Raw genomic sequence first — 71,466 nt, 5'->3', positions numbered from 1 at the left:
CACACACACGCACACACACATATGCATACACATATGCACACATACACACCAGACAAATACACGTATATCACACTTTCTTGCAATTCCGTGAGATCTGTGTTGTATTGTTGTTGCGATACTGTCTGTGTATCCCAGGCTGCTTTCAACCTTCTGATCTCCCTAAGTTATAAATTACAGATGAGTGCTGCTGCATGCGTTGTGGAATGCTCAGCATCCTGAATTCCAGGTGAGCCCACTCTTAAGTACTTCCCCGCCTAACCCTGGGATCTGGAACCTCCTCCTGTGCGCAGTGGACCTGGGGCTTCCCGTGTTGGCTACAAACTGCTCCTTTGGACTGTTTGCTCATTTCCATGGGGTTTCCCGAGTTTCTCTACATTCGCTTGCAAGAATAGTAATCACATTTTAGATACGACTCCCTTGTTGGGTGTTGGTGTTCCACATACCTTCTCCCAATATGTTGCCCATCTGTTAAGCTTCTAGCATCGATTGACTAACTTCAATGTGCGTATGCTGGAGTTTCCGGGAAGGCTTGCTAGAACAGACAGTTGAGCCACATACCCAGAGTTCCTGACTCGGGAGGGTAGAGGATTCGGCCAGAAGTTTACTCTGCCAACATGAAGAGCAAGCATTAGCACTGCTAGCGATCAGGGAACTCATGTGGAGAGCAGCTAGTCCCTGGTGCTTCTATTGAACGAATTTGCTCATTCTACTGAGCTCACTCATTACTTTTGATGTTATCCGCTGTCTTTCCTCAGCTTGTGAGTGAGTGGCCTGGCTCTCAGGAAGCAGAAGTCAGGAAGCCATGTTGCACAGTGGCCTGCCATGTGAACTTACCAGAGTTCTTCTTTTCAGCCTCCGTCCTGCCTTGCCCTGCTCGAAGGGATGTGGCAATGTTAGGTCACACTGAGACCCGAGGCCTCAGGAGTGAGTCTTAGGGAGTTGCTGAGGGAGGCAGCCTCTCTTAAAGGCCTTGGGCTTTTAAGAACTCAGATTCTTGCTTACAGTAGCAGCCAGGATACCATGGCGGGGCTGTGAGAGGTACGAGGATGGTGCTTGCCCCATAGCCTTGAGCATGGGGCAATTTCCCTCACAGTCAGGGAAGTCCATACTTGCTCTAGAATGGTCATAGTAACAAAGTGATGTGACTGCTTGCTGTCAAAGGTCCTGTGGGCCTGGCTGGGGCAGCCTAGGCAATGAGCCTAGGAACTCTGGCCACACTTCCTCCTGTGACATGCTACATCCTGCCAGGGTCACTTCCTATCATGGTTCAGTTCCTGGCATCGAAAGATGGGGAAGTCCCTTGGGTAGGACAGCTGGCTCCAAAGACCTCTGGGGATCATGCAAGTGTGGGACTTCATCCCCAGCTGGCTCCTCTGGGGAGTTTGATCCAAGTGGTAAAGACATGTGGTAACTAAGTTGGTGAAACTGTGCCCTAGATGGAGACCTCGCCCACAACTGCCTCCTGCCCCTCTGCTTCTTTCCAGCTAGAGACTCCTAGATGGCGTCTGGGGACTTCCAACTGTGTGATGGGGGTGAGGCCCCTGCCCTTCAATCCTCAAGCATTTAGAGAACAACTATCCTGTGTCCCGTTTTGTGTGACACCAGAGGGAGACAAAGCACATTTCCTACCAACGCAACTCCGGGGTGTGGGTGTGGGTGGGTGGGTGTGAGTGGGTGGATGCCGGTGGGTGGGTGTGGGTGTGGGTGGGTGGGTGTGAGTGGGTGGATGCCGGTGGGTGGGTGTGAGTGGGTATGGGTGTGAATGGGTGAGTGTGAGTCAGTGTGGGTGTGGGTGGGTGGGTGTGAGTGGGTGGATGCCGGTGGGTGGGTGTGAGTGGGTATGGGTGTGAGTGGGTGAGTGTGAGTCGGTGTGGGTATAGGTGGGTGGGTGTGAGTGGGTGGATGCCGGTGGGTGGGTGTGAGTGGGTATGGGTGTGAGTGGGTGTGGGTATAGGTGGGTGGGTGTGGGTGCATGTGGATGGCCGTGGGGTGTGAGTGGGTGGGGTGGGATGTGTAGTCTGAGGGAGAGGTCTCAACACAAGCTGGGTGTGGTGGCACATTATTGTAAGTAACTTCATCATCTGAGAGGCTGGTGTAGGAAGGTCATAAATTTGAAGCCAGGGTGGGCTGTGGAGCTGCTACTGCTGCTCTTGTTGTTGTTGTTATTGATGATGATGATGGTGGAGGTGATGATGATGATGGTGGTGGTGGTGGTGATGAATAACATTATAGAGTTCTCTCAGTTATAAAACGTTATAAAATCAAAGAGTGAGAACCTTTGTCTTTCTGGGTGATCTGGAAGAGACTTTGAAACAGAGGTGGTTTATGAGCAAGGTGTGTTCTAGAACAAACAAGGCTTGAATCAAAGGGGGCAATGGAGAGGAAGAGTCCTCTAGACCTGGACCTGGGCAGGAGAGAGGCAGAAAACTCAAAGGAACATGATAATCAGTTAGACATGGGTGCTATGATCAGACCCAATGGTTTTGAATCCCAAAACTGTCACCTGCTAGTTGGGAAAAGTTGGGTAACCCCTTAAACATTTCTGGGCCTTGAGTTTCTTCTCTGTAAGACGGAGGTAGGAACTCATCACAATTATAGAGCCTGTGGAGCTTGCGAAACATAGACCTTACTAGGTAGCTGGGTTCTCTGGGTCTCAAGTTCAAGGCCAGCCAGGGCTACGAGGTGAGACCTAGCTCAAAAATAGACAGAGTACATGTAGTAGGTGTTCAATAATTGCAGTAAATGCAGATGCTGGTGTTGCTGGAGGAGCAAGGGGGTGTGGGATGACATCAGAGTGGGTAGGAAACCAGAGAATCATGAAGACTGGGGAGCCCTGCCGGGGCAGGCCAGGAACTGCTGCAGAGGAGAGTGGGGGCGGGGCGGAGGCGGGAGCAACCTTAGGAAGATCTCAGACAGGTGAGGGGAAGAGAGGAGTCCATTCAGAAAGGAAAGGAAGAGGACTTCTCAGCATGAAGACAGTGACAGACTACTAATGGGCATTAATGGGTTTCCATTTTTGCTGTATTGAGCCAAGATTTCACTCTGAGGACCAGGCCGGTAGCAAGCCCTTAGCAATGCTCCTGTTTCTGCCTTTCTAGTACTGGGATTACAGGTTAAACTCCATAGGATTATGGGTTAAACTCCATAGTTCCTTCAAAATTATTGGTCTGATTACTCCTCACCTAGGCTGGAGGGGTATGGATTTGAAGGCCCCACTCTTACATTTCCATCCTTCCTAGGAACTCAGATGCAGGACAGAGGCCATAAAGCCAGGCCAGCCTGCCTTGCCTTACTAGTTTCCTGTCATAGTAAGCGCATAACCTTCAGCACCAGCCACAGCCATCATCTGCAAAACTGACAAGTGCCCGATGCCCGTCCTCCCTCCCCCCACAGCAGGTTCTAGCACCACTCTGTAGACTCTGATGTGACTGGCAGAAACTTCTGTCTAAAAGACATCTGTTTCAAAAGAAAATTAATTTCTCAGGCTCTATGTAGGCAAAGGGATGGAGCCTTTAATGCATAAAGAGATCTACAAACATGAAAGACACTAATTGAAAAGCAGGCGTCAGATTCACATTCCGAAGTTTGTGGTGAGGTAGTCTACGTCATTCACGAAGAAAGAGGTCAAAAATCCGTATTAGCCAGGGAAGCCATCTGTTAGCTATGTGATTGGCAAAGTTCGGAATGTTTTGAGGGTCAGGAACCGATGACAGGGTTTAAATGCAGCTCCCTGCTGGGACGCCCACCCTTGCTCATAGCCTCATAAGTGGACATGGATGGACACACTACTGACAGGAGGTTAAAAATAAACCACGCTGTGGGTGACAGGGGACTGGTTAGAGAAACTGTAGATCCTGAAGATAATAGAATACTATGCAACCATAAATAAGGATTTAGTAGCTCTCTGTGCTGACACAGAAGTATTTCCAACGTAATGTGTGTGGGGAGGGGCAACAGACAACGTGCTGGGAATTGTGCTTTAGAGCACGGTAGGAAATGTCTTTGTGTGCTGTGGGATAGTTCTGTAGTTGTCACTCTGAGCTGGGAAGTGTGTTGGCTATAGAATAAGGAGGGAAGAAGACGTTCTCTTTATGGGCCATGTATACACAGCAGAGCAAAACTATCCTTAAGGATCACTGTTCTACTGTTGTGCCGTCTACTGAGCTCAGTAGATACCATCTGCTTCCATATGTCTGATCTGCCACCCCCACCAACACACAGGTGCACACACATTCTGTCAGGAAGCGCGACTTCTGAGTTATTCCTTCATTCCCCAAAGCTCAGCATCACCCTTGGCTTGCAACAGATGTTTGGGAGATTTGAATGTGTATTTACAGCCAGGCGGTGGTGCTACACACCTTCAGTCCCAGCACTCAGGAGGCAGGTGGGTCTCTGTGAGTTCGAGGCCATCCTGGTCTACAGAGTGGGTTCCAGGATAAGTCAGGGCTACACAGAGAAAGTCTGTCTCCAAAAAATAAGAATAAATAGAAATTTAAAGAGCATATTTATAGTCACTGTGTTCTCCAGTTAATCTCACCTCCTGGTGTTCATGCTCTGTGCAGATCCCTCCTGCAACTGAACAGACTTGACACTTATGGCTCACCCACTCTGGGGAGGCCTGCCACCCTCCATGAGCACACGCAGACAGCCCAAGGCAGAGGTATACCTGATGAGGGACTGGGGCCTCCAGCTAACAGCCATGTGACTGAGACATGTTAGAACAGGTAGAGCTTCGGATAATAGCAAATCACTTAACAGGAGACAGAGGCCCCAACCAGAACCACTAAGCTAAGCTGCTTCCAGATGTGTGGCACAGAGACACTGGGTGGAGGTAAACATGCCTATGTCGAAGGCACCCAATCTGGGGCAGTTTGTTACACAGTGATGTTTGGCTAACACAATCAAGACATTATGTAGGAGCACTTACTAAGGACTGAGTCCGTGAGGAATACCTGGGGAGTGCACATGTTCCCTCCTCAGTGGAACAAACCACATGTGCTTCCATTCCCAAAGCATCCACTCAGTGCTTTGGCCCAAATGTTTGTTTGTTTGTTTGTTTGTTCTTAGTTGACTTTGTGTTTCAATATATGGTTTCTCCATGTAGCGCTGGCTGTCCTGGAATTAACTCTGTAGACCAGGCCGGCTTCAAACTCTGAGCTCCACCTGCCTCTTCCTCCCAAGTGCTAGGATTAAATGTGTGTGGCACCACCACCAGGCTAGACTCACACGTTTTTAAGCCCTTGCTGCTCACTGTGTTGACACCCTGTGCTTAGTGCTGACTCGAGATACGGGCAACATGAACACAGTATAGGACAGCATAGAACCTTCTGGAGTCATAGAATATATATATATATATATATATATATATATATATATATATATCTTTATGAGTTTAATTTACAGAGCTGTATATGATTTTTTTTAAAACTCAACAAAAAAGCAGATACTTGATTATATCGAAATAATCTACTGTGTCGCTGGCAAGATGTCAGTTAAAGAGCATCGACTGATCCTCCAGAGAACTGGGGTTCTATTTCCAGCACCCACAGAGCAGCTCATAATCATCTGTAGCCCCAGTTCCAAGACATTCAGCTCCCTCTTCTGGGCTCCATGGACATCAAGTACATACAGACATACATGTGGGCAAAGCACCTATACAAGTATAGTAATAAAATAAAAACATGTTAAGTTTAGAGAAATAATTTACCATGAAATGCATCTAAAATATAATAGTAACAGAGTCAGCAAAATGTCTCAGTGGGCAAAGCACTCGCTGTGATGCAGGTTAATCCCTCAAAGCTGTCCCCGGATCTCCACACACTCACTGTGGCATGCCTATACACACAACCCCATTCTACACACTCACAATAATTAAAAAGAAAATTAAGAAAGGCAAATTGAGGGGCTGGTGAGATGGCTCAGTGGGTAAGAGCACCCGACTGCTCTTCTGAAGGTCCAGAGTTCAAATCCCAGCAACCACATGGTGGCTCACAACCATCCGTAATGAGACCTCTTCTGGGGTGTCTGAAGACAGCTACAGTGTACTTACTTATAATAATAAATAAATCTTTAAAAAAAAAAAAAAAGAAAGGCAAATTGAGACTGGAGAGATGACTCGGAGGTTAAGAGCACTGGCTGCTCTTACAAAGAACCCAGGTTTATTTCCCAGCTCCCACACGGCAGCTCACAACTAACCACAGCTCTAGTCCCTTCTTCTGACCCCAAGGACATCACATGCATGTGACAGACACACTTACACGCATGCTGGCAAAAACACTCATACATGCACAAGATAGAAATAAGTAAATGAATCCAGGAGTAATGGCCATTAGCCCCAGCACTTGGGAGCAGAGGCAGGTGGACCACTGTGAGCTTGAGGCCAGACTGGCTTATATAGCAAGTTCCAGCCAACTGGGGCATAGAGTGAGACCCTGTCTCAAAAATAAAAAGAAGAAATGTTAAACTGGAAGGGAGGCTTGGCTCAGTGGCCGAGCTCTTGCCTAGCATTTAGGAGTCTCTTCCACAAACCAAGATGAATTTAGGCCCAGGGAGATGACTCAGCAGGTGAGAGGCCATGGTGCACACACAGGAGGACTTGAGACTGAATCCCAAGCCCCCACATAAAAAGCTGAGCATAGCTACACATGTGTCTGTGAGCCAGCACCACAGTGGGGCCTTCCTGGCAGACAGTCTAGCTTCAGTCCTGCCTAAAGAAAATAACTGGAGAATCATCCCAAGGGACAGCCAGTGGCCTCAGTGTACACAGAACAGGAGCAACACATGATGTGTGCACATAACACATGCACACACACACAACACATTGGTGGACACACATGTAATAAAAGCGGTAACATATTAATGGTAGAACAGAGGTTGTTAAGTATAGCACTGTAAGATTCATTCAATTCTGTTTCCTGCTTTTATTTGTTTGTTTGGCTTTTGGCTTTCCTAGAACTCTCTCTCTAGAGCAGGCTAGTCTCGAACTCACAGAGTGCCACCTGTCTCTGCCTCCAGAGTGCTGGAATTAAAGGCATGCGCCACCACACCCAGCTCTGTTACGCTTTTAAACTACATAGTAAAGTATTTGGGAAACAGGACACTTAATATCAACATGCACCAATTTCTTTGTTTATATTATTTTAATTGCAAAAAAAGGCATTCTAATTAAAGAAATAATAAAATCCAAATATAGAAGTCACTCCCCTCTCTGGCCCACACTCCTTCCTCTTCAGTGCCCCTGTTTCTTGTGGGCTGGGCGGGTAGAGCTTCCAGACTTTTCCCCGAGTCACGTGCCCTTTCAGGGCCGTGCCCTCCATGTTCTTCCTTGTCTTGGGGGAGGGGAGGAAAGTTGGGAAAGGGCCTCATTCTGCAGCCCAGGCTGACCTGGGTCATGCTACAGTCCTCTTGCAGGTATGAGAGAGCCATCCTGCCCCGCATTCCCCGTGTTCCCGGGCAAGTGTTTCGTGGGACTTTCTTGGTGTTATGTCACACACATCAGCAAGGCTTACAGGCTCAGAGAAAAGAGGAACCTCACCTGGCACACACAGCACATTAGATGTGCTAACCAGGGCAAGATCATTGACCAGCCTGAGTTTCTCAGGAAAGCCTGACCCCAGTCTCCTACCTCCACCACCAGCCCTGAAAATAAAACAGATGAGATTGCTCTCAGTCTCCTCATCTGACAGCCCTGCCAGAGGGTGGTCTAGCCAAATGTGGGGGAGGGGGACATAGCCATGCCCAGGACGCTTGTTCTAGAAGAACCTGCAGGCAGGACTAGTTCTACCCCTTCAGCAAGAAGCAGCCGGGCTTGGTATACTCTGACCAAGAGGAAGTCCACAAGTGCTTCCTCTTTTCTTGCCCTCTGGGGACACTGGGGGAAGGGGAGAGGGTGTTATGAAACTCGACCCTCCCCCACCCTCCTGGGACGACCTATCAGCTGGAGGTACCACACAGATGTGGGCAGAAAACACAGGGCTCCCCCAGGACGTCCCATCACCTCCTATCCCACTCAGCCCTGAACAGACCACAGTTCGGGGAGGTGAGCTTTAGAGATACCCCTAGGTCAGGCTCCAAGTCACCATCAGGGCCTCCTCAGTGTCCCGAGTTCACAGGCAGGCCACGCCCTTCCCATTGCCACGCCTCTCCCATTGCTCGGCTTCCCAAGCTGAATGTGGCACCCTGTACCCTATTTTTTTTACCATCATTAGGACCAAACACCCAACAGCCACAACTTCAGGAAGAAGTCTCAGGGGAAAACGCAGTAGCAGGAGGCAGCCAGTCACACTGCATCCACAGGGAGGAAGCAGGAGGAGAAAAGCTGGTTCTCAGCTCCTTTTTTCTATTTCACTCCATCTGGGATCCCAGCTCATAAAATGGGTCTTCCCAAATCAGTGAACATAATCTAGACAATTCCTCAGACATGCGCAGATACGTGTTTCAGTGGTGATGTTGACAAGATTAACCCTCCTATGAGGCATCTGGTCCCTTCAAGCCTTAGCTCGTGTAACAGCCTTCCTAGGAACCCCTCAAGAGAACCCTTCAGGAGTGCCTTCTCGTATTACCTGTACTTGGTGCCACCCAGGGACTCCGTGTTCCCTGTCCATATCATTCACAGTGCCCGTGCTCCAACACCCCCCCCCAATGCCAAGCACACAGGGTTTTTTCTCTCCTCCATCCAAATTACAGGTTTCAGTGTCTGCCTCTGTAATTGAATGGCTGGCTGGAAAGTTGGATGGTTGCTTGGGTACCAAGACCATCTTGTTCCTGTGTGCTCCCAGACCCCAGCAGGAACAACCTACTGTGGGGCCAGTGAGGTAACTCAGTGGGTAGAAGTGCTCACAACGGAAGCATGGTGATCTGCATCAAACCCCAGAACCCATGTTAAAAATGTTTTAAAAAGCCAAGTTGGAGTCAGTGACAGCATCTGTAATCCTCTGGGAGCTTGGGTCTAACTAACCTGGATTATGACGCATAGCAGGAAAGAGAAGTCACTGCCTAAGAAGGTGGAGGAAAGAGAGAATTGTCTTCTGGTCTCCATTTGCACACTGTGACACATGCACACACGATGATGATGATGACGACGACAATGATGATGGTGGTGGCAGTGATGATGGTGGTGGCAGTGATGATGGTGGTGGTGGTGGTGGTGGTGGTGGTGAAACCTGAAGAAAGAAATGCATACCACAAGTCCCTAATATATATTATCAGAACTAGAAACTGAAGAGTTAGGATGCCATCCTATAATGTTCACTGGTGGCTCCTATCTAGCTAAGCCTCAGTTTCTTCACCTGTGAAATAGGTGCATGAATACTACTGGCATAGACCTTGCAAAGCAGGAGAGGGCACAGTCCACCAACAGATTAGACATGTGACTATGCTACAATGCCCACTGGTGACTGGTGACAAGTTCTCCTGGTGACAAGTGGCACTGGGGTAGGAGCTGGGGACAGTCAGAGAAGGGAGGAGCTTTGGGGGAAGCAGGGTCAGGGGGCTCCTGGGGGTTGCTGGCAAAGTCTTAAGACTTGTCTTCCAGACCTAGCACTTGCCCCCTCTGTAAAGGAGAGCAGCCGTGAGCTTTGGCCAGCACGGGTGTGCACAAAATGACTGTGGCTGCTTTGCAAACAAAAGGGGAAATGCTGGAGGCCTGAGGTAATGATTGCTGCATACCCCACCCCACCCCAGCTGGTTTTGAATAGCAGATAATCAACAATGGTCCCAAGGAACTTAAAATATGAAATGCAAATGTCCGTGGACATAGGAAAAGGTATTCCGGAAGTAGCCAGCATCCAGTCCAGGGCTAAGTGAAGCCTGCGTTGTTCCCTGGGTCCTGCCCTTCTGGGATGAGATTTCCCTGAGTCCTCCACTTCCCAGCACCCCTCCTCCACCCCTGCTTACAGGCACAGCTGTTAAAGGCACACTAAAGCGTGCCCACTGAGTGTGAGAGTTTGAGTCCTTGCTCCACCACTTTTTGACTCTGTGACCATTGACAAGGGCATGACCTGTGTGAGTCATCCAGTTATAACCACCTTGTCATTAGAAACCATGAGCTGGAGGCAGAGCAGCCAAAGCGGCTCCCAGAGCAGAGCCATGCCAGCTGCTGAGAGCAGTGAGCACAGCCCCCACCCTTCCCTAGCTTCTGTCTCCCCTTCGCCCAGCCCAACTGTCGAGGATATCATCAGAGCGACCTTCCTGTTTCCTCTTCTAATCCTGCCCAACTTCAAGTCTACTCTGCTCACAAAATCTCTGGGGTGTTTGTTGTTATGGGGTCTCTCGTAGTCCAGGCCATTCTAGAACTCCCTCTGCAGCTAAAGAGGACCTTAAACTTTTCATCCTCCTACACAGAGAAACCCTGCCCTAAGACAGACAGCACTACACAGAGAAACCCTGCCCTAAGACAGACAGCACTACACAGAGAAACCCTGCCCTAAGACAGACAGCACTACACAGAGAAACCCTGCCCTAAGACAGACAGCACTACACGGAGAAACCCTGCCCTAAGACAGACAGCACTACACGGAGAAACCCTGCCCTAAGACAGACAGCACTACACGGAGAAACCCTGCCCTAAGACAGACAGCACTACACGGAGAAACCCTGCCCTAAGACAGACAGCACTACACGGAGAAACCCTTCCCTAAGACAGACAGCACTACACAGAGAAACCCTGCCCTAAGACAGACAGCACTACACAGAGAAACCCTGCCCTAAGACAGACAGCACTACAAGAGAAACCCTGCCCTAAGACAGACAGCACTACACGGAGAAACCCTGCCCTAAGACAGACAGCACTACACGGAGAAACCCTGCCCTAAGACAGACAGCACTACACGGAGAAACCCTTCCCTAAGACAGACAGCACTACACGGAGAAACCCTTCCCTAAGACAGACAGCACTACACAGAGAAACCCTGCCCTAAGACAGACAGCACTACACAGAGAAACCCTGCCCTAAGACAGACAGCACTACAAGAGAAACCCTGCCCTAAGACAGACAGCACTACACAGAGAAACCCTGCCCTAAGACAGACAGCACTACACAGAGAAACCCTGCCCTAAGACAGACAGCACTACAAGAGAAACCCTGCCCTAAGACAGACAGCACTACACAGAGAAACCCTGCCCTAAGACAGACAGCACTACACGGAGAAACCCTGCCTTGAAAAGAAAGGGGAAGGAGTGGGGTGGAGGGCCAGGAAAAATTTATTTAAAAAAAGAAAGAAAGAAAGAAAGAAAGAAAGAAAGAAAGAAAGAAAGAAAGAAAGAAAGAAAGAAAGAAAGAAAGAAAGAAAAGAAAGAAAAGAAAGGAAGGAAAAGGAAAAGATTACCCACAGAATGGGAGAAGTGACTTTTTTTTAAATAAAAAACTGGGATCAGTAATAGAAAGATGACATTTTAAATCTGTGTGTATTGTTTGCATATGAATGTGTTGTACATATGAGGGGGTAAGGACTGAATGTGTGTGGTAGCGAGAGGAGACATGGGTGTCTTCTCAGTCACTCTCCACTTTATGTTTCTTGAGATAGAGTCTCTCTGTGATCCTTGTGCCCACTGACTGCCAAAGATTAAGCAGTTTCTTACTTTCTCTTGCAGACTCTCCAGGTTCGTGTATAGGAATACTCAGGTTAGTGTATAGGAATACTCAGGTTAGTGTATAGGAATACTCAGGTTAGTGTATAGGAATACTCAGGTTAGTGTATAGGAATACTCAGGTTAGTGTATAGGAATACTCAGGTTAGTGTATAGGAATACTCAGGTTAGTGTATAGGAATACTCAGGTTAGTGTATAGGAATATTCAGGTTAGTGTATAGGAATACTCAGGTTAGTGTATAGGAATACTCAGGTTCTTACAGATTCTTACTCTTTTTGACAGTTGCTTAGTATTGCATTGCTGTGCTGAGCTGTAACTTCCCAGGCCCTAAATTATAGACATTTGGGTTATTTTCAAATTTCTATGGTTCCCCAGTCAAGCCCATGAGACCTCTTAGGCCTCTCTCTGAGCTGTCAGGATTGTTCAGTTGCAAGCACTCATCACAAGCCATCACCATCTTGCCCTTGGCCTCAGCCTGGTCACCGCCTTGCAGCCCATGCTTCTCACAGTAGCCCGATGGATCCCACTCAAAATGAGTCTACTGAGCTCACTTCCCTGCTCAAAACCCTACCAAGTCTCCCTTCTCTATCAGCTAAAAGTTAATATGGATACCATTCATCACAATCCAGCCGACTGCCTCTATCATGGGACCTCTCTCATTGTCCCCTGTCCCTTGCACTCTGGCCACACTGACCCCTTGTGCTCAGTGAGCACACCAAAGGCTGTGATTCTTCAAGTCCTGTTACTTCATGGGACTCCACTGGCCTCTGCCTGCTACACTTCTCCACTTCAGCAGGTCTTGTTCACATGCTGCCGCCTCCGAGAAGCCTTCCCTGACTTCACATCTCTCAGCCTGTGGCCTATTCCCTTCACCTCTGTGTTTTGTTATAACCTATATCATCCCCAGCTGGAAGATGTGCTTGCACTCTCTTGTTCTTGGTCATCTTTCCCTCCAGAGCGTCAATTACAAGAGCACAGACACTGGTTTTGCTCATCGCTGTATCCACACCACTCAGCATGGAGTGCAGAGAGCAGTAGGTACTTCACAGACTGTTCAGTGGATGAGTGATCCTGCCCATCTTGTGTGTAGCAATCCAAGGGCTTCCTGTGGCTCTCACTAAACTCACCCCTTTCTGCAGAGGTCTGCCAGGTCCTAATTGCCCAGTGGGTCGACTGGGCAACCTGTGGGTCGACGTCAGTTTGAGCCTCTAGCAATCACCATGCTGGAGTTCTTCAGACACGCAAAGCACTCTCCTACCTTGAAGGCTGACTCGCATATTAGTTCTCAATGTACAACAAATTACTCCCCAAAGTAAGAACATACCATCTTACCCAACTTCTACGGCTCATGAACCAGGGCAGCTGCCATAGGCTTCAGGGTCTCTGCCTGAGGCTTTAGTCAAGGTGTTGCCCAAACCACATCACTTCAGAGCTTCATGGCAGGATAAGCTTGCTAAGCAGTTCAGCCAGTGTGGTTGGGGCTATTAGTGGGAGACCTCATTCCTGCATAGCTGGGTGGAGTTCTGTACACAGGAGGGTGGCTGGTTTCCCCTAGAGGGAACAACCCAAGAGAAAGCCAGACAAAAGCCACATATATGACTTGCTGAGGTTGCATAAAGGGACAGGAGTAACAATAGCTGGTCTAACTTATTGCTCCCTGGAGAGCACTCCACGGACTCTGCTTTTTTAAAAAAAGAAGAAAGAAGGGGTGGGGAAGAAGGGTGGAAGGAAAAAGAACTGTGGGTGTGGCTCAGAAGGTGAGTGCTTCTGTGTAAGCATGAGGACCCAGATCCCATCACCAACACCCAAAGGTGAGCACATGCGTGTCCGGTTGTGCTAGCACTTGGGAGCTGGTGAGAGTGGGGGGGGGGGTGGGGGGAGCGCTGAATGGATCCCTGAAGGTCCTTGGCCAAGAAGCCTCATCAAATAAGGGAGTTTCAGGGTTCTGTGTGAAATCTTGTCTCAAAAAACAAAAGTGGGCAGCAGTTAAGGAATGAACCCCTACTCAGCCTCGGCCTCCGTATTCACACTTACGTTCACACCTCTCACAGTAAGCCCGCGCACACCATACCACACATACATATACAGAGGAAGGAAGGGAGAAGGAAGGAAGGAATGAACAAACAAACGAACGAAGAAAAGAAAGAAAGAAGATAGTGAGAAAATCATAAAGACACAGGAAGGGAACAAGGCCTCTTGCTTTGGAGTCTGGATGAAGTCTCTCTCCACCTGACAGTCAAGAATGTCAGCCTAACACAGAAAACTAGATGTGAAGGCCACCTACTGAGACCATACACAGGCGTGTATGCTCGAGGAAGCAAACATCAGTGAGCTGAGTGTGAAGCCTGAGTGTGCAAGACCTCAAGTGTGGCCTTCCTCCCCAGCTGGAAACATGCACGTTTCTAGGAAACAAGACAAGAAATTCCATTTACAGTAGAAGAGAGATGCCTTAATCCCCTTCAGTGAGCCTGTGGCCAACAGTTTACCTCACCAGACGGTAGCCTCACCCAAAGCATGACAAGCCACCTTAATAGTCCCATCTACTGGAGTGGAAGGGAGCAGATCTTTTGAGATGTAGCTTAAGAGACACCAACGGTTGAGACACTCAAGTACAATTCTCTTGGGCCGCCCCCATCCACACTTGAGTGTGTCATAACCTCTCCCTTGCTAATAATAGTAGACCCCACTCAGCTTCCAGCCCATCCTGTGGCCAGGTCACCTGGACCCGATGGGATCAAGCATCTGGGCTGCTGCTGGCCACAGCTTGGAGCTGGGGGTCTCTGGCCCACACCCTTTGCCACTGATGTGACCTAGCTGTAGAGACCATAACCTAACGCTTCTTCATGTCTTGGTGACACAGTTCAGCTGTCTTCAGAGGGCCTGATCCCCCAAAGGCCTGAATGCCGAGGGGGAACTCTTGGAGCGTGGACATCACATACCCAGTGCTCCTGTGGTCCTGCTTCTTTGCCTCTCTGGCTCCTGTCAAGCCTCTGGTCTCTGTTTACATGTTGCTTCCTCTGGAAAGTCTTCCCTGAATTCCTCTGTGCATCTCAGCACGGATCCCCATCTTCTGCAGCAGGTAACGACTGTAACCTGCCCTGCCCTCGTTTATATGACTACTTAGTGTCCTGAGTTAAGATAGATAAAGCCCGTGTGGCCCAGGCTAGGACCTGCCTCGTCCTCTGGTTTCCTTAGCTCCCAGCTAGGCTTTTATCCCTCAGTGGGCACCCCACAAAAGGGTGCTGACAAATGGATTGGAGACATTGAATGCCACATTCGGGGTTACTTCTTCAGACAGAAGGGACATTAGAATCCGAGTTTAGACTCTCCCAGACAGGGTGACTCCCTATCCCAGGTTCTGCTCAGACTTCAGACTTCACTGGCAGCAAAAGTCTTTGCAGGGCTCCCATAGCCCATAGCCACAGGGCCCATCCTCCTCCTGGAGATAGCTCCTTTCTAAACTGCCTGCCACTTCTTTTGTCTTTGGAACAAAGCAGGTGGGTCAGCACTGATTCCCAAACGCTGCTCCATTCAGGGCCCAGTCAGCCCCAGGTCTCTGCAATACAGGCAACTGTAGGAATCAGCCAAACTTGGCCTATGTCTGACTCTTGCTGTGACCTTCTATTTTCATTCCCACTTAGCATGAGGAGACTGAGGCCCAGAGAGGCTGATTTTTACTGATGCCAATGGGCAGGTGGCAATGCTAAGGCTGAGCTTCCCTGTGTCTTCCTGTAGCCAGGAGCTAGGCTATCCATGGCTGTCCATCCAATGGCGGGTGGATGGATGGATAGAAAGGTTTGCCACTTCAAAGACTGGTTGCACACTGGTTTGATAACACTGTGTGTGTGTGTGTGTGTGTGTGTGTGTGTGTGTGTGTGTGTGTGTGTGTGTGTATGTTTGTGTGTACCACAGAGCACATACAGATGAGAAGACAACTTAATAAGAGTCATTTCTTGCCGGGTGTAGTGGCATATGCCTTTAATCCCAGCACTCGGGAGGCAGAAGCAGGCGGATTTCTGAGTTCAAGGCCAGCCTGGTCTACAGAGTGAGTTCCAGGACAGCCAGGGCTATACAGAGAAACCCTGTCTCGGAAAAAAAAAAAAAGAGTCATTTCTTTCCTTCCACCACAGATTCTGGGAGTCAAACTGGGTCTGTCAGGCTTGCAGCAAGCATTTTCACATACTGGCCCAATAGTCCTAGATGGGATTTAAAAAGACAATTTGATTGTCCTGAAATTATTATTACTGTTGTTCTTGCTATCATTATTATTTATGTTTTGCCTGCATAATTATCTATGCACCCTGTGCATGCCAGTGCCTATGAATCCCAGAAGAGTGTATGTGATTCCCTGGGACTGGAGCTACAAACAGTTGTGAGCCACCTTGTAAATGCTGAGCATGGAATGCCAGTCCTCTAGAAGGGCAGCCAGCACTCTTAGTTTCTACACTCTCTCTCCAGCCTGGGAACTTTTAAATTAAAAAGATGACAATATTGTATGGCAAAGATGTAGAGCGATGAAAGTTCATATGGAAACATAAATCACAGAGACGCTTTGCCAGCTCAACAGTCTGTGGTGCAGTTGAACAAGCACCTGGCTCCAGACCCAGAGTCCAGTTTTACGTCACTCAAGATGAATGAAAACAGGCTCTCTCCCAAGGACTTGAACATGGTGCCTATATCTTTATTCATACACACACACACACACACACACAAGAACTAAAGGCAACCCAAATCTTATTGGCAAGCAAATGAATATGGACAGTGGCAGATTCACACTGTAGAGCGCTACTCAGCTGAGAAAAAGGATAAACTAGTGGAACGTGTAACAATATGGAAAATCTCAATAAAGCGGGGAGTCAGCGGAGAGAAGAGAAACAGAAGAATCACACCATGTGGACAGAACAGAAGAAAAACACCACATATTTGTGTGACACTCTAAAGGACAAAGCTAGTCTGTAATGATTTAAAGAGAGAAGCGTGGGAGCAGGGGGACTGGGGAAAGAGCTCTGTTGGTTCAGTGCTGGTCTAACCTGGATAAACTCCTGGTTCTGATCTCCAGCATCCAATGAACCCAAAATGCTGAGACTCACCCATAAACCTTTGGGAGGTGGAGACAGGAGGACCAGGAGTTCAAGGTCATTCTCAGCTAAAAGCGGAGTCCAAGGTTAGCCTAGGCGACATGGGATCCTAGCTCAAAAAGAAAAACAAATAACAATCTACTGTTAGTTACCTTGAGTCCCCTAAGAGCCGGGAGACGTGAATGGAGGAGAGCTTCGGGGCCACAGAAACGCCTCTGATGTCTTTCCTTTGTGTGCCTTTGAGGCAGGGGCTCAGAATGGAACCCAGGTTGGCCTCAGATTCACCGCATAGCTGAAAATAACCTTGCATGTCTGCTCCATTTCCCAAGTGCACGGGTTACCAGCGTCTGTCACTGCGCCCCATTTATTTGGTACTGGGGATCAGACGCTGGTTCTTGTGCATGACTAGGCAAGCCCTCTAACTGACCTGTAACCCCCGCCCCAAATACTCTATATTCTGATTAAGGGAATGGTTCCACAGGCAAGTATTACTTACGTAGATTTACCAAACTTAATATCTATAACTGTACCTTAAACTTTTTAAGTTACATTTATTTAATGGGTGTGGATGTTCACGTGACACCATATGTATGTAAGTGCCCAGAAGACAACTTGTGAGAGTCTGCTCTTTCTCTCTCTAGCAGGATCCAGCTCAGGTCATCAGGCTTGGTGACAAGTGCCTGAACCTGCTGAGCTGCCTTACCAGCCCTAATTACACCTTTTGTTTACAAAAATCATGTCACAACAGTGTTGGTGAGATGGCTCGGTGGGTAAGGGTGTGCTGTGTAAGCCTGTGACCCCTGTTCAGTCTCTGGAACCCTTATAACGGTATAAGGAGAGAAAAGATTCCACAGTTGTCTTCCGACCTCCACATTCACACTGTGGCATACACCTGCCAGTCAGTGTATACACGTGTGAGCACACCACACACACACACACACACAAAGAATAAAAGTCAACAAAATATTTTAGAAAGAGAGTCTCACTGTATAACCCTGGCTGGCTGTGTAGACCAGGCTGACTTGGAATTTGCAGAGATCCACCTGCCTCTGCTTCTCTGATGGTATATACCCCCATACCTAGTCTAGCAAAAATACTTCTAATTATACCACAATAAATGTCATAGGCACTTTGGGAACATGAATGTGGGTTTTTGTGGCAATACTAGTCTGGCGAAAGCTTTTGGGAAATGGTTTGAAAAAAGGAAGGTGTGGTTCCCTGCCATCAAATGGCACATTGTCAACAGAGATGTTAGGGATGCTGGTTATATCCTTCTAATTTCCACTGGGCCTGTCCCAGGACCTACCTTCCTCATCCTGGAGGCCCAGGAAGCATGGTTGGGACAGACCAGAGTGCTGGAGGCCTAAGGCTCTCCGGGCATCCCTCACCAACCATCCCACAGGAGTGTTTAAATGCCAGGCCCTTGTCTCTAGGTGGATAATCGGGGACTGGGAAGTTGGAAGGAGGGGGTGACAATGTGTGTGTATAATACATTGCCTTCTGTCCCAACCGGACAGCTAGCTCTGTGACGCTGCCTTCATTGGCTTCTTTCCCATCTCAATCTCCTTCACTCAGTAGATAACAAGCATTGTTTACCGCTACACAGACTAATTTCACTTCTGTGTCCAAGTCAATTAAACCTGTTCAAGACTCAGTCTATTTTTAGAAATAGGGTATATATATATATATATATATATATATATATATATATATATGTGTGTGTGTGTGTGTGTGTGTGTGTGTGTGTATGTGTGTGTGTGTATACATTAAAATACATAGCAAACACATTAGTGTTGGGTGACTGTCTTTCTCAGTAGGGATTTCTACGTGGGGTGGGGACCAGGCTGTGTAGGAGGCAGCTCTGGTTGTCAGAACTGCTACTGGGCCTAGAGGGTGGAACTCTAGAGTTGCTAACACCGCTCGCGCTCAGAATTCATAGTTAAAACATAGTACTGCTAAACGCATGCCTACATGCACGCGTAAGCGAATGAATGAGAGATACTGGTGGTCTGGCCTGGCTAGAGGAGGGAGGACTCCTGTATGTTTCTGCAGGTGTGCGTTGCAGTTTATAGAGTGTTGGTCCCTGTCGTTTTGAATGATGTCTCAGGCTGAGTGGAATGCCTTGCAAACAGGACCTCAGTGGTCTGCCAGTCAGACTTCCTCTCTTCAACTTGGGAGGTCCTCTGAGCAGTCCCATATTCCGCCCAGAATAAGGCAGAGAACTCCGCGGGCGCCAGACTTTGCATGGAGTTTGAATAAGCGGTGGGTGGGCGGGTGGAGGGAAAACCGCTGCATGTGGGAGGGACCGAAGTGGAAGGGCGGTGGAGACCCACCAGAATCCTAGAGGGCGAGGTTAGACTTATTAGGGCGTGGTTAGACTTAAAAGGAGCTACATTCCTTCCGCGGTTGGTTTAGGATCTTTGAAAGGAAGGGTAGGATCGGTTGATTGCTCCAGTGCAGGATTTAGGACCTATGGGATTAAGGTCTCGTAGGGGGCTGGTGGCTGTAGTACAAACTATGGAGAGCGAGGCCCTGGATTCCATTCTCTAGAACACACGCGCGCGCGCGCTCTCGAGATTAAAACCCTTTCAGAAAATTTAATTACAAATCTGGAGAATTTGTAGGGGTTAGGACTGGGAACAGAATAGAAAGTGAGATTGAAAATCTTTCCCCAGGAGGAGGCAGATGGTTTTGCAGGTAAAGACGCCTGCTGCCAAGTGTGGCTGCCTGAGTTCAGTCCCCGGAACTCGGAAGGTAGAAGGTAAGATCCTAGCCCTCCAAATTGTTCTCTAACCTCTACACCGCTCTGAGGCTCCAGGGTACTTACACACATACACGGAAACAATCAACCTGTCAAACAATAAACGTAAAATATTACAATTCTTTAGGGAACCCAAGGGTATTTGGTCTCTTAGGTAGGGGTCCAAAATCTCTGGGGATAGGGTTTAGAATCCTTTGGACAGGCTCATTCCATCATGGGGGGCTTAAACGCACTAGTGGGGGAGGGGGACTGGGAATCTTGGGAGGGTGGGTCAAACCTTGGGGTCTGAGTCAGTCAGTCCTTCAAGGACTGGTTAGCGCCCTTGAAGACAGGGTTAGCAAAGAAATGCTGAAATACTTTGGAGATGAATTTAGAGTAGGAGACAAGAGAGCCAGAGTGGGAGTTAGGCTCTTAGAGGGCGGAGTCGGGGCATTTGAGGGCGGGGTTTGCATCACCCAGGGCGCGGCTAAGACGCCCAGATGGCCAGTGAGAGCCACTGGGTTGCAGCTCCTAGCTTGCACTCCCCGCGGCGGCTCTCAGACGGGTGGGAGGGGACCAAAGTCTCCCGTAAAGGGGGCCCTGACCCGCTCCGAGCACCAACGCAGCCTCTGTAGCCCGCAAGTCTTCGTCGCTTGCTCCGGGCTCTGGAGTCCGGGGCCACCAGGGGCCGCAGCGCTGGGGGGTCGTTCTAGCTGCGAGGATCCGGGCTGCCCACGAAGCGAAGGGCGGGCGCCCAGGTGAGTGCGGGGTGAGGGGGGGACACACCCCCGCCCCCCCGAGAACGTGCAGACCTCGGGCTCCAGGGATCTGAGATCCTGGGCGAGCTGTGGGGGTGGTGAGGAAGGAAGAGCCCGTCCTAGGAGCAACCGATCCCCGGCGGTGGGATGCGCTGTCTACGAAAGGTGGAGGGTACCCAGGTGGCCAGGTGAGGCGAATTGCCGCCACCCAGGGCGACCTTGGGATAGCCCTAGATAGAGGAAGCTCAGGCAGGGGAATGACAGTGCTGAGCTGAGGCTTCTCTGTCTAACCAGGTTCCCCTTCTGCACACACACACACACACACACACACACACACACACACCAAGAAGAAGAAGCTGGAGGGGAGGGAAAGGCCCGTTCAGTTTCCATTGGTGGTGGGTGGGTGGTAGGTCACGCAGGGTAGACAGCAGCCATGGCTAAAGGAACAGCTGGGCCAAGACAAGCCCATGTCTGCCACACCCAGGCCTGGCTGTAGGTGTATATCTGAGTCCCCTCTTTTACATCTTCCCCTGCCTTCCCAGCTGAACCCCTAACAGGCGTACATCCAACTCCAGAACCTCTCACACAAAGACCACAGTCTACCACCGTCTCCTCTGTGTGGCACTGGGGCATGTCACTGGCTACTCTCTGGATTCCAGCTTCCGCCTCTGTAAAATGGGCTGTTTTACGCTCATCTGAAGCTGAGTTGTCCAGAGAAGGGGAGCAGGGCTGCTGGGTACTGGACAGAGAGCCTGGTTTGTCTGTGCCTCTGTTTGCATAGCTGCAGGATGGAGATGGTAAGAAGACAGGTTGAATGTTCCCTATCCAAACTGCGCCTGATCAGAGGTGTTTAGGATTTCAGAGTGTGGCAGAATTCTGTATGTCAAGTGCACAGTGAGGCATCCTGGAGTGAAAATTAGGTCTTAAAAGGATATTTGTGTATGTTACACATGCTTCTGTATGTGTTCACTGGTTGTTGTGTACTTTGGGGTTCCTACACAAGTGGAAGTCAGAGGACTCTAAGTTGTTCTTCAAGCAAAGGCTTTTGGAGACAGGGTCTATCCTCGGCCTGGGCCTTTTGCTGGGTAGGTGAGGCCCGCTGATAAGTGGGTCCCAAGGGTCCTTCCTCCCAGCTGACTTTTTTTCAGGAGTTCTGGGGGTTGTAACTCAGTTCCCCCTGTTTGCAAGGTACTCACTTTACCAACTGGGCTATCTTCCTGGTCCGAGATTTTCACACATTTCATTCTCATCCCTCAGAGATAACTAGTGACACATTTTTAATGGCTCCTCCATTTTTACATCAATTGATAGCCTCAGATCAGGTGTGGACTTTCCCACTTGGACCATCCTGTCGGTGCCCAAAATGTCTCAGATTTTAGAGCATTTCGGATTTAGGCTTGGGGAAGTTCCCTTACTTTTGAAGGTGAAATTAAACTGAAGGAAAGGGAGCCCAAGAGGTGACTCTGCATTTAAGAGCACTTGCTGCTCTTTCCGAGGATGCTAGCTAAGTTGTCACCAATTGATCACAACAACAGAAACACCTCACAGCTGCCTATAACTCTAGCTCCAGGGAATCCCATACCGTCTTTTGGTCTTGGTCTTGAAGGCACCTGCACACATGTGATCTCTCTCTCTCTCTCTCTCTCTTACACACACACACACACACACACACACACACTAAATCTGAGAGAGGGGCGGAGAAGAGAGAAAGATGGCTGAAGGAAAACGTTCAGAACCCTATTAGGTGTTCTTTCCACTGTTCCCGTTCAGCCCGAGAGATTCTCACACCAGCATCACCAGGAAAGGGTGTTAAAATGCGCATTGCTAGGGCAACCCCCAAAGGGAGGCCTGGGGAAAGATACTGAGAACTGGCAACCTCCGGGCTGCTGATGCTGCCCAGAAATCTCACTTTGAGAATCACTGCCCAAGCCTAGGACTGACACAGAGAGGCCTCACAAGAGAGCATTTGCTCTCTAGTGCCCTTCTCACCATGCATGCCCCTTCTCTAGTGCCCTTCTCACCATGCATGCCCCTTCTCTAGTGCCCTTCTCACCATGCATGCCCCTTCTCTGGTGCCCTTCTCACCATGCATGCCCCTTCTCTAGTGCCCTTCTCACCATGCATGCCCCTTCTCTAGTGCCCTTCTCACCATGCATGCCCCTTCTCTAGTGCCCTTCTCACCATGCATGCCCCTTCTCTAGTGCCCTTCTCACCATGCATGCCCCTTCTCTAGTGCCCTTCTCACCATGCATGCCCCTTCTCTAGTGCCCTTCTCACCATGCATGCCCCTTCTCTAGTGCCCTTCACCATGCATGCCCCTTCTCTAGTGCCCTTCTCACCATGCATGCCCCTTCTCTAGTGCCCTTCTCACCATGCATGCCCCTTCTCTGGAGGAGGAAAGGTGCTGTTTAGAGGAATATGTGCCCATGTCCCAGGAACTCACCACCCGGAATTAACTAATGTCAATGTGTGGGCATGTTTGCTTCAGACTTTAAAACGTAAAATGACTAGGTGGAATGGGTAAAATCAAAGTCTCTGGTTTGGATCCCTCTCAGTTCTCTTTCTACCTCTATAGGAGACACTGCTGTTGAAAACCAATCCTTCCAGTCTGTGTCTCGATAAACAAATGTGTCCTCTGTGCTGTAAAGATGATAGCAGAGCCCGATGTAGGAGCACACCTGCAACCCCAGAACTTGGGAGTAGAGGCAGGAGGAGCAAAAAGTCAAGGTCATCTTTAGCTATAGCAAGAGTTTGGGGCCAGCCTGGGCTATGAGACCCTGTCTGTAACAAAATAAAACAATCTATATCTGTTGTTTTCAGTCAACAAGGGATGTATCCTGAGATCCTGGCAGATGCCTGAACTGTAGATAATACTGACTTCCTGTATATCTTTGCTTATATATGAAAGCCTTTCTTTGATAACTCTGAATTGATGGCATCACTAGTCCTGTGCCTAGGGTTTTGATTTAAACAACAAGCATTGCCTGAACACATGCATAGGAACTAACGGGTGGGCAGCACATACTGCGTGGATCCATTGGAGAGCAGGGTGATTCCATCCTGGGGAGAACAGGGGTACACTGTGAGATTTCATCACTCTAACCAGAAGGGCGTGTGGCTTAAATCTTAGGGTTGCTTATTTTTGGAATTTCCCATGTGGTAGTTTCAGGCTGCGGTTCACTCTGGGTCTGAAACTGCAACCTCTGAGTGGACTGTATGGGAACTATTCTACACCAGTACTGATTTATGAGGCTCACCCGCAGTTTGTTTTCTCCCGACTTATCAGATTGGGATCTATCAGGGCTAAGCACTTGAGGTCTAAGTCATTCCTGTTAGCTGTAGCACGTTCATCCTGGCTGGTGACCTCTCCACAGTTTTTTCCCATCACCCATTGACAGATATTCAGGTTGCCTCTGATGTTACTACAGTACTACTGGGACCATCGTGTGTGTGTGTGTGTGTGTGTGTGTGTGTGTGTGTGTGTGTGTGTTTCTTGGGCACAGGTACAGCTGTTTCTTGAGGGAACGCTACGGGAGTGGATGGCTCTCCCTGTAGCAGTGTTTCCTGTCCCTTTTAATGAGAAGAGTATGGAGACTTGGAAAGTCACTTACGGAAGACAAAGAGAAGAGTCGGCTCTGAGGCCCTCCTCACTCTCTCTATACTATGGCCTGGTTTACCAGGCCACGTGCTCTCTGCTGTGACAAGCGTCAGTTGCCTTATTCATGATGCCTGCTGCTTAGTACACAGCAAAAGCTGGCAGCATTAATTTTGTTACTGCGAAGTTGTTCTACACAACTTTCATTTAACATAACATTTCTGGTGTCTCTGATGCTGCGGGTACAGTTTTTGTTCTTTTTCGCTTAATTAAGCTGTTAGTATTTCCCCATGTCATTAAGATTGCCTAGAATTTTGAAAGGGTTATATAATATTCCATTTTGGGGGTGCACCATTTTTAACCTCCCTGGACTGATACATGGTTTTTCAACTTTTTTTGTATAATGTGTGCTATAAGTGTCTGTCTATACATATGTGTGTGCCTAGTGCCCACAGAGGCTAGAAGAGAGCAGCAAAGCCCCTAGAACTGGACTTACAGATGGTTGCAAGCTGCCATGTGGCTTCTTAGAACTGAACTTGGGTCCTCCAGGCAAATGTTCTTAACCGTTGAGCCATCTCTCCAGCCTATAATTTTTCAGCATTCTAAGTTGAGATATGAGCCACTTTTCCAGCAGCTGCAGTATTCTGGCTCTCAGTTTGAGGGTACAGTCTATCAGGGTGGAGCAGGCATGAGGGCAAGGCTCTAGCTGTTGTGAGAGCCGTCACCTCCTCCTTTTCATAGAGGAAACTAGACTTCGGGAACACAGTCAGTAATACAATCTCCCTCAGCCTCCATTTTTCTGAGCAAGTTTTGGGCCCCAGCCTGTTGCTATAGGCCTGGGAGTGGAATAGACTTCTAGAAGGACAGGCTGTGTTGGAGAACAAACCTTTGCTTGGGTTTAAAATGTGTCCTTGCTCTTGACTTGTGACTGTGTCCTCTAGTTGGTGTTCTCTTAGGACTTGCATGCATAGTTCCTTCTGCAATGGACTAGCTGAGCTCCCAACACCATCCTGAAGTGCTTGGGTCCAGGAGAAATGGAGAGATTAACCGTAAATAGAACATGGCTGATAAACCTGAGTTTGAGTGCGTGCACTGTCTTAAACAAGTTGTGGCTCACCATGCTAACCCCTTCTCTTGGATTCAGTCTAGTCAGCTGGAAAATGGGCCCAAGGATACAATGCTCACAATATGCACACACACACACACATCACACAAGTTGACGGGATGCAGCACAGGGCCGGTTCAGAGGAAAGAAATGGGATGTTGGCCATCTGTCTGCCTGAAAGCTGCTCCTGCAGGTGTAGTGCTTTGCTGGTGTGTCAACTTGTGAGGCTTTCAGACAGAGCAGATACAGAGAAATCTCCATGGTACAGAGGTGCTGGTGCCAGCAGGTGGAAGTCCAGCTGGAATGTTCCAAGATGGCTCAGTGCTGAGGGATGGGGACAGGCCATGCACAGCACCTGTTTCCACATACACATCAATAAGGCCAAGGCCAGATGTTAGCAGAGGTTACCCCAGGTCAGGGATGGGAGGAGGCCCTTGGAGGGAGTGAAAGGAGACACCCAAAGGGACCTCAGATTCACTTAGGATGTTTATACTTTTAACATGTTTCGTTTGGTGACAACAGACAAGTTTCATTACATTTATGTATCCCTGTGTGGATATATACATGTATATGGGTGTGCATGGGTGGAACCAGAGGGCAGCTTGTGAGAATCATCTCTCTCCTTCCACCAGGTGTGTCCCAGGGATCAAACTCAGGTCATCAGATTTGGCAGGAGGTGCCTTTGCCCTCAGCCCTAACTTTTAAAACCAAGCATGCGCACTCCGTAGGATGAAAGTACATTACATATGTGTACAGAGCTGTCCCCGTGAAACCCGCTATTTCCTGGAGTTCTAAATCTATACCCTCCTTGGGACTGGAGTGATGGCTTAGTGATTGGAAGCACCTGCTGATCTTTCAGAGGATGGGAGTTTAGCACCCAACACCGTCTCAGGCTGTAACTCTGGAGGATCCATGGTCTCTGGTCTGCACAAGTATACACACCCGTGTGCGCACACCCACATGTAGACACACATGCATACTTAATTAAAGGTAATAAAAATTAATCCTAAAACAATAGACACATGCTCCAAAATATAAAGGAAACCAGGGCCTAGAGCTCTGTCAACTGGAAGATGTGAAATATGTTCTTGCTTTTTTCCCTCTTTGTGTGTGTGTGTGTGTGTGTGTGTGTGTGTGTGTGCTCAATCGTGTGTGCACACAGTAAGGTGAGGAGGCTAGAGGTTGATGCTGGGAATATTCTTTGATTGCTCTTTCTAGTCACTGAGGCAGGGCTTCTCAATCAACCCCAGAGTTTGTCAGAATAGCTCACCTCCCTGTTCCAGCTTCAGAGGCCGCAATCACAGACAGCCAGCATCTCCGAAGGTTCTGGGGATTAAACTCTGATCCTTGTACTTGCACAGAAAGTACTTTAACCACTGAGCCATCTCCCCAACACACATGCACACACTCTTCTCTCTCCTCTCTTTTTCCTCTCTCTTCTCTTTCTTCTTTCTCTCAATTTCTTAAAATGAGGATGACCTTGAAATTTCAATCCTCCTGCCTCCACCCTCCAAATGCTGAGATCATGGGTACTTGCAACAACCCTTGGCTTATGTGGCGCTGGGGACGGAACCCAGGGCTCTGTTTGTGTAAGTTGAACACTCTACCAACTGAGCTACATCCCCAGACCACATTCTAGTGTCTTTGAGGCTTGGCATCTATGAGACACGGTTGGGGTGTCTGACTTGGGAATAACACAGCAGGTGAGAGTAAATGTTGCCTGTCACCAAGCCAGCCACCAGCCCTGTGTAAAGGGGACAGTCAGCTCCAGCCAAGAAGCACCTGGTTTTGTTGAGGAAAACTGAGCAAACTGGACCATCCTCCCCACCCAGACACCTTTGTAACTACTGCTGAGAACACTGGGTACAAAGGAGGCCTGTATCACTGATGTGTCTTTCCCACAGTCTTCACCTTATCCCCTTGAGCCAGAGTTTCTCACAGAAACCGAAGCTAGACTGACGGCCAGCATGCCCCATAGATCCTCTTATCTCCCCAAACACCAGGTTATAGATATGTGCTGTCACACCTGGATGCTAGGGACCGGGAGCCCAGGTCCTTATGCTTGAATAGCAAGATTTTCTGCCCACTGAGCCATCTTCTCAGTCCCCTGGGCTACATTTTAAAGAGCTCTTGTATTTTTAAGAGAAAGAATTGAGATTCTACCCCAGGTGATTCTAGGTCTCATCCAGTACTTCTCAAACTGCTGGCCTCAAGGCAATCAAACAAGATAAAGGAAGTTCACAGATGCTGCAGAGCCAAGAGTAATGTCCTAAGATTTTGATTGGCAGTTGAACTAGCTACTGGGGGCTCAAGCACCTCATACCAACTTTGTTACACGTGGGAGCAGAAGCCAAAGTCTCCAGATGGTGGGGCCCCTTGCCTTTGGGTGACCCAGGGCCCGCTGTGGGTCTCTGGAACTTTTACTCTGCCTGAAAATGAAGGGTTGAATATCTAAGACTCTTTCTGTATGCACAGAAACCATAGCTTGGCCAGAGGAAGCCCAGTCTCCCAAAGGAAGCACACGAGGAGTCCGCCAGAGACAGTCGTACAGAGTAAGCATGGTTCTCTCAGAAAGACAACCAGGGCGTCTGCGGGGACCCTGTACCCCAAAAACTGCTTTAGAAAGGAACTTCTGATTAGAAAGATGCACCAATGGCTGAGCTGTTCCAAGAACAGACAGTTCCTCTAATCAGACAGTTGTAAGCCACAGGCCCCCTCAGTGGCTGCCATCCCCAGGAGCTTCCTTTCTGGGCTTCTGACTCCCTTAGACCTTGGCCAGTTGCTTCTGTCGCTGACTCCGGGGGTGGGGAGAAGGACAGGAAGGAGAATTCACTCTCCCTAACACTGCTCCTTCCCACAGGAATTTCTTCTTTGGGGCTTCATTTTCCCATCTGAAGAATGGGTTCCTGATTCTGGTTTAGATCTATATATGATCAGAGAACACAATGTGCTCACACCTCAGACCTAGATGGAGGGACCCTCCTATGCCAGGCACTTCTCAGGTAGTCATGACTTCAGTGCCACCAGCTTGACAAGATCCGCAGTCCCCATCCTCACCCTCTGTGGACCCTCCTCATAGCTTAACTTCTCTTGTACCAAGGCCTGCTCTCAGAGTTTTTGCTAATCAGCCATTTATCCTTGAGTGTGAGTTGCAAGCCCCTCCTAAGACTCTCCTGTATTCTGGGAAGAACTCTATGTGTGGTATTAAGGGACAAAAATCTAATTCAAATTAGCCCAAGCAGCAGAGGAAGTTATTGGCAACTCCACATGACTCTAACTTCAGGCCAAGCTGCATTTAAGTTTGGGAGTCTGGATGTCTCTATTTCTTGGTTCTTTGTGGCTACTGAAAACATCTTTCCTAGACAGAGGCCACGGACTGATGCTCCTTGGTCAGAGCTGAGCTGCAGCCTACTTGGCTTCTTTGGCTACAGCTCTGACTGGTCACAGACCTACTCCTGCAGGAGACGGAAGCTAAGGCTACCTCAGTCCATGAACCAATCTTGAGGGAGGGGTTCACAGAGGACAACTGGGGAGCTGCTGCTAATGGTGGCAAACAGATGACGTGTAGGAAGAACCTTCAGTTGTCTCCTTCAGGGTAGGTCCTGTTCACTTCTGCAGAAATGGAGGCTTGCCTAGGGTCACACAGTGAGCTTTTGGCAATGGTGGGGCTAGAGTATAAATGCTTTCAGAACCCTGCCTCACCCAGTGATGCTCATGCAGGCACGGCCTCCTTCTCGGCTTAGAGTCCGAGAGGATCTACAGCCAGCATGACAGCCCCGGGAAACAGCCAGCCAGGCTAACTGGCTTTTTTCTCTTCCATGTAGTACCTATAGAACTGAGGAGTCATAGGGAGTGGGATGGCTGTGGATTGCCCTAGACGTGGTCAGCAGCTTTGAGTCAGTGTGGAACTGGAGGCTACTTCTGCTCCCGGTGCCTGACTGGGAACTATTTTTGACAAGCAATGTTCATGTGCAAGTTTTGAAAAATTACCACAGCCTTTGTCTCCGAAGACCTCAAGCCAAGCCCGAGAAGCAAGGGCTTCCTACTTACAGAGAGGAAAACGAAACCCAGAGAGGGAGGGCAGCGGTCCCTCCTCACAGCCAGTGGTGGCAGAACCTCAGGACCCAAACTCCTAGTTCACCCCCACTACACTGGGGGTGGGGGTCTCAGATTTTAGTGTTTCCTCCAACTGTCCCACAAAATAGAGAAGAGACCTAATCTTAAAGTACAAAGCTAGCTTCACCCAGATGCAGAACGAGGCATACCCAGCCATATCCCTGACAAATATAGTAGGAAAGAAAGAAAGAAAGAAAGAAAGAAAGAAAGAAAGAAAGAAAGAAAGAAAGAAAAGAAAAGAAAAGAAAAGAGAAAAAAGAAAAGAAATCCTCAGTAAAACACTTGCAAACAAAACTCACACTTCAAGAACACACTTAAAGCATACACTTCATCCGTGTTGGATTCACTCCAGGGATGCCAGCATGACTCAACATTCACAAATCAGTACATGTAACATAGATAGAATTAGGGACAGAAATCACATGATCATCTCAATGGATTCAAAAAGTGCCTTTAATGAAGTTTAACATCGCTGATAAAAAGAAAAAAGAAACCCTGAAGAAACTAGGAACAGAAGGAGTCATCCTCAGCATACTGAAGGCTGTATACCACAGATTGACAGTCAACACCATATTATGAGGGGAAAACTGAAAGCATTTCCTTCCAAGTCAGGAATACAGGTACTCTGGTCTCTCTCTCTCTCTCTCTCTCTCTCTCTCTCTCTCTCTCTCTCTCTCTCTCTCTCGTTTGGTTTTTCGAGACAGGGTTTCTCTGTGTAGTCCTGGCTGTCCTGGAACTCACTCTGTAGACCAGGCTGGCCTTGAACTCAGAAATCCACCTGCCTCTGCCTCTGCCTCTCAAGTGCTAGGATTAAAGGCGTGCGCCACCACTGCCCGGCCTCTGGCCACTCTTATTCAGTGTAGCGCTTGAAGTCTTATCCAGAGCAACAAGACAAGAAAAAGGAACACAAATAGAAAAGGAAGAAGTCAGATCACCCCCGTCTGAAGTCACCCATGATCTGTAGTCCTGGAGTGGTTTGTTTGTTTGTTTGTTTGTTTGTTTGTTTGTTTGTTGTGCTTTGGTTCATTTTGTGCATTTTCTGAACCAGGATATCTCTGTGGTGGCAGGCTGGCCTTGAACTCTCTATGTAGCTCAGGTTAGCCTCGAACTCATGTTGTTCCTCCTACCTCAGTCTCTCAAGTGCCAGGTCGTAAGCTGTTGGTTTATGATCCTACACCTAAAAGCCTCTACAGATTCTACCAGAAAACCCTTAGCCCTAATAAATGCTTCCAGCTAAGTAGCAGGCTAAAAGGTCAACATTGAAAATCAGTAGATTTTCTATATCTGAATAATGAACTTGTTGAAAACTAAATCAGTATAATCCCCCTTAAAAACCCCAAAGGCGTCCTTCACAGAAATAGGAAAACAAAACAAAAAACAAAAAACCTTTCCTCCTTCCCATCAGTGAGCAATTTCTAGTTTCCCGGGTTTTACTTCAGGTTAAACACACAAACCTAAGGATTCAGAGATAAGACCCACATGTGAGTGAGAGAATTCGACATCTGTATTTCAGGGTCTGAGGGACAGTAATAACCATAGATGTAATAGTAAAGGCAGAGACATAGCCAAGAACTTTATGATTGGATTCAAGGCCTGCTCTGCAGAAGGGAACCAATGGTGTCTAGTTTCGTTTTTTATTTTGTTTTTGTTTTTGATCTGCCCAAGAACCCACAGCTGGGGGAGCTCATTGGTCCCAAGTGTGAACATACTACTGCTGTTTTACCAATAAACATCGAACCAAGATGAGTGCCACTCTCAGGTCTTATCAGAAAAGTTTCTTTGTGCAAGGCATGATGGTTAATGCAGAAAGTAGCTGTTGATAAACGTGTAAAAGGAGGGAACTCGATCCATGCATCTCACTCTGTACAAAATCAACTCGGCCTTCATGTAAGACTCGAACCTGCCGGGAAAAGCACAGGCGAGGCCCAGGCGAGGGGCTTCCTGCAAAGGACTCCAAGAGTTATGAATGAGCTTGTGTGAGATTAAAAGCTCTGCAGTCTGTGGAATGGAAAAGGATACTTTCTAGCTACAAGTCAGAGAAGTGATTAATAATGACAATATTAAAAACTGCAAGAGCTAAATGACAAGAAGCCAAGTCATCCAATCAATATATAGGATATGAACTGAATATGCCAGAGTTCTCAAAGAAAGAAATACATGGTCAATATCATTTGAAACAAATGTTCAACACCTTTAGCTAACAGGGAACTACACATTAAAGCTATGTTGTACTTTTATCTCACCCATTCAGAATGGCTATCATCAAGAAAACCAATGAGGCTGAGGCAGGGGAATTGTCGTGAGTTTTAGGCTAGCCTGGGCTACATAGTGAGCCTTTGTCTTAAACAAAAAGCAAAGGGACAGTGACAAATGCCAGTGAGGCCGTGGGGAAAGTCGATGCTGATGGGTGTGGCTAAGTGTAGCCACCATGGAAGTCAATATGAAGGTTCCTCCAAACCCTAAAGCTAGAGCTACCATGTGACCCAGCTGTCCCGCGTCCGGGTATATACCCGAAGGGTTGGAAGCCAACACAGCTGCACAGCCTTGTTTATTGCTGCACTAGTCGCCATGGCCAGCAAGTGGAACCAGCCTAGAGATCTATCAGCAGCTGAATGGATAAAGAAAGTGAGATACATATACAGAATGGAGCACTACTCGTCTGTAAAGAAGAATAAAATTATGCAGTTTTAAGAAAAGAGAGTGAGACTGAAGCCCATTAGAATAGGTAGAATAAGCTGGGCTTGGGAAGACAAATACCATTTTTCTATCAAAAGCAGAACCTAGATATAAATTTGCATATACATGTATGGGGTGTGTGTGTGTGTGTGTGTGTGTGTGTGAGGGAGGGAGGAGGAGGCCTACAGGGAGGAAGGAGGAGGAAAGAGAAAGGATATAAGTAACATAGAAGCCGGTTGTAGTAAATGCGTTTGACATGAAGTCTCTCACCGTAACCATTTTAAGTGTGTAGCTCAGTGGCATTTAAATACATTCATAATGTGCCACCATTATCATCATCCACCTTAATATCCTCCATCATCTTCTAAAACTCAAGAAGCCTCCGTTCAATAAAACTCCCTCCGCCCCTCCTGCTCCAGGCCATCACCAATCTAACTATCTCTAACAATGGAGTCTCTCTATGTGTGGCTTTGAGATGTGATTCTGTGTGTTTGAATTTCACTTCTCAACTTGATCCAAGGAGCAAAAGCCATATGAGGTCTGTTTAGGTGACCAGTCACTGGAAGATGGCTCAGCAGTAAAGTGCTCACCAGCAAGCCTGACAACCTGTTTGGATCCACAGAACTACATAAAGCTAGACACAGCTGCACGGGTGTTTAATCCACCATTCATGGAAGAATGGGAGGTGGAGGCAGGAGAATGAGTCACCAAAAGCTCTCAGGTCAGCTAGCCTGCCACAGGCAGAGGGTGAACCAGAGACAATGGACACGAAGCAATCAGAGTTTATTCTGGAGCTGAGAGCCATAGTCAGGAATGCAGATTTAGGTCACCCCAAATTCCATGTTCCAACATGGACGTAGTCTCATGAAGTTTTTATAGTAACAAGACAAAGAGAATTATGAATCATGACGCTTTTCAAAATCATCAGTGGGCTCGTGAGTTAGGTGGCTACAGCAAAGTGGGAGAATCTCTGCTATGGGCTTCAGATGCTAGCTGACAGCTTTCTTAACCCTTTCAATGGTGGAAAAATAGGGGCTTATTAAGTCAATACTTTCCAGAAGGTGTATATCTCTTAGCCACTGAATTTTATAGGTGGCCAAGGAATGGCTGTCTGGGAGAGTCAAGATCACCTGCAATTAGGCTCTGGACCTGCAACATTGTAGCCTTTCTACATCGGAGATGTTATCAGTCCATCAGGCTTTGCAGACACAGTTCCTTTCCAGGAATTCTCCTTCACAGGGACCTGTTTCAAAACACAGTGGAAGGGGAAGGTCAGCAGACACGGTTGTCCTCTGAAACCCCTGCATGCAAGCCATGGCAGGGCACATAGATGCCTGCTCCAAAGTGATGGGAATCTGCTGTTTCAAACATTCCCGCTGTGCATAGTGGCCGAAGCTCTGAGTCCAAGGAACTTCAGACTACCCTGCCTCTCTGCCACAGCTTCTTTCCTATCTTTTAGGGGATGCGGCTTGAACCCAAGGTCCCTTGCTGCCGAGCAAGTGCCATGCCACTGAGTCACACCTCCCACCACGCACCCCCACCTGGTGACACATCTGCTCATAAATGGAAATATTAGGGCTGAAGTTTCTGTGGGGCTCCTGGGCCCACACTTTCACTTCTCTCAGCTCCCTTAGACAACCCCCAGCCCGTGAGACAAAGCACCCCCCCCATTCAGGCTGGGGACATAGCTCAGTGGTAGGGTTCTTGCTGGACATTCATGCTGTCCTGGTTTCCATCCACAGCACCAGGAAAGGAAGAGAGAGAGAGAGAGAGAAAAGAGGACCCACTCACCATCCTTCCTGAGAGGGGTCTGGAGTTAGGTCTTCATGAATATGTAAATCAGTCATGTAAATGATGCTTACTTAATATGCATTCTATGATTGGCACCTAGGGCTTCTTTGCTGCATGCTCACAGCTGCATCTGTCACTGCCCAAGCAGGGGGACGGAGCTGCCCTGCCTCACACAGCAAGTTCCTCTATCGGATCAAAGCATGGGTACCAAATGTTCTGTGATCTGGCGCAGTGTAAACACACACACACAGATGCTACTGAATTTTCTAGAACTTTCTGTCACAAATCATAGATGCTGATTTCAGGTTTAAATGAGAAAGCAGTTGATCCATGGTGGTCAAATTTCAAATTAACGATGCATCCTTCCAGGAAGCCTTTCCCAGGATAGACAAATACTGGTAAATACAAGAAATCATGTTGGTCTTTTTCTTTTGTTTTGAGATTGGAGTCTCCCGTAGTCCAGGCTCTCACAACTTAAGTATAACTGAGCTTTCCCATACAAGTACTGTCCAGGCCTCGGCCTTCTTCGCTTCCGCGGTCAGATGCGATGCAGTGTGTTCAGGGGCTATGGTCATAACGGAACCAAGTTCTCAACAACTCAGAACTGACTGTGCAGCCCTGGGTAAGCCAGCACTTCCTCCTAGAGGAGCTTGCAGCCCACTTTCTCAGCAAACACATGGGCCCACATAGAGAAAAGAAACACTTTAGCCATTTTTATAGTGAAGTTTTTGTGTACGCCGTGCTGGGGATCCAGCCCAGTCTGGGTCTCAGTTCCAGGATCTCAGGCAGGCTAAGTTGCCCCTCTCCCATTGAGCTGTGCCCTTAGCTCCCGACAGTTGAGTTTAGACTCCAGTTACTAGGTCAGCACCTGGGTGTGATGACACACAGTGGCAATCCTGCCACTAGGAGGCTAAAGCATGACAAATGTGAGTTTGAAGCTAGCCTGGGCCACATAGCAAGACTGGCTCAAAACAAACAGGTGAATGTGTTTCCTCTTAAATTAATACGGCAGCAATGTCTGAGTGATATACTCCCAAAAGATGGGGTTCTAGCCCCTCAGGCCCCAGAACTGCTGTCACCCGTGGCTGGACAATCACAGCAATCTCCCATAAGGTCCATGGCCTGCTTCCAGAGTCCTCTTGCATTGCTAAATTCAGTGGCTAAGAGATATAAACCTCTGGAAAGTATTGACTTAACAATCCCCTGTTTTTCCACCATTCAAAGGGTTAAGAAAGCTGTCAGCTAGCAATGCAACTTGAATGAACAAATGAATGAATGAATGAATGAATGAATGAATGAATGAGTGACCAGATAAACCCACTAGAAAGAAGAGGAAAGGAAGGAGGGATGGGAAGGAGGAAGGATGGAGGGATGGAGGAAGATGATGCCCAGTTATTATTCTGGATTATTGGAGCCATTCATCTTCATTGTTGGGACACATGATGACAGTGCAGTATTATCTTGTATCATGCTCCTCTCGGTGCTGGAGTGCCATCCAGAGGCTGTGCTGAGTGTTCCCCATTGCCACTGGCTTGGAGTGCTCTGCAGTAGGGAGCTTGTTAGGTGAGAACGATAAATGAGGTGCAGTGGGGTACAGGGGCCAGGAATCAGCTATTTCCTGACCTAAGGCCAACAGCATCCACCACCCACACTGCTCCACAGATCCATCGTGCCATTTTCATTATTCTCACAGTTTCCTTTCATAGATTCCCTATCCTGCTGGTTCTTGGATTCCATGTGGGCTCTGGCTAAGCACCGTGGCCGAAGAGCCAGGGAGAAGCTGAGGACCCAAGTACTTTCACTCAAGGCTGTCAGGCAGGGTGGGAATGTGAAGACACCTGCCGGGCTCTTTCCAGCCTCAGCTCCTCTGTCTTCCCTCTGTTGGCTACAGGATGGGATGCGTGAAGTCCAGGTTCCTCCGAGATGGAAGCAAGGCCTCAAAAACAGAGCCAAGTGCCAATCAGAAGGGCCCTGTGTATGTGCCAGATCCCACGTCCTCCAGCAAGCTGGTGAGTGTGGCATCCCAGAGAGCTGCCACAGGGACTTTAAGCCCTTTCTTCCCCAAATGAGATGACACCCACAAGCCGCCTACCTCTAGGATGCTTTCCCCAGGCATGGAAGCTACTTCTTACCTGGTGGCCGTATCCTGGCCCTGGGCTCCGCCTCTCAGTCAAATGAGTGTGTTCCTTGTGTTCCTTCAGCCTGGGCCCTGCAGCACTGCAGCAGCATGCAAGCAGATCCATGATGACAGAGATAGCATGGCTGTCCATCTGCCCTGCAACAGCAATCGAGCAAGGAGAGCAGCAGGGAGGCTGAGGGATGGCTCAGTAGATAAAGAACTATTGCTCAAGGGTGAGGGCCAGAGTTTGAATCCCCAGCAGGGCCTATAATCCCAGCATGCAGAGGCAGAGACACAGCAGCATCTCCAGAGTAAGCTGGCCAGAAAGTGAGACATCCTACCTCAATATGTAAGACAGAAAGTGATGAAGGAAGACATTAACTTCGGGGGCTCCACACATGTATATACCCATGTAGACACATACCTGTGCACAGATGTGCATCCACACACATGTGAACACATATAAACATACATCATATGCATGCAAAACAAAACAAAAAAATCAATAGTGACTATTTTGGTTACTTTTTTTTTTTTTTACTGTGATAAAATGCCAGGACCAGGGTAACTTGTAGAAGGAGTTTATTTAGGCTCATGGGTCCAGAGGGTTAGAGTCCATGATGGTGGAGTAGAGGCAGTCGCTGGCAGCCATGGCAGCCGGGGCAGCAGCATCTGAGCTCTAACATCTCACTCGAGCCATAGAGAAGGAACCAGAAGCAGTATGAATCTTTTAACTCTCAAAACCCAGCTCCCACCCACAATGGCATGCTCCATTAGCAAGGCCACACTTCCTAAGCCTCCCAAACTGGGCCATCAGTTTGGGAGCCAAGTGTTCAAATGCTTGTGCCTATGTGGACCACCATAGTGGCGGTGGGAGCATCAGTGAGAACAGTCAATAGAAGAAGGTGTGATGCCTGAAGGGAAGAGGTAGCTCAGTCAATACACTGCTTTCCACACAAGCATAAGAACCATCTCCAGAACTCATGTGTAAAAAAGGAAAGAATAAAGTGAGGGGAAGGGAGGGAGGGAGGGAGGGAGGGAGGGAGGGAGGGAGGGAGGGAGGGAGGGAGAAAGGGAGAGAGACAGAGACACAGAGAGACAAAGAGACAGAGACAGAGAGAGGAAAGAGAGAGAGAGGAAAGAAAGAGACAGAGAAAGAAAGAAAGAAAGAAAGAAAGAAAGAAAGAAAGAAAGAAAGAGAGAGAGAGAGAGAGAGAGAGAGAGAGAGAGGGAGGGAGGGAGGGAGGGAGGGAGGAAGGAAGGAAGGAAGGAAGGAAGGAAGGAAGGAAGGAAGGAAGGAAGGAAGGAAGGAAGGCAGGCAGGCCAGCTATGGAGGTACACGCTTATAATCACAGCAGTGGAGAGGCAGAGGCAAGCAGATTCCTGGGGCATGCTGTCAGACAGCCTAATCTAATCCGAGGATGTTCTGCCAGTGAGAGATCTTGTCTCAAAAAAACAAAACAAGCAGACTCTGGAGGAGGAATGACCTAACAAAGACCACGTGGTTGGCAGGAACATAAAAGTGAGAGTTGCTGAGGCAGAGGTGAACGCTCACACCAGGTGCTGTGGTTGAGGTGGTCATAGGGTAATAGTGGTGGCAGCCACAGCACACAGCCACTGAGAGCACTACAGCAGGAAATGACAGGAGCAGTGGCCATGGCTGTACGCACAGCTGCATAGCAGGTGTAATTGTTAGTATTGTCTCCAGACTCCCACTCTGTCCTAGGCACAAGGAGCAGGTGTGTCCCTGGCAATCTTCACTTGGACCTGGGAAGCAGGAGGATACTGCTTGCCATCAGGGTTCAAAGAATCTTGGTGGTTCTGGGTGAGGAGGTCAGGCATCTGAGAAGCCATCGAGCCCAGGGTCTTTCAACTCCAAGCCTGGCGCTGTGGCTGCTTAGCAGCCCCTGATCCTTTCCTTCACTTGTGAGTGGTGAGAGGAGCCCACCATTCTTAGTGCTTCCCAAAGTGCAGTCACCGGTCCCTTAAGAAGTTCTTCCTGGGGTCTGGAGAGATGGCTCAGAGGTTACGAGCATTGACTGCTCTTTCAGAGGACTTGCATGGCAACTCACTTCTTTCTGATCCAACATGCTCATGTAGACATATGCACAGGCAAAACACAAATGCACATAAAATATTAAGTAAGTAAGCAAGTAAGCTCTTCCTAGGTCAGTGAGATGGGTCAGGAGTAAAGGTGCTTGCATTGCAAGCTTAACTGCCTGAGTTAAGACCCCAGAACTCACATAAAGGTGAAAGGAGAGAAACGAGTCCACCGGTCCCTTCTGACAGGCACATGTGCACTATGACAGCAGCAGCAGCCACACTTACACATCATGCACTCACAGAACACACATGATATTTTTTTAAGTTCTTCCTCATGTTAAAAGGAGGTCAGTTATGTATAGCCCTCCTTTCTTTATCCCATGCCTGCCTCCAAACACATCCAGTCCCTTCACACAGTGATAGCCCACAGACTGAAGGCAAAATCAAACTCGAGTCTAGCCCTTCTGAGCCCTCCTTTTCAGGACAGGAGGCCTAGACTTCTGTCCCACAAGTCCTCAGTCTCTAAATTTTGAGGCTCAGAGCAGGACTTTGCCTGAGAAAGGCAGGCGACTGTCATGATCCCCTCTCTCTTTGCACTTGGCCTCCGTTAGCACAGCCTGTGGCTATACAAACTTCTCACACTGCTGGTATCCTGATCTGGTAGTGTTGCCCTGAGAAGCCATTCCTGGGTTTTCTCCTGATGTGTACGGCCTGATCCTGAGGACAGCTGAAGGGGTGCAGTTGTCGAGTTATTCCCTCCTGTGCAGTGCTCACCCAGAGGTGGCAGTAAGTTAAGAAAGTATGTCTCAGAAGGTGTCCCCAGGCCAAATCTGTTTGAGAAACCCAGGATGACACAGGCCTCTTACAAGGACATCTCAGAACCTTTGAGAGTCTTTCAAAACAAAACAGAACAAAAACCAAGCATCCCTCGGTGCCTCCTCAAATGTCTAGCAGCATGTGTGATGTGAGGCACCCTCTTATTGACGATGAGAAGTCATGAATTATGGAGCCCTGCAAGTGCCACACCCCCTAAAAGCAACAATCACTGTCAGTTTGCTGTGGACACATTAAAAACCCTTTTCCGTGGATTTACCCCCACACTACAAGTAGGTATCCACAGGAAATACATATACTTGCTTTATATAGACATAATGAGTTGTGTGAGTGCTTGCTTTGGAAGACAGGCTCTCACTCTCTAGTCCAGGAGGATGCTTGGCACTTATGGGAATCCTGCTCGGTTCCCAGTGCTGGCATTACATATGTGCACCTCCATGTCCAGCTTCAGGAATGTGATGGTCAGCAGAAGTAGCCATTTTCACCCAGGAATTTGTGTGATGTCATCTAAGTGATACTTGGAGACCTGTGGTTCTGAAGGCAGTGTCCCTTTGGTCAGATCGCTCCATGCACATGATGGAGTCTGTTCGTGAGAAACCCAAGATACCTTCAGAGATCTCTAAACAACACAGATCTGCACCAGTTCCCTCACTGGGTGGGAGGACCAACCTAGCCCTTCCCAGGATTTCAAGGCAAGGGTCCCGATCACACTTTAAGATAGCTCTCTCCATGTACAGACTCTGTTCTTTATCATGCCAGGTGACCCTGCCTGTGTCTGTAATTCTCTCCTACCAAGACCCCAGGTGGGTTGAAAAGGGTGACCTTTTCAACACAGGCTCCTCACAATTTCAGACTCATGTCCTTTTCCTGTTTCTTCCTGCAGGGACCAAACAACAGCAACAGCATGCCCCCAGGGTTTGTGGAGGGTGAGTATCTGGAAGCTTGGGCCTCAGCATCAGATACATCCATTAGTAGGTTCTGAGTTGTAACTGATGGGGGAAAGTAAAAAAAAAAAAACAAAAAAAACCTCTGTATTTGGTTTTTGTGAAGTTGTGATTAATACACTCTGACCAAAAGCAACTTGGGGGAGGAGAGGGTTTGTCTCATCTCGCAGTCTGTGGGTCACAGTCTGTCACTGAGGGACGTCAGAGTGGCAGAATGGGAACCCAGCCGTTAGCTAGAGACAGGAACTGAAGCAGAGAAAGGTGCTTCCCCGTTTGCTCAACCCGCTTTCTTATACAAAACCCAAAAGCAGCTGTTCAGGGGGAGCCCATGGTTCCTAGTGGGCCAGCCAGCCACCAATTCCTCCACAACAGCCATCAATCTAGAAAAAAAAAATCCCCTGCAGACTTCCCCACCAGTCAATCTGATTGGCCTACTCTATCTTTGAGGTTCCCTCTTCCCAGGTGACTCCACTTTGTGTCGAGGTGACAAAAACTAACCAGCACCCCTGAATAGTCTCTGAATTACCTGAGCTCCTTGCCCTTGTCTTTCTAGAATGCTGTCCAGTGGTGTGAACAGAGCCCTGAAGGCTTTAACCAGCACAGACCCCAGCACAGGGGGCTGCTCTGGTGCAAAGGACTCGGGAACTGGGGGGAATGGCACGGGGACCCATCCTGGCATCTCCCTTCTTGGCAGGCTCTGAGGACACCATTGTGGTCGCACTGTACGACTATGAGGCTATTCACCGTGAAGACCTCAGCTTCCAGAAGGGAGACCAGATGATGGTTCTGGAGGAGTGAGTTCTAGCCTGCCCCCCCCCCTTGAGACACACCCACCTGCAGGGCTTAGCTACACTTCTGTTTTGCATCTTTAAAGAGCCCCACAGCCTAATTCTGGGAGTAAATGATGAGAATCTGACTGCACACCATATAGGACCTACCGCTTAGTAACAAAACCAGAGATGGAAACTATGTCCTCTCTGACAGGCTCTCCACAAAGCCTTCCTAAGGGATAGAGGCCTAAGTGTCTGGGCTCCAGGCTGCCCTGTGGGCCTGGCCCCTGTAGAAATCCCAGGGTCTCTGAGCTCCCCACCTGTGATAGTCACAGTCTTCATCATCAGGACCTCTTACAAGAGTTCAGCTTGTACTGAGATCTGGGAATAATACCTCGTCATGTGTAGCCAAACTCTTGAGCCCGCGGCCTTCTCCTTAGGGCTGCAGCTGAACCAGTGTGAGTGTTTCCAGAACACAGATCCTGGATTGGGTCAGGTAGTCCAGCCAAGGACCCAAGTCCAGGAAAAAGAATGGATCCAAAGCCCCAGACTGTGATTTCAGTCCAGACTCCTGTGGAGACTCCTCAGCACGTGCTAGGTTCCCTGCCCCTCCTGGCTTCCTGGGGTGGGAAGGAGAGCTTCTAGACCCAGGTGCGGGGGCCACAGCAGGCTGTAGAAGGTTCCTGTGCCAGCTGATCCTCTCTCCCTCCTTTTCCTTAGGTGTGGGGAGTGGTGGAAGGCGCGGTCCCTGGCTACCAGGAAGGAAGGTTACATCCCAAGCAACTATGTGGCTCGAGTTAACTCTTTGGAGACGGAGGAGTAAGTGTTCCAGTTCTGCCTTCCAGAAGGCGGCCGGAGCAAAACTGGCCTGCCACCTTAGCATCTCTGCACACACTCTCTCCCCTGTCTGGCACCCTCTGCCTGGGGCTCTTGGCTTGGCTGGGTCATTCCCATGCTTCAGGTCTCAGACCTGTTCAAAATGGTCCCTCTGTGACTCTCTCGGAGAGGTGTTTTTACTTCCTTCTGAATATATCCCACAGGCAAAAAGGGACGTTGCTTTTTTTTTTTTTTTTTTTTTTTTTTGTCTGCACACGCACTGTTTGCCTCCCTCCCTCTTGAGTGTTGAGCTCTCACACCTGGGCTCTGGGGTTAGACTGCCTAGGTTCTAATCCTAACTCTTCCACTTCTATGCTGTGTAGCCCCAGACAAGCCCCTTATCCTCTCTGTTCTCTGCTTTGAGCACTATAAAATAAGAAGAATAAAGGTGACGATCATGTATAAGCTCTTGATGAGTTGGGGCGGAAGTCAATGGTTAAGAACACTGGCTGCCCTTCCGGACCTGAAGATGGAGGTTCACAACTGCCTGTAACTCCAGCTCTAGGGGATCTCACACCCTTCTGGCTTTCCTGGGTACCAGCTCACACATGCCCATGCAAGCACTCGCGAGCGTGCACACACACACACACATACACACACACACAAACACATACATATAGGAGAGAGAGAGAGAGAGAGAGAGAGAGAAATAATTAATATTTTTTTAATTGACAAATGAGCTAAGCTTAGTGGCACAGTTCTTTAATCCCAACACTCGGAAGGCAGAGGCATATGAATCTCTGTGAGTTCAAGGCTAGCCTGGTCTACATAGTGAGATCCAGGACAGCAGAGCTATATAATAAAATGCTGTATCCGGGTGGGGGTGGGAAACTATGAATGTTAACTATCTTTCTGGCTTATTGATAACTGAGGCAGCAGAGATCCATAGAACAAAAGTCACCTGGCAGGCATGCTGATATCTGTTCGGGACTCTCTCCCCATTGTGGTACACGAACTGCTCCTTATTCTCATGAGGATGAAAAGAACTTCAGCCACTACGAAATGAACTTTCCCATAAGTATCCAAAATAGCAAAGAAGGAAAAAAAAATTATAGCTGTTTCCCACTGACCCACTCCCTAAAAAGAAAGAAAAACAATGCTTCTTGAGGTCAGGTGTTTGGGCCCCGACTTCTGAGTGGGCTGTGCTCTCTATGGCCTGGGGCAGCACGTGAGCAGGGCAGGCTGTTCCATTCTGAGTCCCACACTGTCCCTCATTCACTCCTGACAGGTGGTTCTTCAAGGGGATCAGCCGGAAGGATGCAGAGCGCCACCTCCTGGCTCCAGGCAACATGCTGGGCTCCTTCATGATCCGGGACAGTGAGACCACCAAAGGTGATGCCAGCCCTCCTTCCTCCTGTGCCCAGGCAAGGCGCCTCTCCGACCCTAGGGAAGTCCTCTGAGGAGGATTGAACAGCTCAGTCAAGTGTCCATACTGCCAAGTTTTTTCCTGTCATTTGCTGCTCTGAGCAAGAAGAGGGTTAAGGGCCTGGACTAGGTGGCTTCTTCTAGTTCTAGAAGATGCAGGCTTAGAGCATCAGAAGTGGCTTGAGCCCCCAAAGCAAACAAACATCATGCTGAAACTTGGTCCCCACTAGATCCTGGTCTGTTTTAAAATAGCCACACTACTTTGTCCTGTCCACAAGTCCCATTCCTCCCAGGAGAGGAAACGGCGCTATGTGAGATAGAACCCAAAGCAGGGCCTGGCCCTGTGCCTCTGAGACTCACCTAAAATTCTCTATCAGTGGGGGAGGGGTAGTGAGATGGCTTAGCTGGAGATGCCCGAGGTCATTTGACAAGCTGAGTTCCATCCCCAGGACCTACACAATAAAGAGGAAGGACCAACAGCTGAAGATTGTCCTCTGACCTCTACAAGCATGACAGTGACATGCATGTCCCCTACCCCATAAGATGTAAGGGAGGAAGCTCTTTTGTGGGCCTGTGGATGGGAAGATGTCATTGGTGTCAAAAGTCTTGTCCCAAAATCTCCGTGTTGGCAAAGAGTCATATGGAATGGGTGACCACAGTTTAAAAATAAAATAAATACACTGCAAAGGCAGGGGGATCTCTAAGTTCAGGGCCAGCCTGGTCTACAGAGCAAGTACCAGGACATCTAGGGCTACATAAAGAAACCCTATCTAATCGCTTCTCGGCCTTTTGGCTAAGATCAAGTGAAGAAACCCTATCTAGAGAAAAAGAGTCACCCCGAACCACATAGACTGATTCCGACTGGCATCCCCCTGGGTGAGTTTCCCCAGGCAGCAGCGCTCCATGCTGTGTGCATGATTTCAGATTCCACATGCACAGTGAGCCTTTGGCTCTTTGAACTCAGACCACTTGATTTGAACAGGCCAAGCCAGCTGTATAAAGTGTGACCTGGTTGGTACTATGAGGCATCTAGTTTGGGGGACATCAAAGGCATCTGAGAGTCTGGGACCAGCCATTTGGTCTCTGTCTGAGGTCTGTCAGTATTTAGGCTGCAGGGAGGCCCAGCTTGTCTCCCGCTGTGCCTAGAGTAGCTTAGAGATTGACCTGTCTAGTTCGACTGAAAGGCAAAGAAACCAACAGCCCAGTGGCAGACCTGTGGACAGGAGGGTGGGCTGGACTCGCTTCCACAGCCCCCTGGAGGAGGGGGCTTGCTGGGGATCTGCCTGATTTAGAACTCAGTCCCAAGCAGTTGGCTGCTTTCCAGATCCTGCACACCCTGTCTAGCACCAGGTACACCAGGTTCCCCTTGACTGGGATAGGCTAAGAAGGAGCCAACTGGACAGCCTTGGAACCCAAATGTGCTACTTGCCAGCTGTGTGACTCCAAGTGAGTATGTCACCTATAAAGTGAGGCTGATACGTCTATAAAGCATCTGCCTCGTGAGACTATTCACTACATGAATGATATGATCCAAGTAATTTTAATTGATGAAAACTCACACTGTTCCTGTCATTCACTGTTCATTTGGCCAGCATGATTAGAACAGCTTGGCTTGTTGTCAGTTGTCATTCAACAATATAAACTTCCCTCAATGACATTGTGCTGTTATAAGAAGGAGGAAAAATGAAAGGCAGAGAAACTAGGTAACATAGCTCACACGTGGTGGACTGCGGTCACAGATTGGAAGGCTTGTGTGTCTCTGGTCTGTGTGATAACCCAAATCATATATTACTGTAAGCTGGACAGTTTAGAGCCACACATCTGTATTATCTCTCAGTTCTGGAAGCCAAGAGTCTGGGTTTGCTGGGCTCTGGTCAAGATGTCTGTAGGGCTGGCTCATTTTGGAGTCTGGTGGGGGCGGGGGCAGAGGTCCATTTCATTTTCTGTCCTTGTGGGCTTTGAAAGGCCACAAGTGCTGCTTGGCTCATGGCTGTTCCTCTCCAACACCTATTTCCACCAGCACGTTCACAAACTGAGTCCCTTTGTTAAGGACCCCTCTGAGTTCCCTGGGACCCCCCTGGACACTCTGTCATGTAAGGTCACATATTTCCCAGCTGCAGGTGTTCACATAAGAGCATCCTGGATACTATGCAGCTGACCACAGTGCCTATTTTCACACTTTAGTAATCAGACCAGATTTTCTTTGTTCTTTTTATTTGTATGTTTCTGTTTCTCTCTCTCTCTCTCTCTCTCTCTCTCTCTCTCTCTCTCTCTCTCTCTCTCTCTCTCTCTTTCTCTCTCTCTCCCTCCCTCAAATTAGTATAGTATCTTGGCTTTTTCTTCACTAAATAGATACAGACAGATAAATGGTATAAAAGATAGATATAGATAGATAGATAGATAGATAGATAGATAGATAGATGAATAGATGATGGATCAGAAATAATGAAGCGATAGTGACAGTCAGCTTACTTTTCCAAGTCACTTACAAGTATTACTTCTGTTAATCATGGGGCAAACTGATGAGATGGAAAGGCATAACAACTCTTATTTTACAGGCGAGGAAACTGAGGCATAAAAAGGGCCAGTGGTCATTTGGTCAAGGGCTCACAGATGAGAACTGCAGAGCTGGAATGGGAACCCAGGCAGCCCAATGCCTCAGCCCACTCTTAATGAAATGAGCTTCTGCCCAGGTAGCACATGCCCAGCTGTGCCAGGAGAGGCCTGTAAGCATCATAAGGATGCCAAGGTACTGACATCAGGTAGCAGGCTTCTAAGGTGCCATTCTGAGGGGCTTCTCTTGGACCAATACAGGGAGCTACTCGTTGTCTGTCCGAGACTTTGACCCCCAGCACGGAGACACAGTGAAGCACTATAAGATCCGGACGCTGGACAGTGGAGGCTTCTACATCTCTCCAAGGAGCACCTTCAACAGCCTGCAGGAACTCGTGCTCCATTACAAGAGTGAGTCTTGCTCGAGGCCACGCCTCCACATTTGACTGCAGAGCCTAAGCGGCTCATCACTGCACAGTGTGGCCCTGCTGTGATGCAGTCACTAGCCACAGCTTTTATTCCTCAGCACCTTGGCTTGGCTTTGCAATGGTTGTTTGGTTCTGGAGAAGGAACCAGAGTCTATTGCTTGCTAGGCAAGTACTGTATCATACCACGAGCCCCCACTGGGAGGGGCCTGCCTCTCAGAACCCCAGTGGCATGCAGTTCTGCACTCAGACGTCCTGGCCTTGCCAGGCAGTCATGCTGGACACCCCTGAAGGTTTAGGCTGGTTGGACATGAGGGTGGAGCTATACAGGTGTCATTCATCATGCTCTGCGATTTGGGGGATGTCCCACCTGCTGACTGGGCACTCTGTTTCAGAGGGGAAGGATGGGCTCTGCCAGAAGCTGTCGGTGCCCTGTGTGTCTTCCAAACCCCAGAAGCCATGGGAGAAAGATGCTTGGGAGATTCCTCGAGAATCCCTCCAGATGGAGAAGAAACTTGGAGCTGGGCAGTTTGGAGAAGTGTGGATGGGTAAGGAGCTGGGGCCAGAGTCCACAAAGCCCAAGCTGGGAGGGCCCTGAGGGTACAGAGATATTACCCAGCAGTGGGGAATTTAAATAATAACCACAGGAGGCCACTCCTCAGATAGCAAACCAAATTGTCTACTGGGAAATCATTAGTTTGCCTTTGTGGCCAGGCTTGAAGGTCAAAGAACTCCTCGAGTCCTGGATGGGAGTTGTGTGGAGTTGGGAACAGGCTACCTTGTGGGGCTGGCATACTCGGGACCTCTTGTGATGGTGAAAATTCATAGTGAGGGGAAAGGCTTGGGTTTTCAAGTGAGTCCGATGCTGGCAACTAAAGACAAAGCTGCTCAGATCATGAGCCACAGTGTCCAGTGACATTCCAGACATGATGGGACACCAGAAAGGCCAGCACACCCCTGTGGTCCTTGGCCCAGTACCTTGAGAACAGCAATTCCTGTTTCATGGAGAGGTAGATGGTCACAATACCTGACCCACCATGTTAACACTCCCCTGTGTGGCAGATGGAAAGGACGCAGCTTGTAGAGATGCAAACATTCAGCCAGATAAAGTGAGTTTTAAAAGCCTGTGGCTCAACTACATTTACCAAGAGCCCGCTACATGCCTGGTGCTGAGTAAATGAAGCCATAAGGGAGTGCAAGGAGGAAAGACAGATCTGAGAAGCAAAGCTGGGGCAAACAAAACAAAACAAACAAACAAACAAAATAAGAACAGTCCCATGAGACCCCATGCTCTCTCTACAAACACCACAGATCTGGATTTGAGCTTCCTGGCATCCAAGACACACAGAGAAAGAAAAGCATGTATAAGACCATAGCCACCAAATGAAGCAGGGTGGGATAGAGCAAGAGAACAGTGTGTGGCAAGTCCCTGCAGCTGAGGACTTGAGGGACAGGCGTATGCAGGGTGGTTAATGTGTGAAAGCCAGAGTGAGGCCAGAGAGATGGCTCACTGGGTAAGAGGGCTTGCTGCAAACACCTGATGATCTGAGTTCAAACCCAGAAACCCACACTGAAAAGAGGGAACTGCTGGTAAAGATCATCCTCTGACCTACATACATGTGCACACACAGACACCATACACAGAGAGAGAGACAGACAGACAGACAGAGACAGAGAGAGAAACACAGAGAGAGAAACACAGAGAGAGACAGAGAGACAGAGTAATTTATTTTATTATTTTTTAAAAAGAAAGCAAGAGTGAATTTATTGAGTCAGGCCTAGTGATATATGCCTACCATCCCAGCTATATATTGGGACAGGAGGACTCAAGTTCAAGGCCAACCTGAACAACTTAGTAAGACCCTGCTTCAAAATAAAACGTGAGAAGGGGGCTGGGATATAGCTCAGTGTCAGTGCACTTTCCTAGTATGAGACTCTGGTTCAGTCTCTAGTTTGAGCATGTATCAGAAGTGACCTTAGTGAATGACAAGGATAGAAAAGTAGGTGTGATCAGGCCAAGCAGAGCCTACGGGGCATAATGGATATGGTAATTGTTTCAAGGCAGCGTTAAGCTTACACACTATGCAGGCTTGTGTTGCAGTCTAACTGGTAGCTTAAGGGTTAGTTAGTACCCAGGGATTAAACTCAGTATCCTGTATGCTCTAAGCAAGTTCTGTGCCATTGAGCACCAGTCTCAACCCTTGTCTTCTGAGTCATGGGATGGCCTGGAGCCACCAGTCCTCCTACTTCACTGTCTTGAGAGTGACAAGTGTCTAGAATGACAGACGTGTGCCCCAAGCCCAGGATTTTATAGTCTTGCAAATAGCCCTTCAGTGAGAGCTTATCCCTTCCACTTAGTGGGTGAGGAAGACAGCCCAGAGAACTTAGGTGTTTCAGTTGTACTCAGCTAGACAGGGAACCGGTGTCCAGGCCACAACTGTGCCCTCTCTCTGTCTTAAAGGCTTAAGATGGGCAGGGAGGGCTCCTCCAGGGCTGCTGGGTCCTAACCACCCTCCGTGCTCCATGCTTTCCCCAGCCACCTACAACAAGCACACCAAAGTGGCGGTGAAGACAATGAAGCCAGGGAGCATGTCTGTGGAGGCCTTCCTGGCTGAGGCCAACCTGATGAAGTCGCTGCAGCATGACAAACTGGTGAAGCTACACGCTGTGGTCTCTCAGGAGCCCATCTTTATTGTCACGGAGTTCATGGCCAAAGGTGCGGGGGCGGGGATAGAGTGTGGCCCAAGCTGACCCCTTTCGGTCTCCAAGATGACCTTGGTGTGGCTCTTCTGGCACATCCACCTCAGAGCACCTACACTCCAGCCTTCTGGCTGGCAGAGTGCAATCCTGTGAAGGGAGCTTGGTGGAGAGGAGGGGCAGGGGCTGCAGAGCCTCTGGGCGACAAAGGAATCACATGGCTTCCTTGTGACTCATACCTGGGAACCTCAGTGCTGGGCTGTAAAGAAGTCTTGCTCCAAGTTCTAAGGGACAAGAAGACACATGGAGAAAGACCATAAAGGTGCCACTTCATCTTGAATGTTCCACCTGTGTCACCTCACTTCACAGTGTGGTTGGTTCTGCTATGACCAACCCACAGAATCATGACAATGTTCATGTTGTCACTTCAGGCTACTTAGCTTTGGGCCACTGTACCTTGGGATTATTCAGCATATTTCAGGAATGTTTGAGAAAGGATTCCACTCTGTAGCCCAGGTTGTCCTGGCACTCATTATGTAGCCCAGGCTAGCCTCAATCTCGTAGCTGTCCTGCCTCAGCCTCTCAAGTGCTGGGATTACAGATGTGTGTCTCCACACCTGGCTTCTCAGAGTTAGTTAGTTAGTTAGTTAGTTAGTTAGTTAGTTTTAGAATAGCTGGTTTATAGTCATTTTCAGTCCCTGGTCATTTCTGGATAAACATCTCATACAACATCCAATGTGACTTGAAAACTCAAAGCTTTTTCTACTTTTCAAGTCTACAAATCTACAACCAGCCAGCTTTCTAAAGCCAAGCCCTGGACACCCAGGTCCATGGGGCTGCATCAACCAAAGCAACTAAAAAGTCCTTTCAGAAAAATTCAAGCTGTAGCACTCAGACACTAGAAGCAATAAGTAGATGTGTCTTTAACTAGCACTGCAGCTGGGCAGGGATAAATGCTGGGAGGCGAGACTAATCTACTAGCTAAAGTGGAAAAATAGCTGGAGCCTGGGAATCAGAGACCAGTCTGAACAATATAACAAGGCACTAGCTCAAGAAGAAAGTCATACCCGGCTTGCCTTTAATCACAGAACTTGAGAGGCAGAGGCAGGCAGATCTCTTTGTGAGTTCAAGGCCGGCCAGGCTGGTCTACAAATCGACTTTCAGGACAGCCAGGATGACACAGAGAAGCTTTGTCTCAAAAAACAAACAAGAGAAAGGAGGAGAAGGAGGAGGAGGAGGAGGAGGAGGAGGAGGAGGAGGAGGAGGAGGAGGTTGGCTGGAGATGTAACTCAGTTCTTGCCTAGCATGTGTGAGGCTCTGGGTTCAGTCCCTGTACTGCAAAGAGGAAAGATCTCTATTGCTATGAAAAACTGTTACTTATTTCTCACTAAGGAGTCCATGTTCCTTCTCACTCCCCTCTGCAGGAAGCCTGCTGGACTTTCTCAAGAGTGAAGAAGGCAGCAAGCAGCCACTGCCAAAACTCATTGACTTCTCAGCCCAGGTGAGCTGTGCCAGCGACAGTCAGGAGAGGTGACAGGAAAGGTGACATCATTTGCGTGCTCTGTGTCTTTTGTGTGAATACTCATGCTCCCCACACACACAAGGACTAGTCACAGTACTCCAAGTACTCAAAGACTTCTGTATGCTAAAGTCCCTTATAGAAAATAGTATATTTACTGTAAATATACTATTTTCCCTAGGCACATTCCCCTGCATGCTACTTAAAGCATCTCTAGGTGGCTTATGGAATCTAACACAAATGCTATGTAAACAGTTATTATTTTGTATTGTATAAGAGATAATGACCACTTAAAGTCTATAGACACTGAATATAGATGCATTTGATTTAGAATATTCTTGCTGTGCGGTTGGTTGAGTGCAGATGCAGAACCCACGTATACAGACTGTTCTTCATATGAACCAACTCATACAGTGCTGACATCAAAACTACGGAATTTTTCATAAAAGATAATTTTATTATATGGGTCTTTTGCCTGTCTATGAGTCTGTACTACATGAATGTCTGGTGCCCTCAGATGTCAGAGGAGGGTGCCAGATTCTCTAGAGCTATAGTTATAGGTGCTTGTGAGCCACCATGTGGGTGCTAGGACTGAATCCAGGATCTCTGGAAGAGCAGCCAGTGCTCTTAACCACTGAGCCATCTCTCCAGGTCCTGGGATAATTCTGTTGGTTGGTTTTGGGTGTGAGGAATGGAACCTGGGGCCTTGTACATGCCAAAGAAGGACTCTACATTTGAGCTATGTCACCATCCATGTAAGTCATCCATTCTTATACAACAGATAAAGGCTTAGTAGCCTGAAATGATAACACTGAATATTTCCCATGATTCTCTGGACTGATTATAGCAGGCTAGATGGAGCACTCTATGCACTGAGGTGGTGTGAGGAGCATGTCCAAGGTGACATTCATTCTTATAACTTCTCCCTGTGTAGCCTCTCAGCCCTCAGTATTTCTTCACAGCCCAGTATCAGAGCTCCAAGTGGGACCTGTCCAAGGTGCAGGCAGTGGGTAAGCCTCTCTTTGCACTGACTTATCAATGCCCTATTGGCCAAAGTCAGTCACAGCAGCCAAGCCCAGAGTCCTGGCAGGCAAATGTAGGAAGGTAATTGTCATTCCGTCGTCCTACAGACCTGAAACGGAGGTATGAAGAATTTAAGTACAAACTGCACACAATGGTGAATGACTGTAATCATAACACTCGGGAAGCAGAGGGAAGATCAGGAGGGCCAGGCTAGATTTGAGCTACAGAGTGTGTCATTTAAAAAAAAAAAAAAAAGTGAAGTTCACATGAGGAAACTGAGCCCAGGGAGGCTCTGCAGCTGGCCTAAGCTGCAGGGCTGATTAGAGGGAGGGGGTGGCTCCCACAATAGTGACAATGGCAAACACCACTCACTGGCTTTATGCAGTTTACTTGTAGATGAGACCACAGGCATTAAAGGAAGGGCTCTCTTAAAGGCCCACCACCTCCCCCCAGGGCCCTGGCTCTGAGTCTGAAGAGCAAGAATTCAGCAGAGAGAAGGGGGCTATGTAAGCCTCAGGGACACATCTTAAAACCCCAATTTAAAATAAATAAGCAAAACAAAAATGGTTCAGTCGTCCAGAGCTTTCCTGGGTGCACACACCCTGGGTTCTGTTCCCAACGTTGTACAAAGCCAGCTAACATTCTTTCTCACCTGCCCCACGGCCACATTCCATGCACAGCCAGTTTCTATCAACTCCTGCTCTCCACTCTCTGCAGGGGAAACCTGGTGGACAGTGGTGCTGTGGGAATGCACAGCCTGGTCCAGGAGCCATCAGAGAAGGCTTCACTGAGGAAGAGGTCTCTAGTTCCAGGAGCCTGGGGGTTAGAAATTCCACACATGCAGAGAGGGTAAGGAAGGCGTTCTAGACAAAAAGAAACAGCCTGTTCAAAAGGCCAAAAAGGCAACGAAACGGCTGAGCCTGGTCAGCCTGAGCCAGACGGTGGCACAGATGAAAGGGATGTGGCATACAGCCCAGTGGGAACTGAGAATTTGCGGCTGAACCTAGGGTTGAGCTTGGCGGAGACCCAGGTCAGAGCTCTTTTGAGTATGCAAATACCAGGGGCTCAGATCCTGGGGAGGTCTAAGCAGAGGCTCTATTTTCAGAGCCCTGAATGCCAGAGGCATATGGAAATCAAGCCGGACCCTTGCATCCCAGTGGGCCCGGTCTTCTGGGAAACAATAGTCTGGCTTGTTACTAAAGCATAAGCATGGAAGCAGCAGGGGCTTCGCTGGTGAGCAAGAGTCAAAAGCTACAGCAAGAGCAACTCCCGCAGCTGGGGAATATGGCTACTAAGCCTTTATCTGTTACATAAGAATGGATGACTTACATGGATGGTGACATAGCTCAAATGTAGAGTCCTTCTGTGGCATGTACAAGACCCCAGGTTCCATTCCTCACACCCAAAACCAACCAACAAAATTATCCCAGGACCTGGAGAGATGGTTCAGTGGTTAAGAGCACTGGCTGCTCTTCCAGAGGTCCTGGATTCAGTCCTAGCACCTACATGGTGGCTCACAAGCGCCTATAACTATAGCTCTAGAGAACCTGGCATCATATGAAGAACAGTCTGTATCCGTGGGTTCTGCATCTGCACTCAACCAACTGCACAGCAAGAATATTCTAAATCAAATGCAGCTTTCAAGTTTGATATCTGTTTTTAGCCTCAGCTTTATCGGTGAAATAAAATTTCATACAATAGATTTTAAAATATATCTTGGGCGTTTTGTTTTGTTTTGTTTTGTTTTGTTTTGTTTTGTTTTGTTTTGTTTTGTTTTTTCAAGACAGGGTTTCTCTGTGTAGCCCTGGCTGTCCTGGAACTCACTCTGTAGACCAGGCTGGCCTCAAACTCAGAAATTCACCTGCCTCTGCCTCCCAAGTGCTGGGATTAAAGGCGTGAGCCACCATGCCCAGCTTTAAAATATATCTTAATAGAGCTACTCCTGGGCTGGAGAGATGGTTCAGTAGTTGAGAGCACTGGTGGCTCTTCCAGAGGGCCAGGGTTCAATTCCCAGCACCCACATGGCAGTTCACAGCTGTCTGCAATTCCAGCTCCTGGGGATCCAGCACCATCACACAGAAATGCAGGCAGGCAAAACACCAGTGCACATAAAATAAAAATAAATAGCTAGGCAGTGGTGGTACACACTTCTGATCCCAGCACTCAGAAGGCAGAGGCAAGCAGATCTCTGTGAGTTCAAGGTCCACAAAATGAATTCCAAGATAGCTATGGCTACATAGAGAAACCCTGTCTTGAAAAACTGAAAATAAATTATATTTAAAGAGAGAGGGGAAGAAGATCTTCCTCTTGAAGGAAAGCTATTCCTATTGAAGTTGGCAGAGAGCAGTATTATATTATTAGAGACACATACACACTTATTCACACTCACACACGCACACATACATACTCACACATACACACTCACACATAGACGTATGAGCACTGTGCTGGTATCTGCTTACCAGTTCTGTGATTCCCTGATGCTCCTTGGAAGCAGACCCAAGTTCTAGTACCTGGGGACCTGCCAGGTAGTTTTGAAATGACATCAGCTTATTACCATCAGGTCCCAGGGTGTGAGTGACATGCAGGGTGTTTGTGTTAGCCCCAGCTCTGCCAGTGTGGCTCTAAGCAAGGCGCTTGGCTGCTCTGATGACATTACTAGCCACCTCTCAAGTGAATACTAGATGGCAGACACTGTCCTTGTCTGTGGTACAAGCTTAGGGGTTAGCCTCCCTATGAGACCTGGGAGACAGGCTTGGAGTCACAAGCTTAGGGATCAAGTTGAGCTGGTCCAACTCTGGAGCCACTTAGCCATGATGCTTCATTGCCTCCCAAGTGGAGTTAGCATACCTTCCCCATTGAGCTCACATAAGCACCAGTGATATAGGTGTGTCGGCCAGTGGGAAAGCACTAGGCACAGAGGTTGGTAAGAGTCACATGCTATGCAGCTATGAGCTGGTTATTTATGACTCTGGACCCTAACCCTCCCTGAGCCCATAGTTTGTTTGCTTGTTTTTAAAACAAAAAGCCTGCCGTGTTTATCAGTTTGTATTAACTAAGCTGCGGTACCTTCCTAGTAACTTCGCAAACTGCTCTTCTGAGGATGCCCTGTAAATTTCCCATGCTCTCCAGACCTCCAGACCCCGTCTCACTCCACTACAACCTCTATTCCAGGCAAAAATCACTCTTGAGATTTCATTCGGAAAGCTTGGCTTATTTCCACTGCTTTTGATGCCCCCTCCTGTTCATTCTTTGCAATTGCACTACCTGGTTCCCTCCGGCTTTGCGTTTACTGGCCAGCTCTGTTTTAGGCTGTCTGATCAGACTCTGCCACTCCGGGTTACCCCAGATAACATCATCTGATAATTCCTGGGTGCAAGCCTCCAGATTTCTGCAGTCCTGGACTATCTGGAGCCAGTCTGGTTTGAAGCTGACATTCAGGACACGCATCTCTGTAAAGTGGGTCACAATGAGTCTGCCTTCACAGAGCTCCAAGGTAGTTCTGCAAACTGTTCATGAGGCTTTCTGGACAATGGAGGTTTATCTTCCACCTCTTTTGTCCTAACAGCCATGTGTCTTTCTTCCAGAAGCTTTAAGAATAAGAATTCTTCACACTGTCTTGGAGCCACAGTGGTCCTTAAGTTATGCTACACTGAAGGGCTTCGTGAAGTCTGCCATTATCATTCTTCATGCTCAGAGTAAAATTCCTTTCCTACCTTCGAGGATGCTCAGCCTTCCCAAGCTCAGCTTTCCCACCTCTGCTTAGCTACCTGGCTCTATGTTACTCTAGGATCGCTGGTCCTCCTGCCTTTGCATGTGGCAGTCTCCCTGCCTGCGATGTTCTTATTCAACACACTTATGATTGTGGTCGCCCCATTCTCTGCTAAAATGTCACCTCCCCCAGGCAGTTTCCACAACCATCCAATGGAACCTTCTGCACCTCCCTCTGGTACCCTGTCTTGCCTTTTCTCTGTGGTGGTCATGCCTGCAATGGCTGTGCCTACCTCCTGTTCAAAGGACTTAATAGGCACTCATAGACAATCTGAGGATTTCTGTTGGATTAGAGGGCGAATTTTCCAGGCTTGAGGATAAGGATGATGTAAGAGTGAGGAAAGAAGGGCTGGAGAGTTGAATCAGAGGTTAAGAGCACTGACTGCTCTTTCAGAGGTCCTGAGTTTAATTCCTAGCAACCTCATGGTGGCTCACAACCATCTGTAATGAGATCTGATGCCCTCTTCTGGTGTATCTGAAAACGGCAACAATGTACTCATAAACCTAAAATAAATAAATCTTTAAAAAAAAAAAAAAGAGTGAGGAGAGAATATTGAGGTGAGGTTGTCCCCAGGAGGGTGGATGTGGGATCAAAGCTCTCCCTGGTACACTCATGATGGACCTGGGGCAGAGGGTCCTGGAGAAACATTCACATTGCTTGTTCCTTAAGAACATCTCAAAGGGCTCTGCAGAAGTTTGATGTTCTAAAAGAGCCCACAAGCAGAGCCAGGACTTGAGAATACCCTAAGATAGGCAGGCAGAACAATGCCAGTTGAGAGCCCAGGATCCTTCTGACCAAAAAAAAAAAAAAAAAAAAAAAATGCAGGGCTGATGCAGATGTCTTCCAGTTTTTTGGGAGCAGATTCTGTGGGCTTCTAATATGTGAGGATGACACTGTCTCTTCTGGGTACAGATCTCAGAGGGCATGGCCTTCATTGAGCAGAGGAACTACATCCACCGAGACCTGCGGGCTGCCAACATCTTAGTCTCTGCATCACTGGTGTGTAAGATTGCTGACTTTGGACTGGCACGGGTCATCGAGGACAATGAGTACACAGCTCGGGAAGGTAGGGAATGCTGCCCTCCTGGAAAGGGCAGAGATCTGTCCTAGACTGACTCGTGCATCAATCAGGAGGCAGACAGACAGATGCTGGTGTTCATCTCGATCTTTCCTTTTTCATGTGGTCCACAGCCCATGGAAGGTGCTACCCACATTCAGGATGGGTCCTCCCACCTCAATTAGCTCTATGTAGAAAGAGTCCTTCATAAACACACCCAGGGGGCATCTCCTAGGTGATTCTAGATCCTGTCAGGTTGCCAATGTTAATACCACACAAGACTTGAAGAGGAACATTTCAGAGCAGGTCGATAGGAAGACTTCAGCAAGTACAGGTCACAGTGAGAGGTGAGAGTAATGCTATGCCCAGGAAACAAAACCAGAACCATGTAAATGTCCACAGACAGGGTGTGCGTATCAGCTGTGTCACACACATAATGTAGCACCGCGCAGCAGTTAAGAACCCATACCAGGGGCTGGGAGTAGCATTCAGTGGTGGAGGCCTCACTGACAGAAGACTATAGACTTCACTCCCATCACACCACACACCGATGCCATGGGCAACTAAAGGGGAGGTGTGACATCCAGATGAAAGAAGTGAATCTAAACAGAGTAGATGCCAGAAGGTTCTACATCATGGAATCCAAAACCAGGCAAAAGTCATCTATGAAGGTCATAGTGTTATTCATGATAGCCCCAGACTGAAACACTGTAACTGATGTCCATCAGCTGATGATCAGAGGGAGAACATGTGAGCATCCATACCATGGAATAGTGTCTGTGTCTGTGACAGAACAGAGAGAACTGTCAGAAACCTTGGGAACATGCTAAGTAGAGGCCAGGCACCAATATCTGTTACCCTTGATATGAAATTCCCAGAATGGCACAGTGGTTGTCAAGGGCTGGATGGAAGACTCAAGAAAGGGGTCCTGAGCACCAGGGATGGGGCTGGATTACATGTGATGAAACATTGTGCAAGTCACAATTCTTCCGCTATTATGAAAGTCATCAGGAGCTGTGGTGGCTGTACCGTTATTCCCAGCACTGCATTCAAAGCTAGTCTGGTCTACAGGGTGAGTTCCAGGACAGCCTGGACAGGGCTACACAGAGAAACCCTGTCTTTTAAAAAAAAAAAAATCATTGGAGCATCACTTTAAATGTGTGGATTTTATAGCTTGTGCATTATATATCATTAAAGCTGTAAAATTCACTTATACCAACAAAGCTGTGAAGGGAGGTGGGGGGAGTGCTAGCTGAAGCAGGGAGGTACTGCCCCAGAATAGCTGGAAGGAGCCTTCTGAAGGGGCTACTTAGCTACAGATCATCAAAGTCAGACCTTAAGTATCTGTGTACTTTAGCTGGGTCTAGAAGTGCAGGCTTGTAATGCAGGCTACTCTGGAGACAGATCAAAAGTTCAAGGCCTGCCAGGGTAGTTACTGACCCTGTCTCAAAATAAAAAGTAAAGGGGCTGTGGTTCTGTGGAAGAACACTTGCCTGACATGTGTATTAGACTCAGTCTCCAGTGACACACACACACACCATTGGATATGTTATGATTTGATGTTTAAACTAGGTACAAAAAATAAAATGAAAAGTTGGATATATAATCTAAATCCGTAAAGAATAAGTGGGATATGGAGAGAACTCTCTAGATGTGGCTGAGGATGTGGCTTGGCGGCAGAGTGCCCACCAGGCATGCTCAAGATCTGGGTTTGAGCCTTAGTACCACATAAAAGAGAAGTATGACATAAAGAAAATGGCTGACTTAGAGTTGGGCTGTGAATCGCAGCATGCAGGGGGATGAGGGTTACCATGGAGCCAACCCAGGATATGGAGACCCTGTCTCTCTAAAGGAAAGGAGGGGCTGGAGAGATGGCTCTGTGGTTAAGAGCACTTGCTGCTGCTCTTGCAGAGGACCTGGGTCCTGGCACTCATATGTCGGCGCCCAATCATCTAACCCTAGTTCCATGGTTCCAACACCCTCTTTTGGATGCTGAGGGCACCAGACATGCATGTGGTACACATACATATATGCAGGCAAAATGCCCCTACACGTAAAATTAGTCATTTCAAAAGACCAGTGTTTAAAAAGAAAAGGAGTGGCAAATTGGCTGAGTGAAAGTGCCTGCTGCCAAGCTTGAGGTCCTGAGTTCAAGCCCCAGGATCCATGTAGTGGAAGGAGAGCACTGACTCCTGCTGGAGGTGTCCTCAAACCCTGACAAAAACTGACACTCCCACCCCTAGTAGCCACAACTGCTCAGCTAGGGGTGGGACTTCAGAGGCCAACTTCTCATCTCTGCTGGGATTTTGTCCAGTTGATCTTGTGCTGGTTTTGGGCAGGCAGACATAGCTTCTTCGAGGTCTGGTGTGTTATGGTCCTGTCATCCAGAAAATCCTCTTTTGCAGCATTCCTCCACTGTCTATGGCTTTACAATCAATCTCTCTACTGCCTCTTTCTGGATGATTTCTGAGCCTGGGAAGGGTGTGTGTGTGTGTGTGTGTGTGTGTGTGAGAGAGAGAGAGAGAGAGAGAGAGAGAGAGAGAGAGAGAGAGAGAGAGAGAGAGAGAGATGTGGATATTTCCTTTAGGGCTGAGACTTGTCAATACTTAATCACTTACTCAGCCATAATACAAGCCTCACTGAATTCCAAAGAACATACAGATGGTCTCTTAACTTAGCGGTGGCTCAGTATATGGTTTTAAAAAAATAGCTTTATGGGACACCTAAAAGCACAAGCATTTTCATCACACAAAGGGGCTTTAGGTGCTCAGGCCTGCGGTAGGACTTTAAGCATCTTCTACCACAGTAACATGGAAAGTGAATTAGGGAACAAAACAGACCCGACCGAGCTGGTGTGTCATCACCGCTGTCAGTAAGTTGAAAAGACAGGGAGCATGAATTCAAACTAGCATCATGTGACGGGGCCTCACATTAAGAGAGTAGCACAGGGGAAAGGCCTCCGTTGCTAGTGTCAGCAATGACACTGGCATCTTTCCACTTAGGATCCAACCCTAAGTGAAGGCAACAACAGAGTCAACGTGGCAGTTTGGACTGGAGCAAGAGTCCAGGGCTAAGTGTCCTCAGTTATCCCTAGGACTGGCCTTCCTCTGGTGCTGCTACTTTTGTGATGAAGCCAGTCAGGTTTATGTCCAGCTCTGAAAGGCTCCCAGGCTTATGGCTGTTTAGGGGGATATGTGCCTTATGGACATTAAGCCATCGGAGACGGTGGTCTAGCCTCTCTAGCCATGAAACCAAATGTCCCGCTGAAGTCTTTGAAATGGAACTGCTTGCAGCCTTCTAGCTCCTTCTTCCCTACAGCCCTGCAGTTTGGCAACTGCTGTTCCTGCCCCTCAGCACTCAGCCTGTTTTCTTCCTGCCGTGATAAGGCATGGACAGCAGGTGGCAGCAGAGAGTGATCGAGAGCCTGGTCATTTATCTCCAATGTTCTGATGGTGCAGACATAGTTGCATTGAGAAGAAATGATGCAAAGGTGGGCATGGTGGTACATGCCTCCAGTCTAGACACTAGGGAAGTGGGCAGAAGGACCAGGAAATTAAGGCCATCCTATCTAGGCTATGTAGTGAATTGAGAGCCTGTCTCATAAAAATGAGTGAGTGAGTGAATGAATGAATGCATGAATATACTCTCCCTTTGGATTTTGATCTCTTTCCATGTCTAGCAATATACTGTCCTCCCTCATGATGCTGAGCCAGGGCAGTGAGCTACAGCTCTGATTTAGCCAAGAGATCACCAGAAAAAAACAAAAAAGAAGCCATGATATGCAGTTGCTGAACTACAGTGTTCAGTAACTAAGTGTTCGAGGCATTTTTGACTTCTGCATTTTGCCTTACAGTGAGTGTATCGTAATCCTGAATCAAAGGGCAGTTATATATCCTGTAGACCATGTTCACCAATTATACTGTAATTAAGACAAACACCCACAAACTGCTCATCAAATCCATTCTAGAGGGAGGAAGGGAAGAATAGGGAAGGGACACTCCGACTAGGGCAAACCTCAGACGACAGCTGAAGTCCTCTCCTGCACGCCATAGCTGGGGAGTAGATGGGGTGAGGTATCAGCTGTAACCTAGACTCAAGCCCCCCAGAGATCCCTTATCCCCAAAAACCTCTAGGTTTCCACTTATCAGCGTTACATTTAACAGGCAGCAACTGAATCAAGGATGTAGCCCCCAGAGTGAGCTCGCACATTATATCCACAGCTCCAATCCTCCTTGATCCAGTGTCTGTCCTCAAGACAAATGTCCCTTGGTAACATGGGATCTGGGTGTGGACACATTGCAAGGAAATCAATATTTGTAGAGGGCAGCAGGTGCCCCGTCCTGAATATCTTCACCCTAGCAGAGCCCCAGCCCTCACTGCTCCTCAGACTCACCGTGACTCTGCTCTGCTCAACCCTGCAGGAGCCAAGTTCCCCATCAAGTGGACAGCTCCTGAAGCCATCAACTTTGGTTCCTTCACCATCAAGTCAGATGTCTGGTCCTTTGGTATCCTGCTGATGGAAATTGTCACCTATGGCCGGATCCCTTACCCGGGTAGGAAAAGGAACATGAGTTTAGGGGTGTCTCCAGCCCAACCTGGCAATGGCCCATCTCGTCAGTATGTCTATTACACTCAGCTCTTGATCTTCCCCCAGTCCCTCTCCACCTTTCTCATAGCAATCAGAGGTACTGCCCTCCACCATCCCTCTGCTTGTGTAAGGGGTTTGCTGGCTATCTCCTCTTTCCCATACCTTACTGCACTCAAGCAATCAAAGTTCAGCTATTTGAGCAGGAGGTGGATGGGAAGATCTGGAGAAGCCAGAGCTGGTATGGCCTGCGTATGCAGATGGCTGTGGGTGTTGCTCAAGTGTCTAGGAAGCCATGGGGATAGCATGAGGCTGAGAGGAAGTCAACTTTTTTTTTTTTTTTTTTTTTTTGAGACAAACTCTTACTCTGTAGCTCTGGCTAGCCTGAAGTTTGATATACAGACCAGGCTGTCCTTGAAGTCCCAGAAACCCATCTGCCTCTGCCTCCCAAGTGCTGGGACGAAAGGTCTACAGCATCACACCTGGATGATCTCTACCTTTAAGAGGTGGATACTTGAGGCTGGAGAGGTGGATCAGAGGTTAAGAGTACTTGCTCTCCCAGAGAATGAGGGTCCAGTTCCTAGCACCCATGTGGTAACTAACTCACAACTATCGCATTCTAGTCCCAGGGAATCTGATGTCCTGTGATGGCCTATGAGGACACCAGTATACACGTGGTATATATATGCACACATATACATGGAGGAAGAACACTCATACACATAAAATACAAATAAATACATAAATCTGAGGGGCAGGCCTCAGTTCCATGAGAATGGGTGAAAGTATGTGATCAAGGTGGCACACGGGCAGCTGGGGCAGGTGGCGGCACATGGACACTGAGGCAGGTGGTGGCACATGGGCACCTGAGGCAGGTGGTAGCACATGGGCAGCTGGGGCAGGTGGTGGCACATGGGTACCTGGGGCAGGTGGTGGCACATGGGTACCTGGGGCAGGTGGTGGCACATGGGCACCTGGGTCAGGTGGTGGCACATGGGCAGCTGGGACAGGTGTTGGCATAGACAACAGAAATAAGCTGATGAACTGAGCCACATTTCAAAAGAAGCAAAGAGAGCCAAGGTTGGCTGTCCTGACAGTGAAGAAGCTGTGGAAATTTGGGGTGATTCACTAGAGAGGATGGACGTCCAACTAAGATATTTAAAGTTTTTTGGTTTTGCTCTTAATCACTGACCCATCTCTTCAGCCCTAATCACCTTAGTTTTAAAAAATACTAAAAATAAAAGTAAAGTTGGTAATCATAGGTAGTTCATTGTTGTTTTTAGAGATAACAGATGTAAACTTAGAATAAGGAAATGATCGTGTTCAGAGTGACCTTAAATCTGGCTTTGTGTGTGTGGGGGGGTACACTAGTAAAATCCAGGTAGGCATGGTAGCCTGCACCCTTTGTTCTGGCAGAAGAAAAGGCAGGTGGATCTCAGTGAGTTTGAGACCAGCTGGCCTACACAGTGAGCTCTAAGATGGCCAGAGCTACATAGTAAGACCCTGTCTCAAAAATAAATACAAACAAACGGATAGATAGATAAAACAACAGACCAAGAGATGCAGAAACAGTAGGCTGGATAATGTTCTGCCACCTTAAGAGGTCTGGCATTGCCAGATACTGGTGGTGCATGCCTTTAATTCCAGCACCCAGGAGGCAAAGGCAGGCGAATCTCTTCAGTTTGAATTTGAGGCCAGCCTGGTCTACAGACTGAGTTCCAGGACAACCAATGCTACAAAGAGAAACCCTGTCTCAAAAACAAAAACAACAACAAAAAAAGAGGTCTGGCATGTCTTGATGGCTGGACAAACTTAGCAATTGGACAGTTAGTTTCTGTCCCTTCCTCACACAGTTAGATGATAACTGCAGCTCCATTTGCCACCCCTCCCTCACACACACACACACACACACACATTTAATTTCACTTCTCTTTTTCAGGTATGTCAAACCCAGAGGTGATTCGGGCACTAGAGCATGGGTACCGTATGCCTCGACCAGATAACTGTCCAGAAGAGCTCTACAGTATCATGATCCGCTGCTGGAAGAACCGCCCGGAGGAACGGCCCACCTTCGAATACATCCAGAGTGTGCTGGATGACTTCTACACGGCCACTGAGAGCCAGTATCAGCAGCAGCCTTGACAGCAGGAAGGACATGAGCAGAGCCAGAAGCCCCATCAGTGCCTTGACACGCCCAACTTGCTGGGCCCCCTCTCAGATACCACACCACACACACTGCAGCTGTTGAGTGGGTGGGAGGACTTCACAGTCTCTTTCTGACTCTAGTCATCTGCAATCCGCCACTCTCAGGGCCTCCACGTTGGTATCTCTCATTTGCCTGGAAGGACTGAATTCAATCTATAGCTGTGATTTAAGTGTAAACTGTTAGAGTAGTATTTAAATAAAAGATATGAATGCCAAAGGCTTTCCCCAAGGGTCAGCTTCTGTCTCCAAATGTGTTGGCCTTCCTGCTGTGTGGCATATCAGATGGAGAATGATCATCCCAGAGGCCAGAAGTATGAAGGCAAGCGAGAATCCAGGTGGGGAGATGGCTCCGTCAGTAAGATGCTTGTCCTGTAAGTCCAGGGACCCAAGTTCAATCTTCAGAACCCATGTAAAAATGCTGGGTGTGCTGGTGTGCATTTATCATCCCTGTGAGGGGAGTAGAGACCAGAGGATGTCCAGACAGTCTGGCCTAATTGGCGAGGGCCAAGTCAATAAGAGACTCATCTCAAAGGAGAATGACACCTGAGGTTGTCCTCTGACCTCTGCACACATGTACACACATGTGCACACACATGTGCACATATACACACATATACCTATGCATAAGGAAGGGAAAGAGTAGAAGTAAGACTGAGGGTTTCCTGACTGTCCCCAAACACTTGCTGGCTGTGTCAGCTTCCTTTTGTTCTGGTAACACCTCCGCCCCCCATGAGCCTGGGTGGCTTCAAACAGTGGGGAAGGCGGGGAAGGTGGGCTAGTGTGAGATGGGCTGGAGGACTGTGCTGCTCCTGGAGACTCCTCTACCTTGCTGCAGCCCTCACTCACCCTTGGCTCGTGTTTCTGCACACCACTCCAAGCTCTGCTTCCACCATCTGGTCTCCCCTGATTCTTCTTCTACTGCATCCTCTTTAAAGTGATTACACTGGACTCACCTGCATCAGCCAAAATACTCCTTAATCACATTTGCAGAGTCCCCCTTGCCAAGGCAGCAGCATTTCCCCAGCTAATCTAACGTGGGGATTCACCTGCATACTTTGAGGGACCGTTACTACGCCTGCCACACTGGTGGTCATCCCAGTGTCTGGATGCTGTACGGTTTTGCCTCCCAGACACTGGGGATGTCAGGACACCACTTATGATCTCTCTCTTATTAAGCCACATCAATACATGTAGACTTCCCTCATGATGACGGCCATTTCCTGTGGCCACACAGTCATCATGATTGCTAAGAAGGTCTACATCACTGCAGGAGATGTCGGGTCTGAAGGTGGAAACGGCTGAGAAGGACCTGGTACTTTGAAAGGGACACTCTTGGTGGCTAGGAGGGAGACCTGATAGGAAGTAGAGGGGACAAGAAGGTGGTAGACACTTCCTGCATATCACCTCAGCTAAAAATTCTTAGCTGTAAGCTTTTGTCATGGGAGAGAGATGGGATGGTGACAATGGGACAGAGTGCAATGACACTTCTGTATTACCACATCTACATCACAGCATCCCCTAGAACCCTGGACTTGCTGAGCTCAGTCTGCATCCCTCAGTCCAACCTTAAGAGCTGGGTCTAAGAACAGTGAAGACTAAGGTAGCTGGGTTTTAATCTACATTCTAAGGAGGGAAACAAAGAGACTGTTCTGCCTGTTTTCACAGTACAACCAACATTTCTAGGACCCTAAAAGGTACAGAGATCTCTCCCCACAGCCATGTCACCCATTGGGTAAGGTATCCTTTCATCCCGCTCAATTCTAACCCCAGCTACTTGGAGGTACCGTCAGATCCCCAGGTTGGGGGCTCAGTCCCCTCCACATTAAGTGACAGATGGAAGCTGCAGATTGTCTGTAGGCGCTGACCATCTGCCTATCAGCAGCTTCCACCGCTCCTTTCTTAGGTTCCATTAATTGTTCAAGCTGCTCAGGGAACTCAGGAAGGGAATGGGATTTTATTGTTTTATCATAAAGGACGCAGCAATGGAAAAGATGACAAAATGCACAGTGGGAAAGGCGCCACGTGGCACTTCCATGCCCTCTTCATCCTTGCCAGTTGGCAGAAACCTCCACATGCTCAGCTACCTGGAAGCCCTCTGAACCCTGTCCTTCAGGGTTTTATGGAGACTTTATTGCCTAGGTGTGATTGCTAATAAACTGGGTGGGAAAGTCCAGCAAGGCCTGTCTTAGTAAGATTTTTTTTTTTTTTTTTTGGTCCTCTCTGTGTAGCTTCCGTACCTTCAGGGTTAAGATCCCACTGGAATGAAGAGACCCTTATCACATACTACATGACAATGGTCTTTATGGCCAGCTTCTCGGTCAGAAAGGCAGGGGATCGTAATGGAGTTTCTATGATCTACTTAAGAGAAGACATATTTTAGCTTTTATACCTGACTTGAGGAGGAAGTTATAAAACAGGAACCATGGACAAAATCTAAAGCCAGAATCACCTATCAGATATAAATATGTGTGTGTATATATATATATATATATACATATATGTATATGCTTATGTGTACATCTCATGTTTATTACTGTACACTCATACATCACACAGAATCACCTATAATATAAATATGCTTACATGTATATCTCATATTTATAATTGTTCACACACATCCCAGTATTACGTATAATACAAATATGCTTACATGTATGCCTTATATTTATATTTGTACACACACACACACACACACATACACATCATAACTTACCTGGTTTGTTACCTAATTAATCACCCTCTTGCTTTCTTGTTTGGAATACATACTTTGGAGTCTGAAGGCAAAGCCCAGGGCCTTACTTACAACCTTGCAATAGAAATGTGTTCTGTTTCTGTTCAGTAATACATGGGAAGTGCACTTGTCCTTGCCCTACTGGTGCTGAGCTTAGCCATGTGTTTTTGGCCCATGGAACATTAGCAAAAGTGAAGGAAACAGAGGGGAATCTTAGATGCAGCTCCTGAGAGAAAAGAAAGCAAACCGGTTTTAGGGATGATCTCGGTGGTCGAGCCTTTGCCTGATACCTACAAGGGCCCTAGCACAATCTGGGGTTGGAGGGAACCAGTCTGTAAAAGCTACACACTATAGATCTCAGTTACATGACATTATGAAAAATAAAAACCATGGAGACAGTAACCAGACCAATGGTTGCTAAGAATCTGAGAAAAAGGACCAAGAAATGGATAAATACAACACAGGCAATCCTTAGGGCAGTGAACTATGCTGTACAATACCAAGGTGGTGATTACTTATCATTAAGCCTCTGTCAAAACCAACTGAAAGTGTGTAACAAAGAATGGACCCAGACAGAGGCAGGGGCAGTGATGCACGCCCTTAATCCCGGCACTGCGGAGGCAGAGACAGGTGGAACTCCGTGAAACCACCCTGGTCTACGTAGTGAGTTTCAGGACAGTCAGAGCTACATAGTAAGACCTTGTCTGAAAAAGGAAGAGAAGGAGGAGGGAGAGGAGGAAGAGGAGAAGGAGGAGGAGGAGGGGGAAGGGGAGGGGGAGGGGAGGGGAGGGGGAGGGGGAAGAGGAAAAAAGTAGACTCTGAGCTAATGCATTAACTTGAGTTGATAATATACCACTACTGGTTCACTAGCTTTCACAAATGGACCACTCATGCAAGGTGTTACTAAGAAGAAAAACCAAATGTAGGATGGAAAGTTAAATGAACCTCTGCTCTTCCCACTAGGTACTCTAAACTTAAACTTACTTCCGTCCGTGTGGTATTGCTATAACAGAACTACTGAGGCTGGGTACTTTACAGAACAGTAATTTATCTCTTGAAAGTTCTAGGGACAGAACATTCACTTCAGCAACAAACATACTAGGATTGGGACAACACAGAGATTAGAATGGCCCCTGCTCAAGATGGCACACAAGTTTGTGAAGCATTCCACATCATAAAACAAAACCCCCAGGGAGGGGCACAGATGTCCAAGGCTGAGGGTCTTTCTGTTGCATCACCCTGCTGAGAATAGAAGGGCACTTGTGAAATGCATGGGTAAGATAGGGCTCAAAGCCAGTCTCTCACCGGGAGGGAACCAATAATGTTCTCACAATAATGACTGCTAATCCATTCATAGGGGCACTTGTTGGTTTGTTTGTTGAGACAGGAGTTCCCACAACCCAGGGTATCCAGAACTTGATATGTTCCTGAAAGGTGACCTTGAACTTCTGATCCTTCTGAGTGCTAGGATTGCAGGGATAGGTCAAAAGGTTTATACAATGCTGGGAATTGAACCCAGGATTTCATGCTTGTTAGGAAAGCCCTGTACCAATTGAGCTATGCCCCTGCTTCTGTCATCCCTTAAAAGTCAGGTCTCTAAATACTGTTGCATTTAGTCTCTATATTTAGAGACGAGCTTTAAAGGGCTCATTCACATCATAGTGCTGATGTTAAAGAATTTAAATCTAGGCTGGGTGAGGTCCCAGCACTTGGGAGGCAGAGGCAGGTGGATCTTTGTAAATTCAAGGCCCGTCTGGTTTACCTGTGTATGGAGTTCCTAGCTACACAGTGAAGTCCTGTCTCAAAAGAAAAAATTAAATCTATTAAACAAACCATAAAATGTGGCGCCACATTTCATGCTACCCAGTCTGTAGAAAAGTAGTAAGCACTCATGCCCTGGAAGGAGGCAGGAGGAAGGGAATGGACAGGTGGCTTATTTAACTGTGTCACTGAGGTCAGGGACAAGGAATGCTCTTGCTTCATCTTACCCTGAGATGTGGAATGAATAGACCCCCAACTCCTCTACTTTTGTCATGTGTCTGTCCGCGCCATTGCATATACTGTGACACAGCGCTCTATCAGCTTTCACTCTGGGTTCCCTTCCTCTTGAGGGGGTCACAGTGACCAATAGTTGTCTCTGTATCCATTTGTTTTTCAGGGTCACATGATCATCTAGAATGAAGGCCATTCTAATTCTCCCTCTCAAAGCAGAATACAAGAAATTAAGTTCTGGCCAATGATTTTAAGTAACAGTGTATGAAGTAGTTTTTAGGAACCCCACTCCCACACCACCCCCAACCCTCAGGATAGGAGACAGGAAGCAGCTGGCTCATTTGGAAAGCACCATGGAGTCCAATCTAGTGAGCTTCTTGTCCCTTCTTGAGTTTTGAAATCACAAGCACGTGCCACTCTCTGGCTTCACCAGTCTTTTTTTTTTTTTTTTTTCCTTTTTATTACTTTTAAAGATTTATTTTTGATCACATGTGTATGTGTCTGTGACTGTGTCTGTGTGTGTTTCTGCATGGGAATTTGGGTGCCTGTACACATTACAGCCATTGGATCCCCTTAACTGGAGTTGTAGGCAGTTGTGGGCCTGGCACTCACGCTGGGAATCAAACTTGGGCCATCTGAAAGAGCAGCATATGTTCTTAATGACTAGGCCGTCTCTCCAGCACCACCCCTCCTTTTGTTTTCCTTTTTAAAGATTTAATTTTAACCCTAGAAAAATAAGTAAAGGCAACTAAGGGAGGCTAGGGGAGGGAGACACAGTCTTCACAGGGGAGAGAGCACCAGTTGGTCATCCAACACCAAACAGTCAGCCCTGAGAACATACACATGCAAGCCACATTATGTGGACTGAGCAGGCTGTATTTATAAACAAATACATATATGTAATGACAAAGAAAAAGAGGCCACAAATTTGATTGAGAGCAAGAAGGATACATGGGAGGGGTTGGAAGAAGGAAAGGGGAGGGAGAAATGTAATTATGCTGTAATCTCAAAAGTTATTATTATTATCATTATAATATATTTGTTTTTAGACAAGGTCTCTCTGGCTAATCCAGAACCCACTGGGACCAGAACTGTAGATGAGGATGGCCTCAAACTTACTGACTCCACCTGCCTCTGTCTCCCAGATGCTGAAATTAGGGCATATGGCACCACATCTGACCACATTTTCAAATATATATATATTTAAAAAAAGAAAAGACTAGCCGGGCAGTGGTGGTGCATGCCTTTAATCCCAGCACTTGGGAGGCAGAGGCAGGCGGATTTCTGAGTTCGAGGCCAGCCTGGTCTACAAAGTGAGTTCCAGGACAGCCAGGGCTATACAGAGAAATCCTGCCTCAAAAAAAGAGATGTGTGTGTGTGTGTGTGTGTGTGTGTGTGTGTGTGTGTGTGTGTGATGTGTGCAGTACCCATAAAGGCCAGTAGAGGGTAGCAGGTCCCCTGGAACTGCAGTTACAGGTGGTGTGAGCTGTGAGTGGGAACAGCAGGGAACATGCTGAACCCTAAGGAACCTTTTTATAAGTCAACTGGTATGGGCTCTTTGTCCCTTATTTTTTATATCTCTCCTTCTGCCTATAATCGCTTTCTTTAGCTACCATACTAGACCTGGAGGAAGATGAATGAGCCAGAAGAATGGTAAAGCTGGCTAAAGCCTAAATCCCTGAGTAGACTTTAGAGAACTGCCCACCCTATCAGCCTGATCTGTCTCTCTCCTGGCTTTTACCTCCAAAGCCAGGGCTCCTTTCTCTTAGAGTGGGCTGGGCTTTCTTCTGCCGTGATATGCATTACTGTGCCTGGGATGTGTGTGTTGCATGTATATTTTAAACTGCAAAAGCCTCAGCTGTTATTGTTCCCAGAATGGTGAACTTGCCACACAATTACCCCTTTGGGAGCGGGTAGCCCCCCCTTAGTGCGTGCAGCTCCCTTTCCTGTGGGTCATGACTCCTTTGTGGGGTCAAATGACCCTTTCACAGGGGCTGCCTACAACCATCAGAAAACACAGATAGGGGCTGGTGAGATGGCTCAGTGGGTAAGAGCACCCGACTGCTCTTCCGAAGGTCTGGAGTTCAAATCTCAGCAACCACATGGTGGCTTACAACCATCTATAACGAGATCTGACTCCCTCTTCTGGAGTGTCTGAAGACAGCTACAGTGTACTTACATATAATAAATAAATAAATAAATCTTAAAAAAACACAGATATTTACATTACAATTCATAACAGTAGCTAAATTACAGTTGTGAAGTAGCAACAAAAGTAACTTTATGGTTGGGGGTCACCATAACACCAGGAACTGTATTAAAGGGATGTGGCATCAGGAAGGTTGAGAGCCACTGGTCTAAGGGATGGGTCTTTATAGTTTCCTCATTGAAGACGCTTCAGATATTCACGATGATAACTTGCTTGATGTCATACCCTTCCCAGATAGTGTTCCAATATCAACATAGACTTAGAACTTGTTCACATTCATGAGAAATATATAGAGAATGCTGGGTGTGGCAGTGCATGCCTGTGACCCCAGAACTAGGGAAGCTGAAGTGGAGATTGTGAAATGGAGGAACGACTTTAGCATAGAACGCAATAAAAGATGAAACTGAAATAATGAAGGCCTGCCATGGCTCTTCAGGGGCTTGAGCAACTGTATGCAACAGGAGGAAAGCTTTAAAACAATCATACATTTTTGTGCTGGTTATAGTGAAACAGCAATAGATGCTACGTGCTGTGAAGGGTAATCTACAATACTGAGCTGACAAGATGGCTCAGTGAGTAAAGACGCATACAGCCAAGCCTCAAGATTTGAGTTCAAACCCTGGGGCCCACACTGTAGAAGAAGAGGATCAATTCCTACAAAGTCTGTATGTGCAACAAGGCATATGATCATATGTACACACTCAACACCCCCCTACACACACACTAAGTAAATAAATATATGTAACAACATTTAAAAATGACAATCTTTGGGCTGGAGAGATGGCTCAGAGGTTGAACACACTGACTGCTCTTCCAAAGTCCTGAGTTCAATTCCCAGCAACCACATAGTGGCTCACAACCATCTGTAACGTGATCTCAGCACCCTCTTCTGACATGCAGGCAGAATATTGTACATAATAAAAATTTTTAAAATGACCATCTTGGAGCTGGGCAGTGGTGGCACACATCTTTAATCCCAGCACTTAGGAGACAAAGGCAGGTGGATCTCTGAATTTGAGGCTAGCCTGGTCTACAGAGTAAATTCCAAGACAGCCAGGGCTACACAGCAAAACCCTGTCTCAAATATATATATTTCCTTATCAATATAAATATCTTCTTTTATATTATGTGTAGGGGGTATTTTGCTGTATATATGGCTACACATCATTCACATACCTGGTTCCAACAGAGGCCATAAGAGGGCATCAAATCCCCTGGAAATTGGAGTTACAGACTGTTGTGTGCAGCCGTGTTGGTGCTGGGACTCAAACTCTGATATTCTAGAAGAGGATCTTCCAATGGTCTTAACTGCTGAGCCATGTCTCCAGCCCCATCAGTATTATTCTTTAACCAGACATAGTGGTAAGAAACTTCCAGGACTTAAGTTGCAGTAGAACTGGCCACAAGTCTGCAATTCAGAATTACTACAAGACTATCTAGTAAATCCGTCCTGCTTCTCTAGCTCTGTGCCTCTTGGGAATATATCTGCTCTTTGGGATAGTGTGTTGGTCCCAGGCATTTATGGGTTTGTTTTTCAGCATACATAACAATCCAACCCAATACTAAATCAACTAGGCTCAACCAAGTAGTTCTTTTGTTCTAAATATCAATAAGGATATTCACATGTTCTATGTTTAGTTAGTAGCTTGCTAGGTTTGAACTGTACAAACTTATTTCCTTTACATGTGTAACTGTCAGGTGGGGTTTCTAGAACTCTGTGAGGCAGCAGGACATCCAGCCATATTTATATCCTTGGGAGGAAGGAGAAGCTTCAAGCCTCTCACAGCCTAGACACAGAAGTGGAAGACACTTATAATTCACTCTATTTGGTCAAAGCAAGTAACTTAACCCCAGCATTCAACAAGAGAAAAAAAATTCACCTTTTGACAGGAGAACCAGTATGCTCATGCAAGAATGAGAGGCTTGTTAGTAGACATTTATGCAGAAAAAAATCCACCACAGTAGTAATCAGTACTGACCACAGTGGTGGTCAGAGCTCAGCAGTTCCCTGCCAAGGTGCAGAAGAGATAGCTAAAAATCTTAAGACCAGTTTTGGCACAGTACTTAAGCAATGCTGAGTTTTCTGTTTAGAGGGTGAGGGGTTTAGCCCGTGGCTCTCTTTATGGCTCAGGCTGGTCTTGAACTCACCATGCCTTCCTTCCTCAGCATCCTGAGTGCAAAAATCACCAGTGTGAGCATCATCATCACTGAACATGGATGATGATAATGGTGACCATAACGACGACGACTGAGGCAAGGTCTCATGTGTCCCAAGATAACCATGAACTCTTCTTGCTGGA

At 47.8% G+C, this 71,466-nt stretch overlaps 1 protein-coding gene and 1 non-coding gene across 3 annotated transcripts; both read left to right on the top strand.

The window, feature by feature from the left end:
* The first annotated feature begins 19,929 nt into the window (after positions 1 to 19,929).
* Positions 19,930 to 62,453, top strand: Hck (HCK proto-oncogene, Src family tyrosine kinase). Of its 2 annotated transcripts, XM_021181500.2 has the most exons (13): positions 19,930 to 20,164; positions 35,339 to 35,456; positions 39,327 to 39,369; positions 40,082 to 40,181; positions 40,878 to 40,976; positions 42,262 to 42,365; positions 45,213 to 45,362; positions 45,772 to 45,924; positions 47,913 to 48,092; positions 49,498 to 49,574; positions 55,300 to 55,453; positions 59,866 to 59,997; positions 61,969 to 62,453. In XM_021181500.2, exons 2-13 carry the CDS (start codon positions 35,340 to 35,342, stop codon positions 62,169 to 62,171), a joined length of 1,512 nt encoding a protein of 503 aa, XP_021037159.2. In that variant the 5' UTR covers positions 19,930 to 20,164; position 35,339; the 3' UTR covers positions 62,172 to 62,453. The 2 variants fall into 2 exon arrangements, with proteins under 2 accessions (XP_021037159.2, XP_029330568.2); XM_029474708.2 differs by lacking the exon at positions 59,866 to 59,997 and having other exon boundaries at positions 19,933 to 20,164.
* A 3,586-nt stretch (positions 62,454 to 66,039) lies between these two features.
* Positions 66,040 to 66,142, top strand: LOC147005755 (U6 spliceosomal RNA). The gene has a single exon (XR_015046577.1). It is a non-coding gene; the product is annotated as a U6 spliceosomal RNA (small nuclear RNA).
* Positions 66,143 to 71,466: the final 5,324 nt, after the last annotated feature.

The sequence above is a fragment of the Mus caroli genome, unplaced genomic scaffold (genome assembly GCF_978045245.1).
Source record: "Mus caroli unplaced genomic scaffold, Mus_caroli_1 scaffold_2, whole genome shotgun sequence".
Lineage (NCBI taxonomy): Eukaryota > Metazoa > Chordata > Mammalia > Rodentia > Muridae > Mus > Mus caroli.
This window is presented reverse-complemented; position numbering and strand designations above follow the sequence as displayed.

Coding starts and splice junctions, on each gene's coding strand:
- Hck (XM_021181500.2), top strand. CDS start 35,340: ATGGGATGCGTGAAGTCCAGGTTCCTCCGAGATGGAAGCAAGGCCTCA. Junction 42,366..45,212: donor GGACAGTGAGACCACCAAAG/GTGATGCCAGCC, acceptor GGACCAATACAG/GGAGCTACTCGTTGTCTGTC. Junction 48,093..49,497: donor CACGGAGTTCATGGCCAAAG/GTGCGGGGGCGG, acceptor TCCCCTCTGCAG/GAAGCCTGCTGGACTTTCTC.